This window comes from Magnolia sinica, chromosome 2, assembly GCF_029962835.1.
Source record: "Magnolia sinica isolate HGM2019 chromosome 2, MsV1, whole genome shotgun sequence".
NCBI classification, from domain to species: Eukaryota; Viridiplantae; Streptophyta; class Magnoliopsida; order Magnoliales; family Magnoliaceae; genus Magnolia; species Magnolia sinica.
Window position 1 is genome coordinate 59,462,633 of NC_080574.1, and position 72,089 is coordinate 59,534,721.

General features: G+C 39.7%; 1 protein-coding gene across 1 annotated transcript; it reads left to right on the forward strand.

Annotated features, from left to right (window-relative positions):
- Nucleotides 1–6,165: 6,165 nt before the first annotated feature.
- On the forward strand, nt 6,166–46,906 carry LOC131237146 (histone-binding protein MSI1-like). The gene is made up of 6 exons (XM_058234815.1): nt 6,166–6,487; nt 7,643–7,966; nt 12,286–12,438; nt 18,102–18,226; nt 41,537–41,632; nt 46,495–46,906. Exons 1-6 carry the CDS (start codon nt 6,218–6,220, stop codon nt 46,709–46,711), a joined length of 1,185 nt encoding a protein of 394 aa, XP_058090798.1. The 5' UTR covers nt 6,166–6,217; the 3' UTR covers nt 46,712–46,906.
- The last annotated feature ends 25,183 nt before the right edge of the window (nt 46,907–72,089 follow it).

Consider the following 72,089-nt stretch of genomic DNA (forward strand, 5'->3'; position numbering starts at 1 on the left):
TGGTACAAAAAGTGAAATTTTATATTTAGGCTTTTTCCACCATCGATCAACCACCCAATTTCGTCCATTCGTTTGCCTATCCTGAGTACACATTTTCTCCAAAATTGGGCCCTGATTATTAAGTGTGGACCATTAATTGAGATCAAGTTCATTTTAACACCCATTGTGAGAATTTTCAAGATAGGTCAATCTAAATTTTGGATCACCAAGAAAATCATATACCCTGTCTCTATTCGACGACCATGACAAAATGGATGAATTAGATTTACAAAAAGATATTCAGAAAAGGAAAAATTGGAGAAATCCAGTCCAAGTGGGATGTGAAACACACCCCTTTCACACGTGCACCCCTTTTAAAAAGGGGTATGTGTCCCTTCTCCACTCACACGTCCAATCTTCCCAACGCCCAAGGAAGAGGGAGAGAGAGAGAGAGAGAGAGAGAGAGGGAGAAAGAGAAAGCGAGAGAAAGAGAGAAAGAGAGGGGGAGAGAGAGAAAAAAAAAGAAGCCTAGACACCATTATCCCATTCCTTCTCCATATGTATGGTATCTCCCTCTTGCTAAAGCGATGTCGTGATTCATGTGAAAGTTTTTCATGTGGAAGCTTTCCTACATAGATATCTACCTGGAGTTTAAATATAAGGCTAAAGTAAGAGATTCCTTTAAACTTATATTAATTTAAGTTGGCATGATTTATCTTATTTTTTTACATGCTTCCATGTTACTGTGGATCCTCCCTTTAATTATTTGATTAACCACCATCAGTTATTTATCCATTAGGAATTATGGTTAGGGAATGATTTTAATTATGTGTGATCTTTATGATTTTATGTGAGGCTATGGATACAGGCCTTGCTCTCGCCCTTTACCAATTTTGTTAAGTTAGCCATTGCTACTCTTTTATTTTGTCGAGTTAGCCATACTATTCTTCTCTTTTATTAAGTTAGTCACTCCTACTATTTTCTTTTATTGAGTTACTTTATTGCTACTCTTCTTCTTTATTATGTTAGCCTTGTGCTACATCCCTTTAGGGCTCGGGCTTATGTCTTGGAATTCTAAAACTTTCATGATTCAATTTATTTCCCTTTAGTACAAGTGATGTGTTAGAAGTTTCACAACTAGTGATTCAAATATTTTATTATGAACGTAATGTGCTCTGGGTAGTGACTCTCTTGGTCAATGCGTAATTCCATGAGTTTGGGTAGTGGTGCACAAATCGATATAAGTAATTCGCAATGCGTGTTACATCACTTTTGAGATTGAATGTCGCAAATAATTACTTCATGAACAATTTGTGTCACGTAATTTATTTGATTCATGTGTTGTGCCGCCTTGAGGTGTTCACGTAAATTCACGGTAGTGTTGGACAAGCCGGCAAATCTTTGTAGTTATAGGATGCGGGGTGAGTCGGGTTTTCTATAAATTATATTCCATGTTGTGATGATCACAACGTATGAAGAGCTTCATACACTTTGTTATGCATGCATTCATATATATTGGTTGTACATACTGATACCACTCGTAGTGGTGGAGTACAAGACCTATCAGAACCCTCACATTGTTCTTATAAATCTCTTGAATTATTATTAATCTTAAAGGATAACAATTACTATGAGTAGGGCATTGACCCTCTCCAACCGTATAGATGGTATAGGTGATATACAGATTGAAGACCCAAAGGACATCTCCCTATGGAAGATTATACTGAATGAATAAGAAAATAACTTCATGCTTTGTTTTATTTATGTTCCACTACAAACTCAATAATGTAATGAGCTCTCATTGAGAGGGCATTTGATAATTTGTTGAATTCTTTTACTTTGATAGAATGATAAATACTGTTAATTTTACTCTCGTGAATGATTACCTTCGTGAATGTAACTGAATGTGATCTAAATGAAAAAAATAAAAATAGGTGTGATTTTAAAACATCAAATTCATTCAATTACTAGCACCCAATTTTCTCGGGCACAAGTATAAACTCTGGCTACAAAAATTTGGGATGTTACCCCTACATTAAGTGGAAACACAATGCAGGAAGGTGTATTCACTCCTGCCGATTGTAAGTAACCTCGTAAAGTAAGAGGCGGGATAGCATGATGCACCTCATTCTTATCTTGAACTTCCTCAACTGGATATTAAGGGTGATTTGCGGCCATAACTTTAATTAACTCATAAAATCTCAAGTGGTGTCTAATCCGGTGATGGATAGGCAACCTTTCAACTAATCCTCCTTAACCTAGAAGAAGTAGTGTTGTTACGGACCCACTTGGACATAAAACACTCTTAGCCCTCAAGTTCTAAACAACTAAAACCTAAGAAAAAGAAAACTATGGAAATAAGAGATTTGGAAAGAAAATTAAAAAAATAATAATAATTTGGAAAGAAGTTACTGGATTGGAGTTGCTATGTTAGATTTCTACAAAATAGAAAACAATGTTATTTAAAAAAAATAGAAATATCCTAACAGCAAAAGTTAACTCTAATCCTAATCAAATTATAGTACTAATTAATCTCAGAAAAATATAGTCGAAGTCCTCAGCAAAGGCGCCAAAAACTTGTTCACAATCCCAAGTGCAGGATCATAATGTGGTAATAACTCATTAAGACCGAGGTCGAATCCACATGAACTTATATGTGTATCTTTCTTAAATAAGCTATAACTATAACTAAGAACTATATTTAAGTAATAATCTGAAGAATTAAGAGATCAATGATTTAACAATCAATAATAAAGGGCAACTAGAGTGTCAAGCAGAGTTAGGCAGGATCCGACTTGATCGAACTAGTCGGATCCGATCCAACCATAACCGAAGGCTAAGATCGGGTTAAATCGAGTAGGCCACTCAAATCCGACCACACAATGAGTCGAGTTCGGGTCAGTGGCCAGTTCGAACCAATCTGATCCGGGATTCGATCCGATCCAATCCAGTCAGGTCTTATAAAAAGTATTTTAACTTGTTTTTTTGAAAACTTTTTTACTACCCCTCCCTCTTCTTTACCCGAACGAAAACCCTAACCCCTCTTCTTTACTCGATCGAGCTGCGCCACAATCATCTCAGTCCGGCCACTTAGCAGCTCGATAACCCATCTTCACCGTTCATCCTCCTCCATTCATCAGGTATGTTCCATTTTATTTTTTATTTTGTAGACTTTTGTGTATTTTCGAACGTTGGCCCGCCTTGGTTCGCTGGTTGACCGCATTGACTTGAGTGCAGCCGAGCAGGCTGTTGGTGGCCCGCCCTGGCTCACTGATGGACTGCACTTCATGGTGGGTCCCGCCCTGGCTCGCTGGTGGTCTGGCCAAGGTTGGGACCTTGCTGGCTCGACTGTAGCGTCCCGCCTTGGCTCGCTAGTGGTCCGGCCCTAGCTCGCTGGTGGTCTGCCCTAGGTCGTTGCGATCATGTCATATGCGATCTGGCACAAATGTGATCCCATATGTGATGTATGGACTCTTAATCTCTCTCTCTCTCTCTCCCTCTCTTATATTTCCACTCCATGTGGTCTTAATCTCTCTTTTAATTGATTTCATTTTTCTCAAATATATTTTAAATTTATGTAAAATTAGTTATTTAATAACTTAGGAAATTTACTCTTAATTTTTATTTTTTTATTTTTTATTTTACAATTGTTTTGAATTTTTTCATTAATTTTTTTTTAAAAATAAAAATAAAACAGAAGACTCGATCCGAACCATACCCAACCCGATCCGACTCAGTTTCCCTAGTCAAGTCGGACTCGGTTCGGGTCAGGCCAACAGTGCATCGGATTGGATCGAGAGATCGAGTTCCGGTTAGTTCCTTGAAAATTTCAGATCGAGTCGAGTTGGACCCAATCCGGTTCGACTCGACTCGATGCCCACCTCTAGCGCCAATGATCCTCATATATTATTAAGATGCTGCCTTACTTAATTCAAAGAGCTATAACGGGAATTAAAGTCTTATCCTATGCAGTTGGATGATACAACAGTAAAAGCTTTAAAATCTGAAGTTTCCATCAACATAGTTCTCTCATGAAACATTCATGTGATAATATGAAGGAATCTAACCATCCATCGTGCCATAGACTATGATAAATCACGAATTTTATATATCACACATTTATCAAAATAGCTTGAGAAGATATTTAAAGTTATCACAACATCTATTGTAATTTGAGTCATAATAAATCATATAAAACTGAAAATATTCCTTTAATCAAACTATAAATCAATAAGAATTCAACATATACTTAAATCAAAGTAAATGAAGCATCGAAATAAATTATAGCTTCACCTTTTAGTCCTATTTAAGAGATTAACTAGTCATAACCAACAAAAAAATAAATAAAAAACTAAAAGATATATTAGAATCCATGAACAAATCGAAGTGGAATAACGTTGCCGGCGCTCTGCCTAGGCTTTCTCTCCATTTCTAAACCCTATAAGATGATTTAAAATAGTCTAGGGACTCATTTAAATAGTTTTGCAACTCAAACTTTTGCATAGACTTTGAAAAACTTTGCAAACTTCCTCAAATTTACGCACTTTGTGCATGTTCCCAAAATAAACTTTCAAAACTTTAATTTTTTAGACTCAGAGTATCAGAAGATATTATTTGTGGCCAATTTTCAGGATTCTTTTTCTTCACTTCAACTATTTGATTATCTTTATTCCTCACTTGATTTCTTTAGATCTTTGGCATGTGAATTTTTCATTAATGACTTACAAATATTCGAATTATTATTTAGTAATCTTTTTAGTATAAATATTCATTTTAGCATTAATTCCACTTTAAGCTCTCGAAACTACCTTGCGCATGAAAATATACATAATTAGATCGATTAAGCATTATCATGTTTATAAAACCAAGACATAAATAGAGAGAAATCTATAATATTTCACACTCAACACATGACTCACTTGATCAACAAACAAGTTACAAAATTCAAGTGGTAATATAAATTTTGTCACATTTTAGGCCAGAGTCACTTTTTCCTTTGCCTAGGCATGGGCTGTTATTTTAGGCCGATGTCCCTCTCAAAAGCGAATTGTGTGGTGGTGTGTTAACATCACCAAATCCTGTCGGTCCCACCATAATGTATGTGATATATTCACACTGTCCACTCATTTAAGGCATGAGCCAAAGATGAGATAGATCCAAAGCTTATGTAGACCACATCACATAAAGCAGTAGGAATTTAGCATCACCACTGAAAAATTCTTGGGGCTATGAAGGACTTGGATCAAGCTGATATTTGTGTTTCTCTTTGTCCTGTGTGACCTTATAAACAGGTTGGACGGCAAATAAATGTCACGACCGGTCAAAGGGAGGTTTCAACAGTGGCTTCATGATCTTCACTGCTCTCCGCAGTGTGATCCAAAGCTGGACCTGGCTTATTTTTGGACCCATGCCCTAAAGTGATCCCGCAGGATGGATGTAAGGTGCGGATATAACACAAGCATCATGTTGGGGCCACAGAATTTGGTGTCTTCAACACACCACTAAGGTCGGTGTGGGTGGTGTATCGCACCATGTAGTCCGCTTCCGTCGGGCTCAGACAGAGGACTTAGTGTCAGCCCCTTTAAACCGGTCCCATGCCATTTGCCACCTGTAATTACTAAAGTCCGGACCTGAATCATCTATCACACCTCTTTTAAGCAGTGGAAAAAGCAGCCAACCGCTGTGGGGTCCCTCATGTTGTCTATATAAAATCTACTCCATCCATCAGGCGATAATCACCATTTGAGCTGTAAAATTCAATTAAAAGCTCACATAGGCCACACCTACGGGAAACAATGTAAATTTGCGACCAGAACTGCTAACTTTGCATGGTGTGGCCCACCTGAGGATTTATCAGGCTGATTTTTTTTTTGCCTTTTTTAACATCACGGTGAGTTAGACCTGATTAACGGTGTTGATGAAAGATACATCACATAGTGGCTCCACACACAAACCAAATGGTCAGCATCCCATTCCCACTTTTACTCCTTGTATGGCCCATCCGAATGACGGATCTAATTGAGTTTTCAATAAAGAACCTAAGAAAAGGGAATAGAAGCTGATGGGATGGACTGGATTTTCCGCTTACAACATGGTTGGCCCACACAGGGAGCAGGGTGTTTTGCGCAGCGAGTAAAACGCGTGTTGCAGGAGGATTCCCGTTCGCAGAGCCCTAGCTCCTCTCCATTTAAGAAACCCTTTTGAGCGTTTTGGCGGGAGAAAAATAGGAGAGAGAGAGATGGGAGGAAGAAGAGATATTGAAGAGAAGGCGCTACTTGCAGATGAATACAGCGTATGGAAGAAGAACACACCTTTCCTTTATGATCTGGTCATCTCCCATGCCCTCGAATGGCCTTCCCTCACCATCCAATGGCTTCCATTCTCCTCCGTCCATCGCCTCATCCTCGGGACTCACACCTCTGACGGTGTCCCCAACTTTCTCATGATTGCTGACGTCGACATGCCCGCTTCCTCTACCACCTACGCTCAGCCTCCCTCAAACCCTAAGGTCAGTCCCCATTTCCTTTTTTCGCATCAGATGAATTTATGCATTCCGATTATCCAGGCCGTCGATATGATGGGCCCCCACTCGGATTTGGGATGCCCCCCAAATAACTCTTGAGAGTAGCAGAACCAATGTGAACCGTTACCATACTTTCTTCTCAACTTCTACTTTTTAGCCACTGGTCTCAGAAATAAAATCTTTCATGACGTAAGATTCTTGGTGCATTCTCCATCCACGGTGGGGCCCATCAGATCAAAAGCGTGGAACACAGAACCCTAGCTCCAAATGTTTGAAATCCTGTGCACTTTTTCTGGGTTGCTCTTCTCATTATCTCCAGTGCTCTCAGTTCACTGTCAGTTACAGTTCTTTTAGTTGCATTGGGACGCTTGGACAGTGCAATCGAGCTACCTGGACTGTCCATTTAGTCCGGAGTACATTTATTGGGATAAAATGCAAAATGGTACTCATGGGGCCGAGCTTGTAGTAACCTAAGCTGTTCATCTGGTGGGGCCCATATCATGGGTTGAGCCATTCCCCATATCTCCCCTGCGAGATATGATACTTGCCACATGCTTGGTGTCTTTCAAATGGACAATTAATGTCAGTGCTCCGCATCTAGTTGAGGCCCGGTTGGGTGGTTAGTATCATCCTATTGAGAGATTTTTTGGGGTATTTTCCATCCACCATGGGTCCCACTGTTTGAGCTGTTTGTGTTGTCAAAAAGTCAGTCTACACCTACAGTTTGGGACAGAGAAATTGCTGCATTGAACTTGCATAAACTCTGGAGTAATGTGCAATATGCTTGCATTAAAGCAGTTTGCAAGGGACTCACACCGTGCCGACATGTCACATATGCACGGGATTGAAGCTGCTCATCAGATGGGCCCCAGTGTACAGGTGCCTAAGCCAAACCTGACAGGTTCTTGCTCATCTACCAGGGAACACATATATGTTGACTGTGGACCCCTAATGAGTGGACTAGCCTGATTTTTAGGCAAGGCATGCACAGTGGGTCCAGTTGATGAGCGGCACGACTGTTGCATAGTTATGCCATACTGGCACGTATGAGCAATGTCTCATTGTCCCTTGGAAAGCACACTGGTGCAATTGCAGTTGGCTGGGCCCTTCCTCTAATCCCACATACAATCTTTTTTGCAGGTTCAGATATCACAACGGATCCATCATGATGGAGAAGTTAATCGGGCCCGGTACATGCCGCAGTACCCATCTGTTATTGCCACCAAGACCAACGGCTCGGATCTGTTTCTTTTCAACTGCAACAGGCATCCACCCAAGCCTCAGTCAGGTTCTTGTGACCCTGACCTACGCTTGAAGGGTCACACCAACGAAGGATATGGCTTGTCATGGAGCCCATTGAAGGAGGGGTTCATATTGAGTGGTTCTAATGACTCTAAGATATGCTTGTGGGACATAAATACAATGCCACAAGATAAAATGCTCGGGGCAAAGACTATATATGGGGTAATTTTCCAACACTTTGATCACGTCGGTTGCATATTTTGGAGGGTACCAGTTGATTTATTTTGGATGATTATACAGAAAGTGCTAGGCTACAACATTTTCTGGGCATACACGCACTCCAATCTGGACCACCCAAATTATGGTCCCCATCATGGATGGAGCATAGCCTGAAAAGAATACTGGTTTGACCATCTAATTGTTTGATTTTGTTGGTTTGGCAATGGGCCAGGCTGCCCATTGCCCCGAAATTTGGCCCGAGGTCCGGGCCTGAGTTTGAAATCTAGGCCTAGGCCTATAATGTATTCACTAGCCTGTTGGTCCGATCTAGTTATCAATGTTATACAAAAAGAATGGATAGTTAGTTTAAAGACACTTGTCAACAATTCTCATTCAATGTACATGTGTATTTTAAAGACAGACACTCATTGGAACAAGGTTGTTCCCCCCCCCCCCCCCCCCACCCCTACACACACACAACTCTGATTGGACTATTCTAAAGTCTAAACCTTGATCATTTAACTGTTTTCCTTACAAGGCTAATGTTGGTCTGGTTTGATACAATGGGGCCAAGGCTAGGGCGCTTTTAGCCCGATTATGGCTAGGACCTGGCTAGGCTATGTTTTAGGGTACTAGGGTTTTTGGGGTACTAAGGCCCAACTTGGGCTAACCCTGGTTTGCGGACACAGGTGCATTTAAGGTGTACCAATGAAGAAAGCGCCAACCACAAGTGCCGTCCTTGTGGATAGGTGAATATTGAGGAGCTGAAGACCTTTCACATGTGATTGGATATATAGATGACCCCACTTAGGGAAGACACATGTGAAGGAAGATTGGAGAAATAAGACCGAGCGCCCAAACTTTCCTATACTTATGTTATTTTTTTTGACTTAGTTAGGGGTCTTTTAGTAATCTTATATCTTTATTTGCTTATCCTAGGGGTATTTTAGTAATTTTATATCTTTATTTGCTTATTTAAGTGGGGTAAAGCCCTAAACACGAATTTCAACTATTGATTAATGAAAAGTAAACCCTTTGGTTGCCTCTTTCCTCTCTTCTCTCTAATGGTGCTTCTTCTCTCCCCTTCATCTTCTTCTTCTAATTTCTTCTTGTGCCCCTCCAACTTCTTTAAGGTAATAATTTTCTTCCTTCTATTTTCCAGTTTTGGCTAATCCTTCTTCGATCAAAATCTTGAGAACCGATCAAAACCCTAAATCCCCAAATTCTCAAATACTTAATCCAAGAAACTTCTTGGTTCTTCGAACTAGTGATCTTCATTGATCGATTGGGTGTCACCATGCAAGATCGAGAGGTCTCATCCCTCGCCGGATCCAACCTAAGTAGTAATTGAATTCCATAATTCATGGTTGTAGTGATGGCCTGCTCCATTGCATGTTTCCTTTATGATTTTCTCAATTATGATGATTATTGTTAGAATTTTAGATCATTTATTCCTTTTATTTCCGCTGTTTAATTATGTCCATGAGCATGCCCCAACTTGGGCTAACCCTGGTTTGGCCCTAGCCCGACCTATTGCCACACCTAGTTGATCTGGACTTCATTTGTTGGAGTTGGAAAACTAGGATCATACCTAAGTAATGAGAACTTTTTTTTAGAATTAGGACTATTGAGTATTTTTCATTTTGACCATCATTAAATTTCCACCAATTGGCAAGTTTGGAATCAAATGTGCAATTTTGGATCACAAGCCATCCAACCCGAGGCCATGATTTGGATAGTTTATTTTAAGGCACCATGCCTCACGTGTGCTAATTCCTCAGTGCTTGCTAGAATATCAAACTTTTTCTCTAAACTTTTTCCTTTCCCATTGATGAGAAAAAACAAAGTTAATCTTGCCTTCTGTGAACATCCATCCATACATGTGCATACAACATTGTACAATTAGCATAGATGTACCCTAATCCAAGCCATTCGACCCTTGTATATGGATCATAATCCAAAAATGAAACTGAGAAGATGCCCTAGATCATCCGGTTGATTCTCATTAATGCACAATTAAAGTGAAAATGACTAAAGGATTCAAATTCAATGAACAAATGTCCATTAAATAGAGGTTGTTAGTTTTGTTTAATCAATTTGACTCCAGGCCATGCCCACCTCTGGGCAGTCCAATATTAAGATTGCCTTTTAAGTAATATTTTATCCAAACTTCACACCAATTAGATGCCCTTAATCTTCTGATCAATGGACCTTTTTTGTCGACCCTTAGTGTTCAAAAGTAGATGAATGATCTAATATTTAGGATTATCCAAGCAATTCAACTTTTGGGCTATGATCTATTCAAGAGATGGTATGGATGGTCCAAACTTGGTTTACATTCAACCTTTAAAGGTATGATAGCATGATGTCATGCCCTAAAGGTGTTCCGTATCACTACCCCACTATTTGTGCATGCACTCATCAATCTCCACCACAAAACCAGGCTCCACCTCTTGGATGGGCATTCCAAAATTTCATCAATTCAATTACCCTAGTTGCTAAGTCTATGGAAAATTTTTCATGAACTGCTATGAGTTAGCGGGTGGTCACAATCATATGCTCAATGAGATTTATGATATGATATTACCATTTGATGAGGTGGCCATTTCCTAAATGGTGTAGATGGACAAGCAAACACACACTGCTTCCAATGAACATTACGAACTCAATAGTTCATTGATACAGTGAGTACAAAATGTTTATAAATAAATAAATGGGAAGAAAAGAAGTAAATGATGTCTTTAATTCCCCGAAACCATTAAAACAATTTCCTTGTATCTTCAGTTTGAAAAAACCTAACATTAGAATTCCAGATGGCACATCAAAATCCAAATTATATCTAATCAGAGCATTGAAACTATTCACAGAACTAGGAGAGATTGAATTTTGAGCTGGCAACCTAACCAAAGAACTAAATGATCTTACCTTAACAAACTCAGGTACTTCCACAAGTATCAAATTATTATTTGTGAGCTCAGATTGAAGCTATTTGTACAGCAAATTAGGTAACTATGATCCTTAGTTGCCAACTTGGAAGATGTTTGGAACCTTATTTTTTTCTTTCTCATAAAATGGATTTCTTTTGAAATAATTTATGTGATAAATGGTCCCTGGCTGTCTTGTTGTTAAACAATCTTGCGACTATGCTTTATTTATGGATGAATTAAGGCTGCGTTCGGATTACAAACATTTTAGTTTATTCAAGCAGAAATGGAAAAAAAATTAATGATGTTTTCTACCATTCACTATGAAGAAGCATCCCTCAAGATGGAGTTACACTTCTTTCAATCCCAACTTGAAAGTAAGATAATCCAAATTTAGAGCATAGGGCTTCAATACGAATGCTAAGAAAAGAAACTACATTTTGGTTATTTCCTAAGGCACCCTTTGGTTGAACTAACAATTGCAATTCAACCTGATAGTGCATCTAATTCGAAATGCACCCTTTGTTTCATGAATCTTCTTTCTGAAGTTCCTTTTATTGAATGGTAAATATAATTTTATTATGAAGAAAATAAAAGGCAATGAAACAAAATGAAATAGTGATGAAGAGAGGTCATCACTCTCACGAGAGGAGAGACAAATGCCACCAGCACTTCAATTTGAACCCAACTCCTCCCCAAGAAAGTCATTATTCCCCCCACCCAATTAATGATCCTCCCTTTACCTTGTGAAATATTCCTTTGATGGGTACAGGGTACTCCACCCTATCAGGTGACCCATACCACCTTGCCCCTCAGAACTAGAGACTAGGACTGACATCTTGAATACCAGCATTTTTGTGGCTGCTTGAATGCCCTTTTGACACTAATTGTATTGAAGATGGGAATTCTGTGATGGTTTCAGTTTTAACAAGCTGTCAGGTTCTGTTAAAAATACATTGTTTTTGCTTGTAACTCTTCTATTTTGGGTCTGTTTGGAAAGTGCCAGAGAGATTCTCTGGTATAACACCACTCCTGACAGTAGCCATGATTACAGCCATGCCCATGGGTGGTTTGTCACTCTGAGTGCATGTTTGTACTGTATTATTTGGAGAATATATTCATGTCAGACTCCCACCACAATATAGCACATCATCCCTTCTAAGTGACAAGCCACCTGCTGACATGGATGTAATGATGGTGACTGTCAGCAGGTGATCAGTGACAGTTTTATGTCAGTGCATCTATCCCCTCCTTATTCAAATTAGGTCCTCACGAAGTTCATATCATGTTCCATGAACATCATTTTTTACTTATCTTAAATGTATGCTTGGAGTTTGATTGCCAAAATTGTGCCTCACGGGTCTCAAACTTGCTTGAAACTTATGAATGCCTTTTCAGGTTCATGAAGATGTGGTTGAAGATGTGTCGTGGCACTTAATGAATGAAAATTTATTTGGGTCAGTTGGGGATGATAAACGCTTGATGATATGGGATTTGCGCTCGTCCATGTCTAACAGCCCACAACATTCAATTGTAGCTCATGAGAAAGAGGTGAAGAAATGCTGAAATGTAGTAGTGCTTTAGCATTCATCCTCATTTCCACCTTAGCTTTTTAAGGAGATTATTTTTCTTGTTTTTATCATATGCATTTCTTTGGTGGTACATCTTTTTCGTGGTAGAAACATTAGTTTTGCTCCCTGATTGACTCCTCATTTATGTCCATTCTATGCTTGCTTGAGCAATGCATCTTCATAATAGATTTCCACCATGCATTTCTAATGTTTTAGTCTATTAACGCGCTGAATGGATTCTTAACATACTTTTATCCTCATTGATTGAGCTTTCGATTCACAATGACATGAAAACGAATGCACTGATGAATTGCCGTTGTGTTTATTTGTAGCGAGTGCTTTGGTTTGTTGGACAATGTTGAGACATGACATTGACACAAGCTGCAAATATTGACCAAAAGCCAAGGTGCATTAGAGATGCAACTTGGATCCAAAGAAGACTAATTGCATAATTTTCATATTTTCCAAACGCGATTAAATCCGAGTTTGAAGCCATGATATTCTAAGAATCATCACAAGTAGAGTTTATAAGCCGAGATAGATGATCATCAATGAATCCTTCCCCTAATGTTTCTACCGAAATAAAAACAGCATAATACCTTTTATCTGATTAAAAATTCCATGAGATTGCTGATGTGTATAGGCTAAATTGTGCACCCACATATAAAGTTGCATACTAAGGTAACGTAGGACAATTAACCACTTGTTCTAAAAGCTCGAACTGTTAGAGTATGGCGAATTAATCCCTTTATCTTATAGCCCAAATCCCACATCTAATGGGTTTGGACCTCGGCCGACCCCCCTCATGGGCCCCAAATCACATGTGTGCCACCTCACACGATCCACCCGCCCCGAGTATGCCTCTGCATCCCACAGGCAACCTCACTCGAGCCCGGTGTGAAAATGCCCCTACATTAATCACCTCCGATGAGGAGTCTTGAACACGAGACCTCCCGCTCTTATTCCAATTTGATGCAGGACTGATGCATGAACCAAATAACATGTGAGATCAAGTAGCCGAATTAAGACAAAAAACACAAACATCGCTATAATCATCACTAACATCATGAAAATTAAAAGAATGTCATGCACTATCCTAGCCTAAGCTACCAACATCGTAACACAAGATCATTAAATAAGAAGAAATAGAGATCTAATGGATGTAGGGACATCCAATTAGCATATGGTATAGTCTATTTCAAAATAGAAAACCTAATACAACCTAGGGTGAAAATTAGGGTTTGAGTAATTTGGGAAAGTAGGCAAATTAGGAATTTTAGGTTTAAGTTTAGGGTTTTGGGGATGTAAGAAAGGGGTTTTGATATAATGATGGTGAGAAACCAAAAAAGGGGCAAGGTGTGATTCACATGTATAGCCGTATAGTCACACGTATGGTGTGGGGTGGATGGGTTTAGGTCAGTTAGGGTTTAGATTATGGATGGGTATGGGAAAGTTGGGTTTGGGAGAAGATGAAGATCTGAGCTGGGAGAATGAAAAACTTGAGGAAAATACCTAGATGGGGGAGAAAAAAGAAGATGGTGTGGGGATAGATGGAGACCTCGTACCTCCGTTGATGAAGATTAGTCTCGCACCAATTTCCCTTCTAAATTGCATGAAGATGGAAGAAGAGAGCAAGAGCTTTTTTCCTTTATTATTATTATTATTATTATTACAAAATCCAATGAGAGAGAGGTCACACGCCCCCCTTCTTTTTATAGATCTAAGAAGTTTCAAAAATTACAATAATCCCACTGCATTGTGATTTTTAACAAAAATAGCCATAGTCTAAATAAAATCAACCAAAAACACTCATAATGTGTCCAAGAATAAAATAATCAAAAACTAAATCCTAAAAGATTATAAAGCCTAAAATTGATGTGGACGATCAATGATTAATGGTCCGATCATGTGATCCATGCGATCTAATGGTTCAATCATCACGTCCCTCCAATCCAATGGTCTGGATCACTCCATAAAGTAGTCCATGTGCATCTTTCCAGTGTAGAGTCTTCCAAATGCTCGCACATGCACATGTGGTCTTCAGCATGATCACGAATACTCGCCCCTGCAATAATCACCCTCAGTGAGGAGTCTCGAACACGAGACCACCTGCTCTGACACCACTTTGATACAAGACAATTAACCACTTGATCTAAAAGCTCAAACTGATAGAGCATGGCGAATTAATCCCTTTATCTCATAGCCCAAACCCCACATCGCATGGGTTAGGACCTTGGCCGAACCCCCCTCGTGGGCCCCACTTCACATGGGTTTTGCTTCACACGATCCACCCGCTTCACACGGATGAAGCCTGCCTCACATGGGCCGCCCACCCTGAGCGTGCCCTCGCATCCCATAGGCAATCAGGGTGTCCCATATTGGTTACGTATCGGCCGTAACGGTAATGGTGGGGTCCGTTATGCGATACGGGGGTGTAATGGGTGATGCTCCGATTTTGCTACCATAACGGCCGTTAAGGGCCCGTTACGGGCGAAACGGCCGTTACTGACCCGCAACGGCTGTTACGGGCCTTAAAAAATAGGGAAAAAAAAAACAAATACTTACCTTTTTTTTTCTTTCATTTCTTCTTCTTCTTCTCGGGAAGCTGCGGCTGCGGCCGCGGTGGCCTCCTGCTGCTGCTTCTTCTTCTCTCTCTCTCTCTCTCTCTCTCTTCTTTCCCTCTTTTTTCTTTTCTCTCTTCTTTCCCTCTTTTTTCTTTTCGGTTTCCCTCTCTCCCTTCTTTTTCTTTTTTTTTCTTTCGGAGGTGTACCGCGCACCAGCTGGAGGTACGTGTCATGCTAAGGCGAGTGCTGACAGTCCTCGAGCTCCGAGTTGTACGAACGGTTCAAAGGAGATCAAAGTTACGTGGGCTCCACAGTGATGTATTTATTATATCTACACCGTTCATCTAATTTTAAATATCATTTTAGAGCATTAGCCAAAAAATAAATCGTATCCAAAGATCGTCTGGACCACACCAAAAATAGCAGCCAGATGATGATTTTCACCGTTAAAAAATTCATAGGCCCACCATAACGTTTATTTTCCATCCAATCTGTTCAAAAGGTCCAAAAGACCTGAATGAAGAGGAAAAACAAATTTCATATTGATCCAAAAGTTTTGTGATCCTAAAAAGGGTTTCAATGGTAGACGTTCAATCCCCCACTGCCTTTTGTGGTGTGGTCCACTTGATAATTAGATCTGTATTATTTTTCGTGTCAAGCCTTAAGACGAGCTCGTCAAATGAATGGACCGTTTAGATATAACACCCTCATGATCAGACCCACAGGACTTGCTTGCGTCAAATGAATGGACTGGTACGCGTTACGCAGCACGTTGCACAATTTAATAAAATGTACACGTGCCACATGGGCCCCACCATGCTGTATGTATTTTATCCATGCCGTCCATCCATTTGCCACATCATTTTAGGTTATGATTCAAAAAATTAGTAAGATCTAAATCTCAGGTGGACCATAGCATAGGAAACAGTGGTTATAGAATGCTCACCATTAAAAATTTCTTAGGGTCCACTGTAATGTTTATTTTCCATCTAACCTGTTAATAGGGTCACACTAACGTGGATGAAGGGAAAACACACATGTCAGCTTGATCTAAAACTTTTGTAGCCCCGATAAATTTTTAATGATAGTCGTTTAATTATTATTGTTTCTTATGGTGCGGTCCACTTGAGCTTTGGATCTGCCTCATTTTTGGGCTCATGCCCTAAAATTATTTGGCAAAATGGATGGACGGTGTGGATATAACACATTCATCACGAGTAGGGTCTAAAAAACTTTGACACTCGTGTGCTACACTTCACAATCTGAGTCCTACCTAATTCGGGCCCTTAAAAAATTGTACACGAGACATTTATTAACTTAAAATTTACCAATTAAATTATGGACTGTAATTGCTAACTTAAAATGCCAAAATCAAATTGTTTGAATAGTTTTAATTGTTAATTTGTGGACGCTTATTTTTTAAAATAGGGCCTTTTGATTTTTTTTCATGATTCACTATCCAATAAATGTCCACCAATTCACAAGTGGGATAATGCCAATAAATTGCATGAATTTGAGGCTGATTTGGGGCATGGATTGGTCCTCCAAGTCAGCCCCAAATTGGCAACGCGATCTACCTGAATTTAATTTCATTTTTTAAAAGAACTATTGGGAGAAATGATATCAAATTGTTAAGTATATAAATTAGATATTTAGAAAATTAAATATATGAATTTTGTAGTCAAATTCAGGTTATCTGGTTCATAAATTCATCAGACAGTCCGATACAACTTCTCACCAAAGAGTGGACCTTTACACCACCATAAACATGTTCCAATTTATAAATGAATGCATATTTGGAATGCTTAGAATATTTCGGATTTAATCCATATTTTTTCATATTTTTTGGCAAAAATAAAATAAAATTTGTGCTGTTACGGGCCGTTATGCCCCCGTATCGCCGTTACGCCCCCGTATCCGTATCGGTTTCGGAGGGCACCGTTACGCCAACCAATAGCGATACGGGACCCCTTGCAAGCAATCCCACTTGAGCCCGGTGTGAAAATGCCCCTGCATTACTCTCATAACTTGATTTAGGTTTAAATTATTAAGTTTATGCATCAGTTCTACAAATTACCAGTTTCGCCCTTGCACTGTGATCTCACAAGTAATAGAGCTATTCTGGGTTTGTGCCACACCTGAAAATTGCTGTCTTCCCAAGGATCAGGCTGAATTGAGTGATGTGTAGTCTGCCATACTGATTTATTGCAATTCAAAACTGTCACTTGGATGGTATCTGATGTCTGTCCACTGTTTGATGCATGCATGTCTGTACATGGTGTGCATGTGGATGTACTTGCAGGTGCATGATTGTGTGTGTATGCCAAGGTAAGCAACAGCTGTTTAGTTCTCAAAGATTGAAGTTAAAGAGCATCCTTTGATATAATAATATGCAAAAAATAGAAAGTAATAGTAATGGATACATGAGTTTCTTTTTGTCGCACTCTTATTTATCTCTGCTATATATAACGCCTGCAGCGATGGATAAATTCTCTTGCGATAGTCTTAAGAGAGATGCAAACTTTTTAATTTAAACTTACATTGCAAGGGATTTCCAACATAGGTGACGGTATTTATGGAATCTGAAAATTGTGCATGCTTATCAAGGGGCAGCCCAGATTTTACCCTTTATTTTCCTTTCCTGCGCTCTCTAGCCATACCCTTTCCCTCTGATCTCCCTTCCATTTTCTCTCCCTCTCTCTCCACATGCATTGCATGTCCCATACCCACTGGTATCCAACAGGACCAATGATTCAGAATAAATTATATTGGCCTTGATCAGCAGTTTTCTTGATCAGCCGTTTATTTATTTATTTATTTTTTTGAAAAGTCTTGATCAGCTTAACATTGTAAATGTATGTCATTAGTTCTGCAAATTCCCACAACTTTAACTTACAACTGTTCTTTAATTTAACTTGTACTTTTTCTAGATCACCTTTGCAGTTCTCATCTTCTTCTTTTTCTTCCTTTTAATTTTCTTTTTCTTCAAAATGGAGACTGTAGTATCCTTCTCTAATCCCTACTATTTTTTTTTTCTTGGTAAATTTTATATTTACTAATTCCTTTGTTTATCTCCCAGGTGAACTCCCTATCTTTCAGTCCATTTAATGAATGGTTTTTGGCGACGGCATCTTCGGATAAAACTGTCAACTTGTTTGACTTACGAAAGCTGACAACGGCTTTGCACACATTTACCAGTCACACGTACGCCCTTTTTAATTTAAATTTTTTTTTTTTATGAAACTCTAGCATCATCTGCACCCAACACTACCTGATGCATATGTTTATGTTGTTATTGGCTTGCTTGGTGGCCTTTTTTACTTAAGTACCTAAATAAAGTCATTGAAGACCATTTCTCGAAAAGTGCTAGATTAATATGGGCATTTTCAACCCTTCTTATTACGCCGTGATTAATTTACCATACACATGGCATAAAGGTCTGTCCAAATCACTGACCTTATGGTATGGCCCAAAAATCATACTAGTGAACAATCTTATCCATTTGATATAGGCCAATGAATTTGTTTGTTGAAAATTTCTTTCTAATCATCCATTTGATGCCCACCTTGGATGGATAGTATTGTCCTACCAGTGTGGTTTTTGTGAAATGTTCCATCCACAATTGGGACAATGGTTTCGAGGGTCTGGATGATGTAAAAGTATGAAATGCATCCAGGCCGATGAGTCACCACCATTCAAGAAATTGTGGAAAGTTCACTGAGCATAGACGTCTCTGCTATATTTCCAACCACCATCTTTTTCAGATTGTAGTTAACCTTTAGCCATATGCTTTAAAAATTACAATTTATATCTTGGTTCTTTTTCTTGATTTCTTTACTCTCTGTCTGTGTGCTGCTGTGAACCACATTTTATTGTAGATCGCATAGTTAGTGCTCGTAAGTGTCAGGGATTCCGTCTGATATTCTAGAGCATAGTTCTCTTCAATGTCGTATTCCAGTTTACCATGAAAGAGGATGACATATTGGGGTATACAATGATTTTGTAAGAGAAAAAGTTGAATATTTGAACAAGTTGCAGGCATTATTACCAAAGCCTGTTCAAAGAAAGGAGTTTCACTGAAGCAATCCTGTGATGCACTAATTTGCGTCCTAGCTAGAGGAATGGTGTTAGATAAATGTCATTAGTTTATTAATTTCTGCTCTTTTGTATATATAGTATGCATTTGTCTTATCTTTTATCTTTTATCTTTTATGCTAGGGTAATTGTGAAGCATCCTGATATTTATTTTATGTATGCGTATATTTAGTCCTGTGAAAGTAATAGAACATAATCTATACTTGTCAAACTTATATCATCATCATCAACTCACAAGAGGAAAGAAATGTCTATGGTAGTTGAACTGCAAAATAGCTTCTTGTCCGCTTCTTTAGATATGTGGGCCAGTGCTCCTAATCTGTGAGAGAATATCAGTGTCAGAGCTCGTATCAGTGAGATTTATAAAGAGTGGTTTTAAACGGTGATTAGTTGTTACTTGCAATGAAACATTGCTCTGGTTGTTAGATAGCTGCAACATGATTATGAACTTCAATTTTATTGGCTAGTGCACAAGGGCTTGTAGCAATTGGATTCAAAATGCCTTTCCACACAAAAATGAAGGAACAATGTTCACATGGAGCACCCTTATTGGCATAAAGATAAATAAGAAAGTCAAATATTATCTTTCAAAAAAGAAAAATAAAGAAAGTCAAATATTTCACAAGTTACCACTGACATACATTGTTTTTTTTTTTTTTTTTTTTACTTCTATTTTTCTTTTTCTTTCTTTCTTCATTTATTTATTTTTAATTAAAGTGGTATTCATGATATTTGTGTATCCTAAGGCTGCTTTGAAATACCAAGTAGACATGGCACGTGCAACGTATGTCGATTGAGGATTAGTTGGCAAGGTGAAGCGGTTGTAAATGCAGCTCTCCCAGATGGAACCACATGGCTTCACCTTGTAAATTACCTAAATGCCCTTTAGTTTAGTTTAAATGCCTTTTCATGCCCTTCAATAATGCATAGTATAGAAAAAATTGACTGCACATATTTGCCCCTGGAAGCTGTCATTACATTGTAAAGATAAATGATGTGACAAGTGAATTTATGTGACAGTAGTGTCATTAGCTATTGGTCATGCATTTCTTAGTTGTTATTTGTGTCACCACCGATTGTGCCGCATGTGGATACAGACAGGGACAAGGAGGGTATATCAATCTGCATTTATGGAAATCTTGGATAGATATGGAGACGGGTAACCCATCTAATATTCGGTTGGCAAATATGTGATCGCATATGCTAAATGTGTGAGGAATGAGGATATGCGATCGCATATTTGCCAACTGTTGGCACATTATTATTATTATTATTATTTTGCAAAAAATCGAACTTTAGTAAGTAGTGTAACTTGTAACTGTAAGTTGTTTAACTATATTGTTGAATGTAACTTGGTGTTAGTGTAACCAAGTTGTAACTTATTGTATTGTAACTTAGTGTTAGTGTAACTAAGTTGTAACTTGTAACTTATAAGCAATGTTGTGGTGATAGTGTATAAATAATTGATGCAGGACATGAAAGTTAAACATGATATGCAAGATTTTAGGTTTTAGATCATACTAATTTAGAAACAATCACAAAAATTCCACATCCCACATAAGATTAAGCATTCAACAAGGGGAATCTACGAGGGTCCAAGCCTACACATGTTAGGGTTGGATCAATTAAAAATTATAGACCAAACAATGCTCAAAGGAGAGTAGATTTATCCACTATTGCAAAGGATTATTCCCCAATCCAAGGGATTCATATGTTTCAATTCGGGAAAGCCTAGGGTTTGCAAAAGTGGAATAAAACTTGGAATTTAGGATTATCTAGGATTAGGGTTAGGGATTTAAGGCAAGAGGAGAGGATTGGAGGAGATAGAACTTGAAAATAGTCCACACGTGTGGACAACAATCTGGCCCAGACGCACGTGCGTGGGATCTTGCCCGCATGTGTGCGGGGCCCATGAACCCAAAAAGGGACAGCTTGGGGTTGGTTGGCCACGGGTGGGCCACCCAGACACTAAGTTTTAGGCCGATCGGGCATCCGGTTTGTGTACGGTGCTCCGCCGAAGTTTCAGCCCTCCTGGAGGGCTTGATTCTGCAAATTTGTTGTAGAGAAAGGATCGGCTGCAAAAGGGGGTGGATTTGATGATGGGATGGTTGTGGGAGATGATGAATATTGAGGGTAGGATGTGGGGGCGATTTGGGATAGGTGTGATTTCGCACCACGGTAGTTAGCCTTTCGAAGAAGGGAGGGTTTGCACCCAATTAGATTTCCACAACTCAGAGAATTAGAGAAGCAGGAAAACACAATTTTATTCATAATCTTCAATGAAAAAAAACCTATAAGGGGTTGCCTATTTGTAAGAAAACCATATACCCCAACAGCTGCGCTATGTGCACACAATTACTTAGAGACGAAGTAACAAAAATAACAACTAATTAATGCAATCAAAACCGTTCATGATGTTTCTAGTAATGATAATAAGCAAAACTCAAAGTCTTAGATCATTTAGGGTAATGGGCCATGATCATGAGATCCAATGGTGGGATCCACATGATGATCGGGTCCACTCCAATGAACCATAGCACAACTTTCTAACTACGAGGCCCTCCATGGATCTCGTCATTGGTCTAGATCGATGGTAGGGCCTTCCTCCTTGCGTACGTGCGTAGGGGGGCGTGCGTGTGCGCGTGATGTCCCCATCAACTCTGGCTGCGAAGATTTCGCCATTGGCGAAACAAAACTCTTGCACCGTTCCAAGATGTCAGGATCATTTCGTTGAAGATGTCAGGATCAATTCGTTGAAGATCCTCAGTGACTTCCATTGAACCAGGTACTTTTGAAACCCGCCGTCCGACGTTGATACTATTTGATGGTCCAGAATATCTTCTATCTCCTCTCTGGGTGTGGGAAGGGTAAGTATAGGAGTTAGAGGCTGGGAAGAAGGGTTGAGAAGAGGCCATGGATCAAGGGAAATATATGGGGAATCAGGATGGTTAGGCGAAAGGCTGGACGATGTATCAGGGGTCCCCTGAAATGCAACTAGATCTTCCACATTGAATGTTGAACTAATTCTCATGGAAGGTGAAAGATTTACCACATACGCATTGAGACCGTTTCGTTTTATAATTTTGAATGGTCCAGCACTACGCTCGTGTAATTTACGAACGACTCCTTGATGGTACCGCTCTGGCATGATGCGGACCATCACAGTCCCCTACATTGAATTCCTTGAAACGTTTATGTTTGTCTGTAGAAAGCTTGTAATGTTCATTACTAGGAGTGATCTTTCGCCTCATTTCTTGATGTAATGAATGAATGTGATGTGCAAAGGACTGCAAACTCTGATGGCCTATGAGACAGTGACATAGGGACAAGATCAATAGGCTTCCTAGGTTTATAACCAGTAAAGACTTCAAAAGGACTTAAAACCTGTAGACCTTTTGACAGAACTATTAAATGCAAACTCAGCTATAGGTAGTATGGTGTTCCACGTCCTAATGTGCTCCCCCACTAAACATCTGAGCAAAATCTTTAGGCTCCTATTGACCACCTTAGTCTGACCATCGGTCTGAGGGTGGTAGGCAGAAGAAAATTGGAGCCTAGTATTTATTATATGCCATAGTGTCTTCCAAAAATAACTCATGAATTGCACGTCACGGTAAGACACTATGGTTTTTGGTAACCTGTGAAGTTTGACGACCTCACTAAAGAACGACTTCGCAGCATGAGATGCGTCAGAGGTCTTAAAACAAGGAATGAAGTGGGCTATTTTAGAAAAACGGTCCACGACAACAAATATGGAATCGTGTTTCCGAATAGTCTTGGAGAGCCAAAGCACGAAGTCCATACTGATGTACTACCAAGGGATGAATGGAACTGGCAAAGGTGTGTATAGTCCTGTATTTTGCTTTTTCTGCTTTGCCAGTTGACAAGTACGATATTGTCCTATAATTTTGGCCATGTCTTGCTCGAGGCTTGGCTAATAGAACCTATCCTCCACTAGGGCAATGGTCTTGTCTTGACCAAAATAACCCGCGACCCCTCCTGAATGTAACTCTCAGACAAGAAAATCGCGAAGGGAGGTGCGCGGTATGCACAAGCGATCACTCCTAAACAAATATCCGTCTAAAATCAAGTATTCACTGGTAGCTCCTGACGGACTCTCTAACAACAATGCGTACACAACTCCAAAATCTGGGCACTCAGAATGGTCCTCTCTGACACGCTCGAGGCCCGTGACTTCGACACTCATGGAATTGAGTAACGTGACTGGATGACTTAACGCGTCAGCAGACTTATTCTCTACATCGGCCTTATGCTTAAGCACAAAAGTATACTCTTGAAGGAATTGAACTTACTTCGCGTGCTTATGGATTAATTTATTCTAAGAGTTCAGATATCTCAAGGCCTTATGATCTGAGAACAAGACGAATTCTTGCGGTAATATAAAATGACGCCAGTGGCGTAGTGATTGCACTACCACATAGAATTCTGTCATAGGTAGAGTATTTTTGTTTCGTCTCATTCAGTTTCTCACTAAAAAAGACGATAGGGTGCCCTTCCTGACTAAGTACTCCTCTTATGCCGATTCCTAACGCGTTGCATGCGACTTCAAAAACTTTCGAAAAATCCAAAAGTCGCGTAATTGGAGCTTTGGTCATCCTGACCTTTATCTCCTTGAAGGCTTTTGAGGTTGCCTTCGTCCATTGAAACTCTCCCTTTTTAATGCAATTCGTGATGGCAGCCATAATACCAAAGCCTCGAATAAACCGCCTATAAAAGGTGGCCAAGCCGTGAAAGCTGCGCACCTCGGGAATATTGCGGGGTTCAGGCCAATTGACAATGACTTTGACCTTTTCGGGATCTGCCGACACGTTCAGTTGACGCAACAAAACCTAGGAAAATAACACTACTAGACATAAACGCACACTTTTTTAGGTTGGCGTACAATTTCTCAGCTCTAAGGATCCCACAAACTTGCCTCAAATGGTTGAGGTGTTGTTCCTTGGTCATGCTATAAATCAGAATATCATCAAAGTAGACAACCAGAAACTTTCCCATGAAGGGCCTCAATACTTGGGCCATCACATGCATGAAAGTACTTGGGGCATTAGTCAGCCCCAAAATGTATGACTAGCCACTTCTATAGTCCATCCTTTGTCTTGAAGGCTGTCTTCCACTCATCACCAGGGCGTACATGGATTTGGTGATAACCACTTTTGAGGTCAATTTTGGAGAAGATAGTAGCATTGACCATCATATCCAACATGTCATCAAGACGCGGTATGGGAAATTGATACTTGACTATGATTTTGTTGATGACCCTACTATCAACACACATCCTCCATGTGCCATCCTTCTTAGGTGTAAGAAAGGCGGGCACGACACATGGGCTCATCCTCTATCGAATGAAACCCTTTTCTAGGAGCTCATCAATGACTTTTCAACTCTGCATGCTCCTCTGGGTTCATTCTGTAATGAGGGAGGTTTGGTAGAGTCGCCCTAGGGACTAAATCCATGGCATGCTGTATATTCCTCATAGGGGGAAGTTCATTCGGTAGATTGTCAGGAAAGACATCACGGAACTCATTCACTACCGACATGGCCTTAGTGGGTAGCCTCTGGTGCACTCTCCCTAGTTACAAGGGTGTACACCATTGAGTCCGACTTAGTCTCTTGCTCAAAGTCTTTGGCATTTAGAATATGGAGAGGCTTAGACTTGGACTTCGACTCCTTCAATTCCTTCGAGCCGCTCACACCACTCTGTGGTGGACTCCTTTCCAGTCGTGTTCTTGGGTGGAAGTGGATTTAGCTTCACTTTCTTGCCCTCAAGCCAGAATGTACATGTATTTGAATGACCAAATATGATGACATCTCCGTCATAGAGCTAGGGCCTACCCAAAATAATATGGCCAACATCCATGGAAACAACATCACACCAAAGTGTCTTTATATGATCCAAACTGAATAGGGACAAGACAACGGTGCAAGACTGGAATGGAAGTCTCATCAACCCAAGATACTGTATAGTGTTGGGGATGGACTTTGAGCTTCAAGCCCAAACGGCTCACAGTGTCAGTTGATGCCACATTGGCACAACTATCACTATCCATGATCATCTTGCAACTCTTATTACCACATTTTGCATAGGTATAGAAGATCGTATTGCGGCGCTAATCGTCGGTATTCTTTGCTTGGGCAAAGGAGCAACGCACTACTACTAGGGTCGCAGACTCTTGTGTTCCCTCTTCCTCATCACTAGGGGTCTCTGCTGGCTCATACTTTTCCTTCTCACCGTCACTTTCCGGGGGCACTACTTCTACTTGCCCATTAATAAGGAGCACTTTGGTGCTCTCTTTCGTGCCGCACTGGTGGGCAAAGTGACCAAACCCCTGATATCTAAAACACCTAGTTGCATAACTTCTGCACGAGCTAGACTCGACAATTCCATTACCCTTATCATCCTTGGGCCTAGACTGAGAACTACTGGAAGGCTTGTTTTGGTATCCAGTGCTAGGCTTAGCCCCAGAGGGGTTTGCCTTAGCGCTAAAATCGCGAAACTCAAACCACCTTCCCACAGTTGCTTTGAGGTATTGCTCAACCTCCAACACTACTTGAGACAACTGTTCAAGAGTGTCTATGTCCTTGACGAGCAACTCTCCTAATGTCAGAACAAAGGCCCGTCTTAAATCGAACAAGAGTGAGTACGGGATCCTCATCAACTTCATATCGGGTCAAGTACTCTTCGAACTTTTCAACGTATTCCGCCATACTCATGGAGCCTTGTCGAAGAGACTGCCATTCATCAACCAACTTCAAGTGATAAGAGAAAGGGAGGTACTTTTTCTTAAGAATTTTTTTTTCATTTCTCCCTAATGGACTATTGGGGGCTCCCTCAACCTTTTTTTTTTTTCCCCTTCGCTCAATAGTAGCCCAAAATCTCTTTGCTTGACCCATAAGTTTCATCTTGGCGAATCGGACTCGACAAGTATTCGACATGTCATACCATTCAAAATAGTGGTCCATATCTTGCAAACAATCTAAAAAAGCTTTAGGGTCTAAGTGACCATCAAACGTAGGGGCATCTAACTCCCTTGAGGAGTTGCGCATCTGGGTCATGATCCTGATGTCCCTCGCAGGGTGGGTGCACGGGTGTGCTCGTGATCGTTTCTTTGGCCACCTCCATTCCTTTGTCTATCCTCTTGACCACCTGCTTGCGATCAGGTATCTTTCTTAATGGTGGTCTCTAGTTTGGTAATGCGCACATTAAGTTGATCCAAGCGTTGGTCAATACATTATTCTCCAAGCGCCTACCCAAAGACTCAAACTGCCGGGTTAGGTCGTTCGCGGACTCTTGTAATTGTTCCATGTTTAGTGTAGGGTGCAAATCAAAACCATGACCAGTACGTGTGGGCATACAACTACTCACTCAAAGATCCTCTAATGCAACTATACGCGTCTAAATGAGACTAAATGATCCTATATGACTCTATATGAGGAAAACTACACAACGCTACTAAAATTCCAGCAACATAACTGCCCAAATAATTTGTTAACAGAAAATTCAGCCATGAAAATTGGGAATTTTCTGACAACAGAAAAATTCAGCAGTCCATGTTGTGAATGATGTGTCCTAAACAGTCCTATATGATGAGATTTGATGCAAAATAAACGCGAGTAGACTAAACCCTAAACATGTAATGCAATCCCCTATGAAAAACTTGGCTCTAATACCAAATTTGATGCAGGACATGAAAGTTAAGCATGATATGCAAGATTTCAGGCTTTAGATCATACTAATTTAGAAACAATCACAAAAATTCCACATCCCACATAAGATTAAGCATTCAACAAGGGGAATCTACGAGGGTCCAAGCCTACACATGTTAGGACTGGATCAATTAAAAATTATAGACCAAACAATGCTTAAAGGAGAGTAGATTCATCCACTCTTGCAAATGATTATTCCCTAATCCAAAGGATTCACATGTTTCAATTCGGGAAAGCCTAGGGTTTGCAAAAGTGGAATAGAACTTGGAATTTAAGATTATCTAAGGTTAGTATTAGGGATTTAAGGTTGGAGGAGAGAGAACCAACAATCTGGCCCAGACGCACGTGCGTGGGATCCTGCCCGCACGTATGCGGGGCCCACGAGCCCAAAAAGGGACAACTTGGGGTTGGTAGACCAGGGGTGGGCCACCTACACACTAAGTTTTAGGTCGATCGGGCGTCTGGTCTGTGCGCGGTGCTCCGCCGAAGTTTCAGCCCTCCTGGAGGGCCTGATTCTGCAAATCTGTTGTAGAGGAAGGATCGGCTGCAAAGGGGGTGGATTTGATGATGGGATGGCTATGGGAGATGATGAATATTGAGGGTAGGAGGTGGGGGCGATTTGGGATGGGTGTGGCTTCGCGCCACGGTAGTTAGCCCTTTGAAGAAGGGAGGGTTTCGCACCCAATTAGATTTTCACAACTCAGAATTAGAAAAGCAGGAAAACGCAGAATTTTATTTATAATCTTCAACGAAAAAAACCTACAAGGGGTTGCCTATTTATAAGAAAACCCTATACCCAAAAAGTTGCACCATGTGCACACACTATTACTTAGAGATGAAGTAACAAAAATAACAACTAATCAATGCAATCAAAACCGTTCATGATGTTCCTAATAATGATAATAAGCAAAACTTAAAGTCCTAGATCATTAGCGTAGTAGGCCACGATCATGAGATCCAATGGTGGGATCCACATGATAATCAGGTCCATTCTAATGAACCATAGCACAACCCTCTAACTACGAGGCCCTCCATGGATGTCGTCATCACTCTAAATCGATGGTGGGGCCTTCCTCCTCCTTGCGTACGTGCGTAGGGGGGGCGTGCGTGTGCGCATGATGTCCCCATCAATACTAAACATTAAGATGCAACTTCAAAATTGTATTGTATTATAATCTTTCAAAAAAAAGAAAAGAAAAAAAGAAGCTTATTAATTGTTTTGTTAAGTAACTATATTGTTGAATGTTGAATTTGATGTACTTCATTCGTTTTTCTCACAAGTCACGCACTAATTTTATACGTGTAAAATTACTGCATTAGTTATCTATTAACTTAGGGAAGCTTCCCCTAAGTTCTTATATTTTTCTGCAATTTTTTTTTTTCAAAAAGAAGAGGAAGAAGAAGCAACTGCATATGTTATTGTGCGATCGCATATGCACACAGGCATATGCGGTTTGACAACATTGGTGTGGATACAAAGAACTCTTTCTTTCCAACACACCACAAAAGATCCCCATTTAGCAATTTTTGGAAAGTTTGCTGTCTGTAAACTCCAAAATTGTAAATTATTTTTCTTAACTTTTGAAATGGCTATGAGTCAATCCCATTATAAATTGCTAGGACTTCTGAAAACACAATAGGAGACTTAAACCGCATCTTGCAAGTATCTATTCAGTGTCTGCGCTAATATCTTTATCAACTGCACAATACCAGTAGCCGGTCTATATTCAAGTATTTGGTTAAATAAATTCATATGATACAATTGTCTGTAGGTGCATCCCTGCAACAAACCTTGCACTTGTGTAAACTGAATTTAACTGTGCAGCTGGTCTGATATACTTGGAACCTGCACTTGGAATTAGAAGTTGAAGTGCTATGTGATGTGAGATATTCACAGAGGTTTATAATTATCAGTGACGAATAACAATCTCTTAGCCTCTGTACACTCCGTAAAACCTTTTTGAGTAGTATGAGATTTTGCTTGGGAGCCATATTTGTAAGCAGTAGATTTTATTGGACTTTCATTGGCTTTGGTCAAAGCAGTCCTCAATTTCCCCCTTTTGACAATATGTTTCTCTCTTGATTAATTTCCCATGTTGCTAACGGCTACATCTGGTGGTTTCTCTGTGAGAAACCATGTGTACATGTAAATTGAATTTAACTGAGTAACTGGTCTGATAAATTTGAACCTTGCACCCGGAATTGGAAGCTCATTGAAAATGTGATATGGCCATGTGGGATATCCACAGATAGGATTAAATATCAGCAACAGAGAACAGTTTCATGGACTTTGTACCCTCTCTAAAGCTTTGTATTCTGAGATTTTGCTAAGGAGCCATATTCATAGGTGGTAGATTTGATTAGACATGCATTTTGCTTTACTCTTTCGAAATCAGCCCTTCCCAATTTCCACCTTTTAAGAATATGTTTCTCACATGATTAATCTCCTACATTGCTAGCAGCTAACCATGGTCCTTGTGGAGTGTTTGGGCTCTTCTCCTTTCACATTTTGGGTTTGGCAAGATACCACTTGCCTAAGTACAGCTGTACAAGACTAGAATACTACGTGATTTCCATCATTCTTTAGATGGTGGTGATCATCCACTGTACATGTGACTAGTGTTTAGAGTATCAGTATTGTTACATGTATCGATGATCGTGCATAAGGATGCGTGTATCGATATCGCTGCCTCAGTGAAACATTGGGAAATAGGCGGAATTCTTCAGTGGGACTTTAGGAAGTGCTAGAAGGCACACATTTACACATTTAGAAATAAAAATATTGCAAAAAACAACTGTACATAATAAGTTCACATTTTATAGGGAGCCTAAATCATGTGATGTTAGAAAAAAAGCAGTGCAATTAAATCCTAAATGAGTTCATATCTTTCCAATACCATACAATGTAAGTTATAAAACATCAATTCTTAGTTTGAGAGGTAAAAATAAAGAAAATTAGGATTTTCCTAAATGTCCTCATTTACCCACTCAAATGTTGATTCATTTGCCACAAATCCATGTCAATGCATGAATCATGCACAAACATTGCAATCCATGCTAACATTTGAAAAAAAAAAGAAGCTTCTCTAAATTCTCCTGATTTTTTATCTCCTTTGATTTCTGTCCTGTCTTTGCTCCGAGTTGAGATTTCTCCCCCAAATCCAAGCTTTGATTCAACAAAAACCAAAAGGATTGGAATCACATAAGGAACAAAATCCCCAAAAAACCCTACAAAAATGATGATTTTTGTTTTTTTTTGCAAAATTTTCCAATTTCTTGTGAATTTTCAACATTTTAGGGAAGTATCTCCAGTATCAGTGATTATTGCCAATATCGTTGGTGTTACCGATGCTAGGGAACTTTTATACTATCAAGAATCCAAAATATCATTGGTGTCATTGGTATCGCCAAATATCGCTGATAATATTGAAACTATCAACAATATTAGGAATTTTCAATATTATCTGGGGTTTTAGTATCGATATAAAAAATAGAGAATGCCATTCAGACGCCTGTGTTTTGGTTGAATTCCAAAAAAAAAAAAAAACCCTGCTTTTAAACTTTCCTAAGACATGCCTAAAGTTTCTACCGTTAGCCAAAACAACGTTTACCATCAAATACCGTTATGTATGGTATATTGTATTTTTCAAAAGACATTTTTACCCTAAAAAAAACACCTCTCGCGCCCTAATGCACGAAGCTCCCAACCCTACTTCAAACAACCCCCCCCCCCCCCCCCCCCTCTCTCTCTCTCTCTCTCCGTACTGAAGCGCTTCCCTCTCTTGGCCTATTGAAGCCCCCCACCGCGATGTCTCCCATATCACTGGACGTGGCTTCAGAAAGGAAGTCCTTACACCGGGAAGCTAGGTGGGGCCCACCATGATGTCTATGAGTAATCCACCCGTCCATCCATTTTGCGAGATCATTTTAGAACGTACGACAAAAAATGAGCTAGATTCAAGACTCAAGTGGGCCACACGAGAGGGAAAACTAGGAAAAGTAATGCCCACCGTTGAAACTTTCTTAGGCTCCACCTTGATGTTTATATGCCATCCACACTGTTTATAAGGTCTTTACCACTGGGACGATTTGAAAACGCAAAAAACCTTATCATGATACAAAACCTTTGTGCCGCATGTATATTTCAATGGTGTTCGTTTAATCCCCCATTGTTTCCTCTCTCGTGGCCCACTTTAGTCTTGGATCGGGCTCCTTTTTATCACGTCCTAAAATGAACTCGCAAAACGGATAAACGGGGTGGATTTCTCACAAACATCACGATTGGCCCCACCTAACATCCTTGTACCGGAACTTTCTGGGAAAGCCTTTTGTAGGAAATCCGTGTCCGGACGCGGTTTTGGTTAGTGACATTGCAAGTAGCTAGGTATGTAACGTCCCGAGATTTCGACTCTAGTGGATAACACGATGGGCTGAGTTTTCGGGTGTTAACTCCAATATGTCAAGGATATCATCCCACATATCCCTTTCATTCACCTCAATTTACATTCTTATGGCATTCATAGCATAATCAACGGAAAGTAAATTCTTATTCCGTTAACGACTCTAATATAGGGATCAACACAAAGTTCATAATCAAACAAATATAAGTCCAATGTTTGTCCTCCCATTGAGGGCATTATCAATGTTGTCGAATCGCATGTGCGATCGCATGCAATCGCGCATATGCGATTGCACAATCGCATATTTATTTGTTTTTTTTTTTTTTTTGAAAATTTTTAAAAAATCGAAAAATATGAAAAATTCAAAAAATTTGTAAAAAAAGAAGAAATTAAGGATAACTTTCCTAAGTTAATAAATAACTAATTTTACATATTTAAAATATATTTGAGAGAAATAAAATCAATTAAACAATGAATTAAATAACAAGTGCTTGAATCGTGATCTTTCAACTTCCAAGAGAGGGAATGTAGGGGAGACAGAGAGACCACTTGGAAGTAGGAAATATAAGAGAGTGATTAAAGCCACTTGGAATTAAAAAATGTAAGAGAAGAATAGAGTAAAAGAGTTTTGGAGTTAGAATATTGCAAATGGGGGAGGTTGGAAGCCTTCTTATAGACAAAAAGTTATTTTTTCACAAAAAATAAAATAAAATAAAATAATGTGCCAATCGTTGGCCAATATGCAATCGCATATGCTGTATGCAATCGTATATTTTTGCATATGCAACATATGCAATCGCATATGCCATGATCGCATCTGCGATCTGCATATGGATATGCGCATATGCGGTCGCACATGACAACGATGGTCGTTATTACATCTTTAACAAAAAATCAAACTAAACTTAGAAAACATGACAATAAAATAATGGTCTTTCCTAGGCCGCTTCAGCTGCATTATCTATCATCTATTGCCATGAGCCTTCATAAGCCTCATCTGGATGTTCACTATCTTATACTGGATTGTCACCTGTGTCACCTACGGTTATTTGTTCAACAAAAGAGGAATGAGTTGCCGCGGTTCAATTCAGTGAGGTCATCCCTCCAAGATTAGCACAATAATAGCACGATCATCATAACAATATTTCAAAACAAAACATCCATATAAAGTATTGATTAATGCGATGCATGATATGCATGCTTTGGTGAAGAGACCCTCGACTCAATGAGACGAGATCTTCCAACACTCTCATTAGCCACTAGTCACCAGAGGCACCGAGCCAATGTGGGATGAGATCTTCCAATACCCCCACATACTTCAAAAATCTCCAACTAGTGAAACAGGAGCTTCCATACTTCCACTTAATCATGCACAACTAGAGAAATAGGATCTTTCAACACTTTCTCTATTGTACGCTCCCAAAGTGAATGCATGATTAGTTCCACCTTTAATTAAATTGGTTTATCATCTAGGTGGTTAAGCGATGCCCACACTCACCACCTCACCACCTCACCCCAGTCCATGGTCCACCACACCCTAGAATAGCCGTTACCCTTCACACTACTTCTACTAGTGGAGGGACGTACATACTCTAGCCGTGATGTTACATGTGGCTCACATTTCAAATTAATCATTCATGGATCCACCATAGGCAAACAATCTAACAATCGGATCCTCCATAATCCACATTATCCACACAAGGGTATTTTCATCAATTCATAAACACAACCCACATGGGTTACCTCCATTCCATATCAACCGATCATGGATCCATCACAAGAAATAATCCAGCCATAGCATCCTCCATGAATCATCAAAATCCACACAGATATTCTGCACCAATTCACCAACACAACCCATATGGGTTCCACAATTTCATGTTTCGTTCCCATCTTATGGGGTAAGGGGCTTCCTTTGACGTGGCATCCAAACACATATGTCGATATACAACAAAGCATGGGTGTACCATGTATATTCATATAGTATAATATCCATGAAACAAGCATAGTTTCTATATATTTCCAATAGGTTGATGTTCACATACATGATTTCACCTCTAAACATTCAAACACACATCATGTAGAATTTTCACAAAAAGTCTAGCAATACCACGTCAGTTTATTCACATGAAAAACACCACCACAATATGTACAAACATCACCATGCATAGGCCAAACCAAAGCTACTGCGCACAGGGTCAATACATCCAACCCTAGTGGGTGCACCATGCTTGTGTTGACGGTTTAGTTCGGTTCTACGAGTTAACTCGCTGATCTATATGAAATCATGAATTCCCACATTATGGGACATCAAAATAGTATCCATATGGTCACACGCCCCATCTAGGTTAGGTTATCAACATAGTTTATGCACCCAACACTACATAGTCTAGGTTTGTGCCTAAACATGATTGTAATATTCACCAAATCAAATCCAAACATGAATTCACCCATCCAACATACAATTTATAACAATATATCATGTTTAAACAGAAAATAAATTGAGGGTTTAGCAATTTAAACAAACAAAAATCAATCATGAATAAAGTAGAGAAATTGAAAAATCTAAGCTATAATTGCGTTTAAGCTTCGAGGATTCCTCACCTTTGCCTAACTTGAAACCCTAGCTGAAATTCTTGAGGAAGACGACGTCTATATGAACCACGAAATGCACACGAGCCCAGGAAGAAGGGTCCCACACAATGATGGATGGATGGGGGCATCCCTAGATGGATGTCCTTCTCTCTCTCTCTCTCTTCCCCCCCCGGACGTGGGGAGTGGTGTGCGTGCATGGGTATTGGCTAGAGAAGGGTGTGCATGCCCCCTTGTTATAAGGGAGTGGGCGTGAGGTGTGGAAAAGTTTTCTCATTTCTGGCGATTTTTCTTTAAATCTAACTTGTTCATGGTGTTGGGGTCATTGGATAGAGCCGGGATACATGATTTTCTTGGTGATTTGAAATCTATATTGGCCGATATTGAAAAATAGCCTGGCGGGTGCAAAAACGGACTTGATCTCAATTAACATTCCACGCTTGATGATTAGGGCCCAAATTTGGAAGAAATGTATAGTCATGGTAGGCAAACAATTGGGCAAAATTTGGTGATTAATTGATGGTGGAAAAGATTTAAGTATGAAATCTAACTTGTTGCATCAAAAGGAAGGATCTGGCTTTTTTGGTAGGTGGTGTAGGATCATAAATTGGGATCCAAATTTTGTATCATCTTATAGTCATATAAGGCCACGATGTGTTCCAAATTTGAGTTGCGATTGATGGTGGGAAGTGGGTAAATCAGAAGGTCTAGATTTGGAAAGAGTTGGTATGCCTAAAACATCTAACTTGGTGCTTAAGGGAAGGCTTATCAAGGTATGGTTCCCACATCTCACATTCGGTTTATATGATGGGCAATCCAAGTCCTTCACATGAATGAAAATATTCGACTATGACAACTCACGAACTTTCTTCGGTCACTAAAGTCAATGGTTAAGGGGCTGATTTGTCAATTGGGTCACTTCTACTATGATATAAGGGCTGAAATTTGACATGTACGGTTAATTTGGGTTGTATAGGCATGGTATAAAATTTCACATTGATCAGATCATGGGAACCATAAGATTTCAAATCTTGAGTATAGGTTAAGGGCATTTATTTACAAATTTTTGATCTAGTAAATTTATGAAATCTAAAGCTTCTATGGGCTTATAGGCACAATTCTAAGCATAAGATCTCAAATCTAGAGTTTAGGTTAAGGGCGTTTATGTACAAATTTTTGATCTAGTAAATTTATGAAATTTAATGCTTCTACGGGCTTATAGGCACAATTATAAGCAATTCTTATAAATTAAATTCATTACAAATAAAGAGTTATTCACCACACAAGTTAAAATTTATATTAATTAATGGAAAAAATGCATAATAAGCTACGGGATGAACTTCGGCAAAAACGGTAACATCCGGAGTGTTACAAGGTAGCTACTAGTCAGTGCTATGTGGGCCCCACCATGATGTATGTGTTATATCCACGTCGTCCATCTATTTTTACAGATGATATTAGGGATTGAACCCAAAACTGAGGCAAATCTAAATCTCACATGGACCACACCACAAAAAACAATAGTGATTGAATGTCCACCATTAAAAAATCCTAGGCCCACTGTAAAGTTTATTTAACATCCAACCTATTGATTAGGTCATACAGACCAAGATGAAGGGCATAAACAATTATCAGCTTGGTCCAAAATTTTTGTAGCCCTCAAGAAGTTAACGGTGGGCATTCAATCAACATTGTTTCCTGTAGTATGGTCCACTTGAGATTTGGATTTACCTCATTTTTGGGCTCATTCCATAAAATCATTTGGAAAAATGGATGGACGGCATGGATGAAACATATATATCATGGTGAGGCCCGCATAGCATTGATCAGTCTCCACTTGTTGCTAACAATGCCAGTTGCCAAACTGCATCCCTCGGGAGCGAATTATGTGATATCCTGACCTCACCCAAGATGGTGCGGCTGTTACTGTGGGGCCCACCTTGATGTATGATTTTATATCCACTTCGCTCATCCATTTTTTTCGGATTATTTAAGGGCATTATCCCAAAGAGCAAGCATATCCAATTATCAGGTGGACCATGCCATAGGAAACAGTGATGATTGAACTCGTTACCGTTAAAAACTTCTTAGGGTGCACCTTAAATTTTATTTAGTTTTTATTTGCCATCCAATCTGTTGATAAGGTCACAAGCCTGGATGAAGGAAAAAAAAACAAATATCAGATTGATTTAGAACTTTTGTGGCCCATTAATGGTCAGTCACCACTGTTTCCTACACTATGGTCCACCTAGTAATTGGATCTGCTTCATTTTTCGAATAATGCCGATCTGGAAAAATGGATGAACGACATGGATACAAAATACATATATCAAGGTGGGCCCCACGTTAAGTGGCGCACCATTGTGGGTAAGTCTAGGGTCTCACCCAATCTGCTCTCATGTCCTTGGTTCCGGGGGTTGCAACCTATTGGTGCTCCTCCAACTCCACCTTCCCATTAGAGTTTCAAAAGTTGTGGGCCCCATTAAGTTGCATGTGATTAATCAACTTTGTCTATCCATTTTGCGAGTTCATTTTAGGGCATGGGCCCAAATATAATGCAAATCCAAATCTCAAGTGGACCACACCATTGGAAATGGAAGGGATTGAACGCCTACCCTTGATAACTTCTTGGGGGCCAAACACATTGGATGGCAAAAAAGAATTATAGTGCACCCTTAATTTTGGTCTAGGTTACCTAATCAATGATTGGATGGCATAAAAAGAATTATAGAGGGCCCTAACATTTTTTAATAAGATTTAATTGCCATTGTTAACTCTTGTGGGGTCCACTTGAGATTTGGATCTTTTTCATTTTGCTCATGCCCTGAAATTATAATCCATGGGATGGATGTCGCTGATTAAACAAATGAATCATTGTTGGGGCCCAGGGTGTATCCACGGTTAGAGTGGATTCGACAACCTTGCGTAAGAAACAAAAGGTAAACAAGGCATAACCGTCATGTTGGAATATAATAGACTGAATTCTATGACCACTGTTAGTCAAACTCAAAACAAGTGTTTTTTTTTTCAAATACCATTTTTCAAAACCTTAGGCGGATTTTAGGAAAGAGTTTACAAACAAATTTATTTATTATTATTATTTTTTTTTGAATTCAACCAAAATATAGGCATTTGTATGGCATTCTCTAAAAACTATCGCCTACATTTGAAGCATCGCATGTGGCATACATGCGAGTCAGTTTAGATTTCCAAATTGTGGGGTGTGGACGTTGGATCTTGGGCAGATTGCGCTCTCGCGGGCTGATTGATGTTTAAATGGGATAGAGAGGCTTATACTTTATTGGGATCGCCACTAGCCAATTAATTTGATTCCATAGTTGGATAGACCCTGTAGAAATGTTATGATAGAAAATTTGAGGATTCCCTGTCCTAAAATGACTCCTTGATTTGCAGTTGAAGATTCTGAGTAAGGGACTATGATTACAGAGAGGGAAGGGGTTAGGCGCCTGCTCAGCTTACGGTCTCTACTTCCCAATATCTCACAAACCTTTGAGGATTAAGATTAGCTCTTGTGCACTAATGATGCAAGGTGTGTGCGATGCCGTGTTAAATGCAACACCTATGATGAGTTGTACCCTAGGCTAGATAAATCTGCCTTGACTCTCCCACTTGTCAAAGCGATAACCAATTAGTCCAAGTTTTTTACGAAGAAGATCTAATTAATTCGGTGAACAACATACGTTTGAACTAATCAGGTGCTGAGTGCCATGTATGTAAAGATGCGTGTGTGATGTAGTGTTGATTGCAACATCAACGACAAGTTGTAGCTTAGGCTAGATAAATCCGCCTTTACTCTCCTACTTGCCAATGCGATAACCAACCAACCCAAGTTTTTGATGGGCAGGATTTGATTAACATGGTGAGCTGCAAAGCATATGTTTGAACTGATCGGGTGCACAATGCTATGGATGCAATGGTGTGGATGGAGTAAGCAGGGGGGTTGAGAAGGGTGTAGATGTTGCACTATGCTTATGTAAGATGGATGAGGCTAACTGAAAGTTGGATGGTAGGATTGACGACAGTGTTGCAAGGATTAGATCAAGTGGCTTGGATTGAGGCTTTAGTTGCTCAGGTGGTTAAGGCTTTGGGCTAGACCGAGTTAACCCGGGCTGGACTCTTTGCTATTGCTCATTCCTCTCCTTTGTGGAGGGATGGAAATGGGAGGTTAAGGGGTGGTTTCTTGTTGAATGGAGAAGGCTTGGAAATGGGAAGGTGTCTTGAGGAATGAGGGATGCTTGAAATGAGAAGGGGAGGGGGCTATTTATAGCCCCCAAGCTTAGTTTTCTTGTAATTCCTAGCAAGTTATAGGATTGAAAAAGGTCCGGATGGCTAGGATTTGAGATTGCCACATGGCAGGATTTCAAGGGTTGGATTAGATGGGCGTGTATTGTAATTTTGGTATGAGGGAGGGGCACTGAAGTCAATTCATGTTGCCACATGTTTGGACCTTGCAAAAGGAGATAACCCATCCATGTTGCGCCTTCGCCAAGACAGGGGAACTGCCACATGGTTGGCGGCACCCTGGGTGTTGCCAGAGCCACACGAAGCTCCCTACTTCCGCAGGCGAGCTCCCATACACGTGTGGAGGTTGTGACTCCTCTGGTGCTTGGTTGATGGTGCTCCGGATTTTGAATGGGCTTTAGGTATGTGGGCTTGAATATGGGTTGGTTTTGGGTTTGATTTGACTAGGTGAGTTTACTAGGTGAGCTAATTCGGTGGGTTGACTTGGTGCTAGGTTTGGCTTGGTGAGCTAGGTTGGGTTAACTGAGTCTTGGCTAGGTTATAGGGTTAAGGTTTTACTTTAGGGTTAGGGTTTGGTGGAATTGACTCGGTCCAACTTAATCAGCTTGTCGGCCTAGGGTGGGGTGTTTACAAGGGCCTATTATGGATCATATTGATTGGATTGTCTTAACCATCTGCATATCAACCATTGAATTTGCATAGTTGACCACCCTCATTTTGACCCTAGATTCAATGGCCGATAATTGGTTGATTTGGATAATCGAATAAGTGTGATTTTTTTTTTTGGATATGATCCATTCACAATGGTGCCCATCATTTTGTATCTTTAATTGATTTATATGTATGCCAGTTACCACCATGTAAGAAATGGTGAAAATTTGCACAATTAAGTTCAATATATGATGCATGCAGTGTTGCTCATATGCTTGGCAAAGGTGGCAAGTGTCGAAATGTCCTAAAGTGTTTGACATGGCAAACTGCACAAATCTAGGCTTGTCGACTATTTTGTACGCAAATAAATGATAGTTAATTTAAGAGCTTTGCTAAGCCCACACGCATGTACAAGTCAGCTAATACATGCTTTACTAGATATGCCTGCGTGGCAGATAGGAGAAATCAATGTTTTAAATATCATTATCGCGTAATGTATCGTGCCGTTGGGATATGGATACATATCGGATATCGCATGGGATATATCGGTTGTATCGCATAATGTATTGCCGTTGTTAGGAAACATGGGAACATTGGGAAATTGGTCAAAATTTTCAATGAAACTTCATGAATTATTGAAAAAGACATCGATACACACTTAGAAATCAAAACATTACAAAAAAAAAAAAAAAAACATAATAGGGGTTTCCTTTGTATGGGATCCTAATATATGCGCTTTTCAACAGAACTGATGCAAGTTTATTCAAAGTCTATTCATATAATTTATAAATGTAAGAAGACATGTATGGAAACACAAGCAATACATTCAAAAGCAAAAGAAGAATCACTAGATCAGGTTACATACATGTTTAATTTTGTGTTTGGATACAAAGATTGCAACAGATTTGTGGGAAATTGAGAAATTTTGATTTTTCTATATTTCTCAGAACTTGACCCATCTCCCCCAAATCTCGAAATCGAAGTTCAAAATCCATGATTTTTCATGGAAAATATGAAGAATCATACATTTGTAACTATTTGACACTAGTATGTGATTTACAACAAAAACATGGATCGAAAATTGGAAATGCTTATTGGATCGAATAGGTGGGATATATCGGCACTACCTATGCATTTCGTATTGCACAAGTGGGATACAAGATATATCGTGGGATATATCGGCTGATATTGTTGATATTTAAAACACTGGGGTGAAATATCCAAGCCATCCATCAAGTGGACCTCAATGTGCAGATTTTATTGCCTAATGATAAACGTAGCATGATACTATAAATAAGTTGATGGTTTAGAAAACTTTGACTAATTTTTCCACAATTGTAGATTTGTTTAGTTGATTATGGCCCACCTGACTAGCAAACTGACAAATTCTAGGGATAGGGAATCAACATAGTGGTACCCTTTTGACGTATTGCTTGGATATTACAAGTAACACTAGCATATGGGATAAAATGTGAATTAGCTGACTTGTACGTGTCTATGGGCTTTACAAAGCTCTTAAGTAGATAAATTCATCATCATCATCCAAGCCTCATCTCAACTAATTTGGGTTGGTTAAATAATTAAGTAAATGAATAAGATAAAAATAAACAAAACAATAAACACTTGAGAACAAATAAAATTAGAAAAAAATATTATCATATTTTTAACCAAAAAAAACCCATCGTTACAAATGATTGAGTGATACAAAGAGGAAAATCATGCATATCATCTCAAGAAATAGTAATTTGTATAAGCATCATTCACTCTCTTCGGCTTTAGGGGTGGTAGTGGGCTGGTCTGGTGTTGGCCCTAGTTCCCTAAGCATTGGCTTTGACCCTAATTGGGCCAAAAAAGTCTTGGCCCTAGCTCTATGCACATGGCCAGCCAGGTAAGCAAATTTTTTAAATGATCAGAGTTTGAAATAGTTCAGTCTAAGAATTTTTTGGGTCTCTTCCATCTGATGAGTCCTATCTTATAAACAGTTTGGATCATTGAAACACGACTATGATCCAACAAATCTCTTTAAACTATACGTGTGGTGAATCAGAATTACTCACAAGTGTCTTTAAACCATCCATCGTTTTTGGTATAATGGTGGCCCGTTTGATGATTGTACTGGGCCATTCATCCTTGGTCTGGGCCCAGTCCGTCCTGGACACAAGGCCTGGATTTCGAGCATGGGCCCAACCCTCAGGCCAAGTTTAGGGGTCCAAGCCCTGGCCTAGGGATGGATCACTCTGGCCGGGCTGCTCGACAACACTTCACCTCTTTTTGGTTTGACAAAGAGCACATCAAAAAAAGGAAAAAAAGAAGAAGAAGAGAAGATAAAGATGAAAGGATAACTTTGTCTAGAGTTAGATACTTCACCTGGAGTGTCCAAAACATTGTACTTTTCTATGACATCACTAGGAGATTGTCTATACAGATTTGAAGTTTTGTGTTGTGTCTAGGAGTTTCCAAGTGTCCCCAAGTGTTGGCATGACAAAAACCCAAAAAGTAGTAGTAGGTAACACTAGATTGCATCAGCTTATATGTAGGCACGTGGGTCTGCTAAGTTCTTACTTTAGCCTAGTCACCTCCTTGATGCTTGCTGTCATGTTTGAAGTGTCTTTGTATATATTTCGTTCTTTCTCATCAGGTTTTTATATAAATTTCTTTCAAATATGTCAGTAGTGTGTTTTTCATGCAGGAGATATAATGACAGCACTGTTTTGAATCGTTTCTTTTTTGAGAAGTGAGATATTCACATTGTACAAGTGAGTGCTTCTCATTGTGTTTACTTAAACAGGGATGAGGTATTCCAGGTAGAATGGAGCCCGAAGAATGAAACTGTATTGGCTTCCAGTGCTGCTGATAGAAGATTAATAGTTTGGGATCTCAACAGGTAAGGGAGACTGACAAGCATACTACTGTTAAACATGTTTTACTTGATTATTTGAAGTTTCCATGCTACTTCTACAAATCTTTTATGGCCATGGAACTAGTTTAGAACATGAGGAAATTGATTCACATATTGGATGCAAGCACTTCCAGAATATGGGGTCCATATTTCTAAGTACACTAACCATGCATTTCAAACATTACCGCCGCAAAATAAGCCCCCATTCTTGTATAGCTAGTGGTGGCAGCTCAGCCCATTCACTAGATGGGCCTAGAATTCTGTCTCACACCTGCCCTGCGACCCATTGCCCTGGGTTCAGCTCGTTCCACTTAGAATTGATCAAGCCCAAGCACATGATCTAACTCATTTAGTTGAAATCTGGTCGGGATCGATTGACCCTACCCGACACGGCACAACCAAACTAATGTATAAGAAGGGAATATGGGGCAAACGGTATGCCCAACTTGGCCCAGTTAGTGGATACATACACTACATTATCATATCTGCATTTACACTACACTACATTATCATATCTGCATTTACACTTAATCTTCTATTAGTTTTTTTTAAAGGTTTTGTGGTCAGGACTTTGAGCCCATCCTGTTTGTATCTGGTGGGTTGGGCCTGGTAGGGATCAACACAAGCGTCACATAATTATTTAAATGTGCCACATTTTCTAGCTTGAGCCAACCTACTCCCGATTTAGCTTCGACCAAATCCCTTTCAATAGCGGGTTAGGCTAGTTGATCCATGGGCTGAACTAACCCATTGCCACCCCAATTCATAAGTTTAGGCGCCCTTTGGAAGAGGACACAAGTGGAAAATGTGCCCTATTTAAATGCTGCCAACTTTAATTCAAGCCCATCTGCTCGTCCCTGCCCATTACGGTTTGCAAGGGTAATTTCGTAATATACCAAAATATTAAAAAAAAATCTTCATTTACTTTCCCTCTCTCATCTTCCAACTCCAACCCACACCCCATCTCTCTCTCTCTCTCTCTCTCTCTCTCTCTCTCTCTCTCTCTCATCTTCCAAGCTCTGATCGCTTCCTCTCTCAATCTCTCACACACACATCTTCCAAACTCCAATCTCATCCTCTCTCTCTCTCTCTCTCTCTCTCTCATCTTCCAAGCTCCAATCTCTTACTAACTTCCTCCTATTATCCCATAATGCCAAATCACTTGATTATCGTCGGGATCCGCTTCAGATCTGACCCTATTCTCACCTTATAAATACCGACAACTGTACCAAACTACATGGCCTTGTGGCCATTCCAGCAGCAGCTGTAAACATCTCTCTCTCTCTCTCTCTCTCATCCGAGAAACCTTGGGCTTGGGCTGACTACTCAGGCCTATGTTCAACAATGCAGGCTGTTAGACAACCCTACTCAACCTATCTAAGGAAAAAAAAGGATTGCCTATGACAACACTGTTTCTTCTACCACTGGAGCAGCTTCTTGCATGTAAATTTGTTGTTTAGCTGTAAATCCATTTGAGACATGCTATGGCAATTTTCTTTAGGAAAGATTGAAGGGGTGATTTGTAATACACATGCTAATGTGGCACATGCAAGACCGATGCCCGTTAACATTCCCTGGTTCAAAATTCAGTATGGTCCTCTCATCAGGCGGGCACATGGGTAAATTGAATATCATCAACTATTGGCCTTTATTTCTAGCAGTCCATTTTTCTCGTACAGGTGTGGGCCAATCAACAAGTTGGCAGCCTGATTTTTGAGCCAGGGCATGTTCATGTGACTCCCTATCTGATTAAAGGCTTACATTTTGCACATCATCCATAGTCGCTTATTCCCCATTCAGTGAAAGTCTTAAATCTTGAAGATCTTCATCAAATTCAGAGAATTCATCATCCAAGAGTGATTTTTGCGCAATTAGGAAACTAACCCCCAAATTCACATTAAATTACTAATTAATTAAATTTGGGTTAATTTGGCCCTAAGTTACTAATATTTCTACCGTCCAATCATGATGGAATTTTGTGTGATGGAAGATTTAGTGAGACTATGAGTTTTGGTGAAGAAAAGGGACCCAATCAATGCACCGTGACCGTCCGTCAAGCCATTTTCAATATCGGTCAATCTAGGTGGTAGATCATCAAGAAAATAGTGTACCCTGACTCTATTATTTGAGTTCAACATGATGAATGGATTAGAATTACAAAAAGATCAGCCCCTGATTGTGTTTTGAGAAACCCAAGTAGAATGGGTGGTGGACGCCACCACATGTATATAATAAGGAGCTCATGGGCGTCCACACCACACATTTTACTCGAGTTTTTCAAAACATGATCAAGGGCTGATTTTTTTCTAATTCGAATCCGTTCATCATGTTGAAATTGAAGAATAGAGTCGGGATACTCTATTTTCTTGATGATCCACTACTTAGATTGGCCGATCTTGAAAAAGACTTGATGGACGGTCACAATGTATTGATTGGTTTCATATTTTTTTTTTCCACCAAAACTCGTAGTCTCACTAGATGTTCTATCACATAAAATTTCATCATGATTGGACGGTGCGAACATAGGTAAGTTATGGCCTAATTAATTGAAATTAACCCAAATTTAATTAATTAGTAATTTAATGTTAATTTGGGGGTTAGTTTTCTAATTGCTCAAAAATTACTCTTGGATGATGAATTCTCTAAATTTGACAAAGATCTTCAGGATTTAAGACATTCACTAGATGAGGAATAAGTGACTACGGATGATGGTCAAGTTCTCTCTCACGATGGACACCAAAATCAAGGCTTAAGGTGTTGATTTGTCAATTGTTTCACTTCTACTATGATCCAAGGGCTGAAATTCGACGTGTACGGTTCATTTATGTTAGATATGCATGAGATAAAATTTCACATCGATCAAATTATGATAACCATAAGATATAGAATCAAGACTCTAGGTCAAGGGTGTCTTAGTAAATATTTCTGATATAAGTGTTTTACAAAATCTAACGCTTCTACGTGATTCTAGGCATGTTTCTAAGCAATTCTTACAAAAGAACCCTTATCTAAATAATTATGGATAAAGAGTTATTCACAAAATAAGTTAAAATTCTCTTTAATTAAGGGAAAATACACATAACAAGCAATACGCTCAACTTAGGCTAAAACGTTAACATCCGGGATGTTACAATCTACCCCTTTAAAAACAAACTTTGTCCCCGAAGTTTATTTGAGGTGTGATGTCGAGAAGCCGAGGGTATTTCTCTCTCATATCATCTTCACTCTCCCCCGTTGCCGTCTCTTTTCCATGGAGCGATCAGAGGACTTTAACTAGGGGAATGGTTTGCAAAATTTTCAATCCTTATAACTTTTCTTGTCAACATCTCTGCTTAATGATGTGGCGTATGATGAGAATGTCCAAAAAATGCTTTGCCGTTGGATTTAGCGAGCGAGAGAAAATTGTTTATGCTATTCTTGAAATTTAAAGCACGTGCTTGCAATGTATTTCTCGTCTCTAATTATCTTCGAATCATTCCGGTGTCTATCTAAAAATTTAGGGTCATTATAGTCCCCTAACCATGGTGGGCCACTTTATGAAACAATGTATGGCTGAAGAAAACTTGGCTGAAGTTTTCTAAGCTGTCTTTATGTCTAACATCACAGACCACCTGATGAGTGGGTTAACCTGAATTTTGTGGGAGAACATCTACAAGGTTGGACCCACCTGGTGGACACCTTGGATATATCAACTATCTGCCATGTTGGCGCATTTGGTGGCGTGTACGAGTTACCCTGTCCATGCAAGTGGTTTTGGCAAACTTTTTATGGTTATCCATAATGTAGACTTGGAAAATGGAAAGGCTAATGTCATATGTTGGTAAAGCAACGGATAAGGAAATTTGTGGAAAGAATCATAAAAAAAAGGTTACTTGTTTTAGCAAACATGACTTTCATAGTAAAACAGAACGGTCATTGGTCAAAAGGGAGAAAAGCCTCTAGAAAAAGGTGGAAAACAAGATTATTAGGTTTTTTGGGGGAAAGGGATCCCCACATCCCCACTTTTTTTTTCCTCTCTTCGAGGAAAACCATGGAAAAGTAAGCTGTTTCCACAGGTTACTTTATTATTGGAATTGGAGGAAAATGTCATATCTGCATAAAACGTTTTCCTTTCCACTTTTTACTCTTCAGTTTTTGCCAATCAAAACAGGCCTTTAAACTTTGGACTGATTTTGGGATGTAAGGGAATTGGCTTCCTTTCAGAAAGATGTTTACTGATGCTTATCCATGATGATTCATTCTATTCTTTTCTATAGGTATCCATTCTGACCATGCTGTAATTAAATTGTGTTCCTTCATGCATTCGGTGAAGATCATGAATCGAGTGGCTTCATGCATTTATATTTTGCACGGCATGCTTTATTAGATTTTGTATGAAGCCTGGGTCTCTATTTTTGTTTCGTCGGATTATGCTTTAGGACTTTATGACCGAGGACCACAGGCAAGCTGCTGAGTTTGGTTTCCATACTTTCTGTTAGACACTATTTGCCTCTACTGTCAGGATGACACTAGAAATGAATGTGTGTCTAAATGGAGCTGTTTGATGCGTCCCACAATATGCAGATGGAGGTGACCAAACTCTCCCATCTGAGAAACGCACCCCCAAGTGAGAATGGGTTGGACCCGTCATCATTGCATCTCTTTTTGGTAACTGGTCCTCCCATCTGCATCTTTCTTATGTCCAAACTGGCCTATAGATGTTTGTACCATAGTTAAGTTTGCCGTGTTCTCTGTGCATGCTTGCGCTGGTTTACATCACAGTATAATTATCTGGTGTGGTACTGATGATTTGCCAACTGAGCACATGCATGATGCCCGATTTGACTCTGATGCCATGATGCCTTCAGGATTGGGGATGAGCAGACAGCAGAAGATGCCGAGGACGGGCCACCCGAGCTTCTATTTGTTCATGGGGGTCACACTGCCAAGATCTCAGAGTTCTCATGGAACCGTAATGAGCCATGGCTCATCTCAAGTGTTGCGGAGGATAACATTCTTCAGGTCTGGCAGATGGCTGAGAGCATTTATCGCGATGATCTTGATGTTGGCACCGAAGGGAGTTAGATTGTCGATATGACCATTTCATGCCCTTTACTCCATGGTTGGTGGGAGCAAAAGTGTGTCTGGAGTTAAAGGCACTGTTTTGGCCTGTGGGCTAGAGTAAGTAGCTGTATGAACTGCATGGCATCCTTAAGAGCTGTGAGTATATATACTCTTGGTTTTAACTCTTCATCATGCACTAGATATGATCTTCTTCTTTTCTTTTTCCTTTTTTTTTTTGGGTGTGTCATGCATAGCACTTGAATCAATTTCAACCTGACACTTTTCTCCTCTAGGACTCACTTCTAAGTGGCCGGGATTGCTTCTAGATGTTTCAAATTGTTCATTCCATCAACTTAGTTTTTCTGGTAGGGAAGTGGGTTTATGTGCATACTGCTACTAAAGAATGCTTCCAAGTTGGAAAGCAGCATAGCAGATCACATGGAAGAATGCAATACAACTAGCATCATAGGCTTATGGCACAGCTACTTCTGGATATTTGGGACATTCCATTCGTCAATCTGAATTGTTGAAGCATTCCAGTTAACTCTTGGCAAGTGAGACAATGAAAGAATCATTCTAATGCAGTGATCCTAACCATCCAGTAAGTAGGATTTGAGAAGTGACGGCGAGGATTGAACAGATAAAAATAGGTCTCATCGTATCCAATGCACCCCACCGTGGATTGCTAATCCATTCTAAAGATTCACTTTCTTTTTAAGGCTGCATTTGGTTGCACCAAATATCATGAAATTACATGATATTTCATGATTATCTGGTCTAATTTGGTGCAACCAAACATAGCCTAAAAAGGCAACATCATAATCTGCTGCTTGAAAAATCAATGGCCGGCATTGAAGGGGTTGGAATAAGTCTGTTGGTGGGATGTTTGTATCATGGCCTGCCAATAGTGGTGTATAGTGAATGGACAGCTTGGATGGATGATTGGATCATCAAGAGTATAATACTTTGTTATTTTGCCCCTTTTGCAGCTGAATTTGGACAATCGAATTGCCGATTGCCATCCTACACAGGAGGCTTGTTTTCTTGTTTTTAAAGTCCATGTGACCATGATTTTGCTAGACTTATTAGTATACTTGGGCCTTGAGTTAGTAAACATCATGCCTGGGGGTGCTGGGGGTTTATGTTTCCACTGATCCAGATCGCCCTACCAAAACAAATCCTAATCCGAAAATATGCTTGCTGTTGAGGAGAGAACTGAAAGGTCCACAATTCAATAGAAGAAGAACAAAGACTGGAATTTATATCAACTTTCAATAATCTTAGGGAGATCTTTGTGGATTACTTGGTTATCTCAGTCCGTTGTATTAGGAGGTTGTGCTGTGTAGATGCGTGTCGCAAGAATCAGGTTTACAAAATAAACCTAACTTGGCTTAGGTTTTCCACGCTGTCCTTAAAATTGTGTCTAATATCATAATAGCCCACCCGAAGAGTAGTTCAGCCTGATGTTTTTTGGGTGTGAACATCTTCTTCCAACTAGGGATTTCCCTGGTGGTGGGCCTGGATATATAGCATGTTTCTGCTGTGTTTGCACATTCGATGACATTTACTTTAGCAGCCCTATACAGGTGTATTCTAGAAAATTTTCTAAACCGAGTATGTGGCTGTAACAAGGTTTAGAAACAAACAAAATAAAAAATAAAAAATCAGAGAACAGCTTTGAGAATAGAGCAAGATGGTTGTTCCCCAGGAACTATTTGCAGATGTTAAGTACATTTAAGTCGAATCTAAGCTATAATTTTTTGGAGAGTATGAACTCAAGTTTGCTGAGTGAACGGTCTGGTCCACACGCCCAATTATCTTCTCTGAAAAAGTCTCCAACCTGCTGAGAATGTCCCCGCAGCTTTGAACCAGGTGGTCCTTCCTAGGTTATCAATGCATTGGGCCAGATGGGTCAACCCAACCCAAAACCTGCAACAAATAAACAAGTCTCTCTCTCTCTCTCTCTCTCTCTCACCCAAAACCTGCAACAAATAAAGAAGTCTCTCCCTCTCTCTCTCTCTCAAATTAATTAATTTTAATGCATGCAGGTGTTCCCATTCTGGTCTAGGTTATGCAAAACCTTTGGGCTTGTTTGGCAACAATCCTGTATGTAGCTTTCTTGACTTGTGACAATAAAAATGTTACCATTTTAAGTTAGGGGTCCTGTATTTGGAAGTAATTGGGTGTAAATGCACCATTTTTGGTCAGAGTTTGCCTATGTATAGTTGGATGTACATGGAATCATTGGCAAATGGAAAGTCACTTTTTCGTGTATTTTGAAATCCCTATACTTGGCTGTAAATTCAGTGTAATTGGTGTGAAATGCCTTTTCTCGCTCATTCCGAGAGTCACAAGAGTAAACAAAGGTGTTGTTAAGCGCTTAATCTGTTGTACACATGGCACACTGATGATACTCTAAAATAATCCAATTATTAGCTACATTAAAATTATGCAAATATAATGATCAAAACTATTCAAACTTTGGCTATCTAAATCTATAGATTAAAAAAATGTTGGCAAGTGGCTTGTTTGTGATTATTATGTTACTGGCCCACTTGAGGCTCGAAATTTCCTCATTTTAAGCCAAAGTATATATTTCAATAGGATTATTACAATCATTTCGTCAAATATCACACACATACATTATTTTGGGATATTAAAGCTAATTTAGTTAATCAAATTCAGGTTTTTGTGAATATATTGAAGAATTCCAATATATTGATACAAATTACACCCAAATAAAGGTATGCAAACAGAGTATTTGACTTTCAGTACATTTCATTTGCAAGCTATGAAATACAATTGACTCCATTTATGCTTGATTTGAATGTAATTGTGAAATGGATTCCATTTAACTCCATTTAGAAGCTCAGTAAGTTTGGCAAGTAACTTTTCAAAAGTCACTTAACACCTTAAAGGTAGTTATAATCATCGGTAATTTTTGTTCTTTTTAACTTTACTTTTCTACTTATCTCTCCATATAATGGGCAGTCCACTTCAAAAGTGGCCCTGCATGATGGATGGCCCATATTGATGTGGGGCCCACATGATGGATGGTCCACATCAAAGCCGGTGATAACCCTCGTGTGGAAGCAGGCAACCTAGCTTCCTAGCTTCCTCTCCTTTGGGATCTCTTTCGCTTGGCTCTTTTTGCACAAATAAAGGGTGACATTGACTTAGCTGTGATAATACATACAATTTGGAGTCCACACTAGCTAATGAAAGCTTAGAATCTATGGCTAGTTAGAAATTGTAGATTCATTTAAGGGTCGAGGAATCGTAAAAATTCCTAACTTGAATGATTCTTGCAGTTGGCCTATGATTAAAGATTCTAAGGACCTTGGTGACAAAAAAGAAAGGAGTCGGGCACCCTTTTTGGCCTACACAATGTATAGCCTTTACTATACGAGATTTTAAATTTGTAAGGGATTTATCTAAGCTCTAGAAATGACTATATCCAACGTCGACTTATGGAGTTGCTTTGCTTGATGTCAGGTTGACATGACAAAAAAGAAAAGAAAAGAAAAGAAGGTAATATTCTTTGTGATAAAAGAGGATCAGGCGTCTCCAATTCCAACTTTACTCCGGACTTCAGTGAACTTTTTATTCTCTTGAAAATTCTCTCTTTGATTTTTTTTCCATAGGATCTCTGAGACAAGCATTCCTCTCACCCTAGGAGCCCTTTGTAACACTTCCCCACCATATGCCCATTGCTTGCAAATGAGGAAAACGGCAAATTTTTTATAGATAAGACCGGTGAGAATCAAATTTTCACTGGTGTTGATGTGGCATGGTTTTACATTTTTCGAGGCATTTTGGGTGATAAAAGCTTTCCTATGATGAGAAGTGGACTTTTGGCACTAACGAGAATTCTTTTTTTTCACATTTTAAAGGCAATTATGCCATCTCAGCAGTCCTAGGGTGGGCCAGGGTGTTCGGGGGAAATTGGATTCTTGCCGGCACCCTGGGCCTAATTGGGGTTGTTGGTTGGCATCAGGAGGTTGTGGGGATTCTCTTTGTTTTTCCTGTTCGGGTTTGCGAAGCTTCTCAGGGTTGATTGAAGCCCGATTTTGAGGTCCAAATGAATTCTTACAAAGTAGTCTCTCTCATCTTGGATGGGGTGTTTATTGATATCCCTCTTTGGCAGAGGTTTTTGGACGGTTGCACCTGACTATAGTCACCCATAATTTTCTTTTGCTACTTGAATTTTTTATTCTGTTACTTTGGTTGTAATAGACTTTTCCTATTATTCAAAGTGCGGTTGCCCGGGCCTGAATAAACAAAGCTTGTTATAAACACCCCACCTAGCACAGGAGACTAGACCTAGCCTAATTCTGATCCAATTCCAACCTAGCCCAATTACTAACTAAATGCAAGACTAGACCTAGCCCAATTCTGATCCAATTCCAACCTCAAACATAGCCAATTCTATTCAGTTCTAAACCCAAATTTAGATCAAGTTTCACCGAAAACCTCACTTAAACTCAAGCCCACATCTAAGTCCAATCCTCGTCTATCCAATCCCATGTCTATACTCAAAACCCAAACTCGAACTCGAGGACTCAGAGCTGTAACCAGATTTGATGGAACACCCACCACAGAACCAAGCTGTGCGTGGCAGGCCACACTCTAAGTGCCGCCCACCAGCTAACGCAGCTAGAGATTTTGTAATGAGGGCGTGTTTGGATAGCCAATTCCCGGGCTGTAAATATGTAATAATTGCAATTACCCCTGAAATGATAGGGTAAGTCGGATTTTGTGATTATCCCGTGAATATTTCAATTGTGGATGTTCAATCCTCACATTTTCAGCCCACTTGAGTATTGGATCCCACTCAATTTTAGCCTTATGTCATAAAATAAGTTCACGAGATGGATGGATGGGGTTGATTTCTCACAGACATTACGTTAGACCCCACCTAAGTTCCCAGCGCAGGAACTTCCTGTGAAAGGGTAACCTAGCATAATGGTGTTGGTTGGCTTAAGTAGCTTCTCCTACCCTCAAATCATACATAATATGTCAAAAAACTCATCCTAGTATGTAAGATATGACTGTTTTAAGGTTCTGATGGTTTGAATTGTTTCTGCCTCCAATCGAGCCTTCTCTAGTCCATCTTTGCCGTGAAAGTGTCTACGACCTGCTTTGCATGAAAGCTGCACGTACAGATGGTTTGGGTATATGTACATACCCACATTCAAATTTTACTTGTAATATAACTATCATATACGTAAAATTCATTTCAGAATATATGGAGAGAATTATATCAACCATAATATATGAATCTGTATGGGAGGAAAATGTTGTTTCATTTCCTTCATAATATTTGTCAAAAAAAAATCACTTCATACCATTCTTGGCACCTGTTTTATACATAACACCCCAAAATATATTATGGCTACATGTACATACATATACATACCATGAAATAGGCACCATTTCGTTGAACAAACTGAATATCATCCAAAAAGTATCTAAACATCCGATAGAAACAGTTTTATGTGATCCGAAAAATAACATCATGCATTCAAGCCTTCACAACACCACCCATGAAGTAAGACACACCAAAAAGAAATTCATACGTCAATGACCGTTCACCTGCAAAATTAACAATAAAAAAGATATATTGTTTTCTCTGTGTTCCACCATACATACTTTAAACAGTTACATGGCATGTGCATGCACAAGCATCTCCAGTCACTCAAGCGTCTGATGCTCAGCCAAATTGAGGAAAAGCTTCTGTTCCAAGGCAACCATAACTTTGTTCACTCGCATCATCTCCCTACCCTTATCATACGTCATTGCAAAAGAACTCAATCGACAATGTTGCACGTGCAACATTGTCGATTGAGTTGCCAAGAACATCACACGGATGACCCATTTGGGCCTTTTCTTGGAGTTCACCATTCCGTGAATGTTTAAAGTGGATTTTAAAGGGCATGGTGGTGGGCTCTGAAAGGAATCGCGACACCCTCTCTAGCTGTCAAACGACCAACGATGCTTGTAAATTAGTGGTGTATCCGAGATAGTATCTTCATCATTCACAATGTCTCTCTTGCTCCTATTACGTATGGCTGAGTTGCTAGTTTTCTCAAACTTTCCAATGGCTTGATCGTTCTTACGCAAGGTCACCATACCTCTCAACCCTTTTTTCGTGGACGTGGTTTGAATATGGATGCGACTTAGAGTATAGGCGAATAAATGAGGACAATGTCAATCAATTGTATTGAATAAGTTTATTAAGTAAATTAAGTCTCATTAAAAAAAATGAAAGACTAGACATACTTGAATATACGACTCTCATACCTTTGGAGTGGCAGTGACAACCTTCCCATTCTCATTCCACCCAAAGCCGGAGGCATTCAGCATTTCTCATATTTTCCAAAATAACTTCTTCAACTTTAGTTGATTAGACATATTGCCTACCATTACATACTTAGAAGCTTCTGCATTTCATCCACCAAGGCTTTGTATACATCCCTTTTGAAACTATTATCTCCCTTTTTTCCTAGGGCAACTTGTTAAATCAACGCGTTGATGAAATATTATCATCACAATGTTCTAGTGGATGATAGACCCTCCCGAAGCAATCTTGTTCCTATTTTGCGTTGCAACTTTCCTTGGAGACTTCCTAGTCTTCTTGGTTGGTGTAAGACTCATAACCTTATGAGACTGATTGTACACTTTGTTTTCAGTGCCGGCATATTCTTGACAGACCAGATTGACGAGTTTTGATTGCGATGAGACTTATACCCTAACAATTGCGCAGGTGCTGCGATTCCAACATTGTGCGGCATGCCCCATTTTGATCCCTAGATTAGAAGTTGTAGTTTTGGCACAATTCGAGGTGGGTTGTACAACGTACTTGGGCCCCACTTGCACAAATTCCAAGATTGTCCAATCAATCAATCAATCAATCAATCCATCAATCAACCCATCAATCAAGCCATCACTTCTCTCTCTCCCTATTAGTCAAAGCAACCCATGCCTCCCATCATGCAACCCATGCCTTGCCTATGTTTAGACATCCCTCTCTCATTCTTTCTCTCTATTTTTCTTTAATTCCCTCCTTATCCTAAAAGTTCTACCATAAAATCCCCTAACTCTCTCATTTCTACAATTTTCTAGCACGCGAGTAGAAAGACATTAATAGAAAGAAAAAGATTACAGAGAATTAGGGAGAGATTAAGAGAGAAAGAGAGAAAAGAAAAAAAGATTAAGGAGATAGCTTAAGAGAAAAGAGAGCTTGAGAGAGAATTAAGAGAGATTAAGAGGCTACGAGAAAGAGAGAAGAGAAAAGAGCGATTAGATGATATTAGGGGTGAAGAGGAGCTTGGTGGACTATCCGATCGCCGATCCAACCATTCATCCGTCGTTGTGAGTGCATGGGAGGATCAAAACCCTCCCCTTGTGATCTTTCCATCTTGGTGGGCCCACAAGGATGGGACCCACCTTGATCATGTAATGAGTATATAGTGGACCCTCGATGGCCAGATCTTGTTCCTTTGCCTTCTTCTTTTCATTTCCCTTCCCTTTCTTTTCTTACTTTGATATTGTTGTGGGGCCCACAAGTGGGTTATGTTGTTGGAGAGAGTGTTCCCCATGCTATCACAGCGTGGACCACCTTATGTGGCCTACCAGGATGTTTATTTTCTATTTAACATGACAATAGGTTTATGCATATTTGGATGGTGGAAAACCTCCCAAAATTTGGTTGATCCTATGTTCCTTGGCCCATCATGTGTTGGCCGATCCAATGGATAGAGTGGATTTCCTAAATGGGCTCCACCACCTTTTAAAAATATAAGAAAGAGAGGGGGAAGCAGCAATTGTCGCTGGACGTAACAACATCTAGAGACGCTGCTGGCAACGTCAACTTCCCAAGGCCACTGTGTGGGCTCCAAGCATGGCCCCCGCCATGATGTGTATAGGGAACAGTGGGGCTATGAGCCACCCCACGTGCACATGCAGGCATGGGGAGTGCATCCCACTCGTGGACTCCACCATGACGTATATATTAAATCCACGCCGTCCACCTGTTTCTCCAGATCATTTTAGGTCAGGAGCCGAAAAATGAGGCAGATCTTAGTCTCGAGTGGGCTACACCGAGGAAAACAAATTCATGCTGTTGAAACCTTTCAAGGTCCGCCGTGGACTCCCTGTTCGTAGAAACCACCCCAGGTCAAGACCTATTAGACCCCATTCAAGCTGGCCAAGACGGTGGACGGAGTAAATCATACACTTGGGGCCCACCTTGATATTTTGTCCAAACACAAAAAATATATATAATAAAAATTTAGAGTGCCAGCAGCTGGCTATGTTGCTAGCACCCATGGGCGGGTGGACGCCCAATGTGGAGTGGGCCCACTTGTGGGATACTCCATAATGCATGTACCTTATCCACTCCATTCATCCATTTGGACAGATCATTTTAAGTCAAGAGTCCAAAAATCAGGCTGATCCGAATCTTAGGCGGACCGTACTGAGGGAAACATGGGCAGGGGGTGGCTGCCCCTTTTTCAAGGACAGGGGTCCAACTCGTGGGACCTACCTTGATGTTTATGTGCCATCCACACCGTTCATCCTTTTCTTCAGATCATATTGGGCCAGGGGCCCAAAGTTCAAGACAATCCAGATCTTAGGTGGGCTGTACCATAAGGAATTGTGGGGTGGAAACCCATTGGACTTGGAATCCCCTAGATATGGAACCCCTTGGATTTGAAAATTTCTGAATTTGAGATCCCTTGGATTTTGGAGCTCTCTTGGACTTGGAATTCTTAGATTTATGGAATCCCTTGACTATGTTTGGCACCCTGGATTCAAAATCCCTATAATCCGAAGGTAATATGCATAATATGTTTGCAAGAGTTTGAATTTAATTATTAAATCAATTTTTAATATTTCTAATTAGTGTGTATATGTAATGTTGACACTATGGTTGTATTAAATCCGTTAAGGCATATACTTTGCCTGAAATGATGAAATTCCAAGACTCAGATGGGCCACAAACATAGGATCACTAATCATAGTGACTAACCAATGATTGATAACCGTTGATTACATCGACAATGGTCACACAGTGCAGATCATCCTATTGATGCTGATGATAATTTGATCCTTTTGGGATATCATCCATGGGCCACATACCCAATAGATTGATAGCCTAGTGGCACACATGTTACACATGTGGGTGTCCATCCGGGTCACTTCCATTGGACCCCACCATAACATATGTATCTTATCCATGGCTTACATTTAGTTACTAGATTTGTATGTGTAGGTATCATGAGGAGCCGATGTTAGTCTAACATGGGCTACGCCACATAGACCTCTATATTTCTAGTGGGGCTTGCCATTCGGGTCCCACTCCCTGTATATGTTGTGCCAATTAAGGCCGATTATCATATGATATGTCTGATAACATGCTAGTATGCTTAGCCGATAGGACACACTTATAACATGCTTATTGTAATGGATATCATACCATTTGTATGCCGACACATATCATTTGTATGCCTGTTATGAGGAACGATTGATCAGAGTTAGAATAGGTGTAAAAATGAAAGTAACTTCTAACTAAATCAGAACGGACGACAAGGGTGATGAATCGACTATCCACAAATTGAGGATTTCTTATAATCGTCACCATCACTTGAGTAGACGTTAGGAATAATGATATATTGGGGTGATATGGAGTGAGATATTTCTCGTCAAAGGAAAGGTCAGAATTATTTAATTTTTCCAATCCCGCCACCATTTATTCCAGCATTTTTATAGTGGGCTTCTTGGTGATGTTTAAGGCCTTCTTCATTTTTTTTTTTAGAATAGTCTTCGATGGATTGCCCTGACAAATATTTGGTTTTAAAGTATTTTTCAAATGAAGATAGAACCATAGCTGAGGAAGTACCTGATTGTCATCGTCCTCTGGTTAAGATCGGCATCGATTAACTCACTAGTGTTGGTTGTGGAGTCGAATCGGTGTGGGTGAAACCTTGAGTAGGGGGTTGGAGAGCTGGGCTCAGAGGAGCCCCTAAATCAAGGATCCTCTTAAGGGTTAGTGGAGATCTAAAGAGAACAAGTCCTTTCACCATAGAATTTTGGCGCTTCGGTTGTGGAGCTGTCTCGATCGCTAGAGCTGGCAGGATGGTAGCGGCATCCAATTTGGTCCTTGGCTTATTTGTTTTTTGGTCGGGAGTTGTGGCCGATTGATGTGTTGCTCTTTTCTTTCCTCATAGCTCCATAGAGGAAAATAGCTGAGCAATGATGAGTTGGGGAGATTTATTAACCTGTCTTTTGTAGTTACTCTTCTACCAATTAGAAAAGGTATCCAACATCTAAGGTTAGTTTGGATAGATAAGAAGATCCAGAGTCAGACTGATCGATTGGAAGGTGGAATAAAGTGAATGGTAGAGGTCAATTTAATCGGCAATTGGCCAAGAGAAAGGAGGTTGATTACAAGTTTTCTGGATGAATGGACAGAGAATGCATTGAACAAGTCCGAATTGACGAGTGAGCAAGTTTGGACAATACTACTTGATTCTAGCCTTAGCATTCTTGGCAGTGTCTATCGTGCCGCCATAGGGTAGATCCCTGCAAATGAGGTACCTCTCCTAGGCAAGGTGCATCTGAGATGTTACTTGTCTGTCTTCATTATCAAATTGATCGATGAACTAAGCTGGATTGAATTCTCTATTATGAAAGGGAGTGAAAGACCGAATGCATTTGCTTTTATTGAGAGGAAAGAATAGGGAGTTCATATAGCTGGAAAATGTATGAATCTCCTAAGGGGAATGGATGACGTAGTGACTGTAAGAAGAATAAACAACATTTGAAAGAATGGAGGAACATACAAGGGAAGTGTGAAAACACTTGTAAATCCATATATGGAGAAGCCATAGCGGCCCTCCTCTAAGATACATACCCTTGGTGGTAATCTCAAAAATAACTTTATACAAGTGGTCGAGTACAAAGGGCACAAGAGAAAGTTTTCAACCCTGTGCTAGCACCTCGACCAGTAGAACATATTCATTTGTGATATGGAGAGCATTCACACAGATTAAATGTCGGCATTTCTAGAGTAGTAGGAAGATCGTGTGTTCTTCATACGCAACCGGGCCTTCGCGTTTGTGGTACACTTGCATGTAGTGTGAATAGGCCTTGTCTGCTATATTGATGAAGTGTCTTGGTTCTTTCTGAGTGAAACTGGGGAAGACTGCCTTGTCGAAGAGAAGGAGTTGTGTCAGAGCTGTAACATCCAAGATTGTTGGACTCATATGGCCGCATCCAAAGAAGAATATGTTGGTGGATGGGCCCCAGAATGTTGATGCTGCTATAAGAAAAAGCATGGTCCTATGAATATTTATATATGGAGAGTTTGATGTACTTGTAGATGCCATAATTCCTCCACGCCGTTTCATATTGGGCAACAACACAATTGAACCATGTAAGCGCTATTATGTTAAGCACACATGGATTGTTAAATTTTGTAAGACAAAAGCGCTTTAAGGTCAGATCACAAGTATGGAATCACAACTACTCTACATGCCTTATGATCAACTCAAGATTGGTACATCTTCTCAAGAAGTCGACGCCTGTATTCAAGACAAGATCAAGTCAAAGTTCAAGATAAGGTGTCTCATATATTTGCTAAAACACAGGTGGAATAACCATAGAAAGGCCTTTGGTTAGGATCTTTCAAAAATTCGTTAACTTGGGTTTTAGTAAGTGTTTTTACCCTGGAATTCGGCTAGCCTAACTTCTGGTTCGTCCAGGCTAACTTCCTCGGTCAGCCCAACTTCAAGCTCGAATAAAATAAAAAATTTTGTCGAAAATTCGGCTAGCCTAAGCTTGAAATTTGGCTAACCCAAGAAAGTTCAATTGAAATTCCTGCAATGCAAATCTTTGAAATTTGTGAGAATTCGGCCAGCCGAATTTGTCATCGGGCTAGTTGAATTTTGGATAAATCTTATCCTGGGCAATTCGAGAGCCATTGGAACGAATCTGGTGGAATCCGCTCTGCCGAAGCCAGTCTTAGGCTAGCTGAAGTTCCAACCTCTTTGCCCATAAATTGAGTATTTCTCTCATTCTAAAAAAAAATGAAAAATTACTATAATCCTTCTGTAAGAGAGAGAGAAGCTCAAATCCTTGACAAGCTATCCGTTGGTATTTATAAAATTTAATTTATAGCTTATTCAATTTCTTTTTTCTCAAAATCATTTAAGTCTTATTCTAAGAGAGTAATCTATACTTTTGTTTAAGATCTAAGAGAATTGAATCAAGTAGCATTTGATTTTTCTATTTATAAAATCTATAGAATCCTATAATCTTTTTATTTCATTGAACACTGTGCCATATTTGTTCAAAAAAGAAGTTCTTTTGCTATAAGCTTCTGCCATGTCTTCGAATCTCCATTTGAAGATAAATATATTTACTGTATTTCATTTTAGGGTTTTGTTTGAGATAACCTATGACAATCTCAGTGAGGTTTGTCTGAGATAGCTTGTGAAAATCTCAGAGGGGTTTCTATTTGTGATAGCTCATGAAAATCACAAAAGGGATTTTTATTGTGATAGCCTGTGAAAATCACAAAGAATTGTATCAGGTTGTCAAGGTGAACTTGTGAAAATCTTATTATAGTGAAATCTAAAATTACAAGTGTAGTAATTTTGGGAGCGGAGTAGGTGTGGTTATTTTAAGCACTGAACCACTATAACTCCTTGTGCCATGTGGTGAATGCTTTATTCTTTTTGGTGATTAGATATTATTTATTATTTCATTCTTGTGGTGAATGTTGTAATATTTTTATATTCTCTTGCTAGTTTGAAAGATTGATTTTAAAGACATTCGTGAAAAAAGGTTGTCCTGCCTAATGTTTTAGGTGAAGGTTATCCTACGAATTATTTGGAATCAAGGTTTCAATACTCAAACGATTAAGATTTTTGTAATATTTACATATTCTGCATTTATTTAAATTATTTGGCATTGTCCTATTCACCTATAATGACCTAAAAATTTTGTGCCAAGACCCGAGTACTACCTCTATTTTTCCTTAGTAGCTTTTTGGGGTAATTAGCGCTTAACTCGATTACTTGTGAAATTTGCATCAATCACTTTAAATTGTATCTGCATGACTCTAAATCTGTAGATTAGTTAGCGCTAGGTTATTCTGAAATCTGAGATTCATCGCTAAATCCAGTTGTTCTTGGAAATTTTTGGAAGTTCTGGATCGGACCTGGACCGCCCGTCGAAAGTCCGAAGTGATGATCTTAGGCTGTTGCGGTCACCATGTTGGACTTGGCCATCACCTCAAAAATCAAGTCCAGATGATATTCTGGGTCGATTGGATTGAGTCTGGAGTGAAGAGTATGAGAACGGTTGGAAATTTAATAAGATTTTATGAAATCTGAGTCGTGTCGCTTGTGCGACGATTTTAAGCTATCTGACCGTTGGATTCTGACCCAATTTCACCCTCTGATCAGGGAAGGTGGCCCAGGCATGTTCTTGTGCTTGTGGACCTGATCGAGATTCGGTGACCATTGAATTGAGTGTGGTCCGCCACGGCTGATCTGAAGATCCGGTCGGTACGAAAACTCAGCTTGACCTAGATCCATGGTCAGTGAGCTTAAGTCCGACCTTTCGTGGTAATAGGCCTACCGGAAGTGCTCTGTTGGATCGTGAGAGGCCGGTTTTGGTTATACCCTAAGTATACCTTGGCCCTGGGGTTATTTTCATCAATGTTAGGCCTATATATAAACCTTAAAACCCTAGTTCTCTTTTCCATACGAATTTTCTAATCCTAGCTAAGAAAGAGAAAGGAAAAGAGAGAGAAAGTGGGAGAGAAGTTGGTGAATCATCTTAGATTCTTTCTTGTTCTTCTTCATCCTTAAACCTTCACTTTTGAATCGTTATTCCGGCAATTCTGAGTTCATCTTTGGGTAAGTTAACCTAACCCTAATCTGTGTTAGAGCTTAGAATAATCTTTGTGTTGTTGTAGCTCATTTCTATTCTTGCCTTAGGTTATCCTGTCGCCGTTGCCGAAGACATATCGTCTGAATCAGTTCGGTGTTCTATTTCTGGTTTAAGGTGCGGACTTTAATCGTATAGGTTATGGTTTTCAAGGCTTTCAATGCCAGTGAATGGTTTATTCTCGTTATGGATGAGATTTCACATGCCAAATGTTATGTTTATTTTGCGTTCTTGCTATGCATGTGTTATATTGAGATTTGTGTATTCTATGTGCATGTATAAAGTACCGTATACGTATCATATATGAACATGTGATTGCCATGATTATTTGACATGTATTTATGCTAGATGTATGTGTGACAACTCCTTGGTAAAAGGAATTGTCCAAATGTGTGTATTTCAACATACGTCATGTATGTTGAACTATGTATTCTAAGTGTTTGTAGAAATGCTTGAATGATCTAAAGTGTAATATACTATACTATTTGCGGGCGTTGAGGAGTGATTCTCAACACTCCTAGTGATGTGTATGATTTCCTACATGCAAGTCATATTCCTTGTTGTTTAATTCAAGTCTTGCTTATGCTTAAATCCATGTTAAGTTGATACTCTTCAAAGGCTTACATACCACATGATTTGAGTTGTTGTTCCATTACTATTCTAAATTGTAGATATGAATATCTGTTGTAGTGGAATGTATTTGGGACTATGAATAGTCCAGGAAATCGGTAATCGGCCTTAAGTTCGTGGCTGAGGTTGCTTTCGCCACGTAGGATGTGATTAGACGAACCCGAGTCGTATTAGGGTGTCGGTAGTGGTTTGGCCATGCGGAGTATTTGCGCACTCTATGTCATTCAACCCAACGAACGCTCGTGCTAGTCGAGTTCGTCAAGTAACCCGATTGTCCGATGTATGTTCACCATGTATGGACGCTACTGTTTGAATCTAGTGTACCAAACTTACCAGTGCAAATCCTGTAAACCGTTGTACCTTGATCTGCTAAGACTCATGAGCCGGACATGGTGGTATAGGACACCGTGGTCGAGCTGTCGGCCTACGCTGGGGTGACGAGGCTCCCCGTAGTGACCAGTGAGCAACCAAACTCGTGACCCGATTATGGTAGTATGGGACACTATATTCGTGTTGTCGGCCTACATTGATTGGTGACGAGCCCTTTGTAGTGACCTCGAGCATGCCTGGATACCGCATTGAGGTGACGAGCCTTATTTTGGTAACGAAGGTATGATAGGCGTGCATTGATTGGTGACGAACCCTTTGCTACGACCTGAAACCATATGATCGTATGAGATATCTTGGACTGACGACCCTAGAATGGATCACTATTTGGATGGTGATATGAGGAAGGTACCTTAGCTTCCCAATCCTACTTTATAAAAAGGACTAATAACAACTTGGTAATCATGTTCATGCACCGCATTTACATGTGCTTTGTAGACGTGGCGTACTTTGAGGTGATGTCATGCGTAACGTAAGATGAAGACGCTGAGGGTGTACGCGCGAGGGCACGCATCATTCCGCATACATCCTTACATTAACAAGAGTACTTAGGACATGTTTAATTGTTCTGCTTTATCATTACTGCTTGATTGAATTGATAACATGTTAACCTTTACTTTATTGTTCCACTGAGTTGATCACTCACTCCCACGTTCTGAGGCGGTGTTAAACACCCACTAAACTCTGTCTTAGCTGCAGATGTTGATGAGACCTCTGAGGCAGAGCGGGAGATCGAGGATGATGAGGCTGCTTTCTCTTTCATGCAGTTTTCAGATGGGTTCTAGTAAGCCTTGTTCTGATGCGTGGGATGCTGGGATTTCTTTTGGGAATTAAATGATGTAATTTGATACTTGTAATTTTGATAGCAACACTTTTATTACGACCTGGTATGTGTATGTATTTCAGGGATTGGCACATGTACACACACATATTTTTTTAAGTCTTCCACTTGCTTTCTTCACTTATCCCTGAATTATATTTGCTATTTGGTTTAATCTATTCCATGTTTTATGCACTAACACAGACAACATACATCCATCATAAAATATGTTACATAAGTGATGTTTTGGAACCCGGGAGCTGAGTTATGCTCGACCCCCAAATTTCAGGGCGTTACATCACTTTCCTCTAGGACATCGCTAGCTTTCCTTTTCAAGTAGTACCAAAGCGGGTTGCTCTTTTTATTTTTTGAATTTACCTCCTTGAGCTATATCCAGAGCTACAAGAAGTGAAATTTCGAAAGCTTATCCATTAATAGGCCACCTCCCTTTGATGGCTCTAACTATTCTTATTGGAAATCCAGGATGAGAATTTTCTTCAAATCCATTGATAAAAGTTTGTGGCAAGCTACCGTAACTAAATGGATCCCTTCTATGATAGAAGTAGTAGCCGATAATGCAACTATATCAATGTAAGAAACCGCGTACAATTTTTGGACTATTGTTCAAAAAAGTGAAAGCAGTTTAAATGCAAAAGCCATAAATGCAATAACTTGTGCTCTATCATCAGATAAATTCAAAAGAATCATTTCATGTGACACAACTAAACAAGCATGAGATATTATTGAAATGACATATGAAGGAACAACCATTGTAAAAAAATCTAAGATCCAAATCCACACAACCAAATTTGAGAAAATTCGTATGAAAGAAAATGAGTCTTTTATGAACTTCTACACGAAACTAAACGACATAGTAAATTCCATGTGGGGTCTTCGAGATAGAATCCCTGAAAGTAAGGTTTGCACAAAAATAACATGATCACTTTCTGATAGGTTTAATTTAAAAGTTACTACTATACAGGAATTAAGGAATGCAGATACTATGAAAGTTAAGGAGTTCGGTGGTTCTCTTCAAACTTATGAGCTGAATTTTAAAGTTCCTAAAATCAAGTCCATAGCTCTTAAATTTTCTAAATATAATTCAAAGGAATCTAATGTAAATTCTGATTTTAAAGAAAATGAAGATGATATGGCTATGTTGGCAAAGAGATTTTATAGAATTTTCAAAAATAAGAGAAGTACAGATTTTCAAAAACCATCTGATAAAAGAAAAGGAAAATCAAAATTTTGAAAGTCTAAAACAAAAGACAGTCAATGTTTCGACTATGAATATGGGCATTTAGCTTCTAAATGTCCTAAAGAGGATAAATCTAAAAGAAAAGGCATGATAGATACTTGGGATGAATCATTAGGTCTGAAACTAATTCTAAAACTAATGAATCAGACCAGGAAAATGCAAACGATTTGAAAGCCTTTATGACTATAGCTAGAATCACTTCTTCAGATAACCGTGATATATCTGATTATGAAGCTCTAAGAAGTGACTCTAAAAATGAAGATGATCTTCAAGATGCACATGATGCCCTATACAGAGAAAGTTGTAAAATTGTGGCTAAATTGAAAATTCAAAAAGGGAATTATGCTAAACTACAAATAGATTTTGAAAAAGCTGTTTTAGAAAAATCTTATTTTTCTGATTGTTTTGAAAAGACTAAGTTATATTTGATTTTTAAGACTTTTGAGTTGCAAAAACTTAAATCCAAAAATGAGAAACCAAAACTTGAAGTTTTCTCCCTTCAGAGTTCGAAGGACACTTGGAAACATACCCTTAGTGACCAGAAAGTTGAGAAAATGTTAACCTTATCTAGGTGATGTGGTTTGTTTATGCTGCAAGTGATGCTAGGGCGTATCGGTATCATTGAGCCCAGAGTATGAGCTTGATCTTTTGAATTTCGGTTATATTTTGTATGTCCCTTCCAACACTGTACTTAAAGATTACATTAGTGGATATGTATTGATGATGATGTTTTTGTGACTTTGGTACACTTATTGTTATACTAATTTACAAAAAAATCATCTTAAAAATCCTCATTCGAGAGTCTAAGGATTGTAAACTGGCGTATGGGAGGTAGGAGTCGAGAATGAGGTACTACGGAGGTTGTCGGCACCAAATTCGGTGGCCGAGAATTTATTGAGCTCGGTTCTTGAGTTTGGGGCATGACGCAATGGGCTGACAACGAGTTCCATATATGGGCCATAAGTGGGTCAGCTAAGACAACACCTGGGCCTAAATTTGGGCATGTAAATGAGACTGTTGAACAAGTCAAATCTATACAACAAATGGGCCATAATATAGGCAACATGCTGTTAATTATCTAGACCATTAGTGGGGATTCAACTTGGATATCAAGTGGGCCTAGATCTGGACTGCATGCCTTGACCGTGAAATGGGCAGTATTTCAACCATGAAATGGCTCATATGTTGGGTGTGGTTTAGACCATGATCTAGATAGTGTGAAGACCATGATTTGGGCCATGATCTGAACCAAAGAATGACCTGCATACCACCATGATTTGGGTTACAAATAAGAAGTAAAATGAGGCAATGAGGCAATAAGTGGGCCGTGGACTGAATATATAATGGGTTGTATGATGAATATGCAATGGGCTATATTTTGGCTAGCCATCTGAGCCATAAAGGGGCCTCGAAACAACCCAACAATTTGGGGTTAAATGGGCCTAGGAAACAGGCCACATATCTGGGTCGTGATTTAGACTGTGTTTGGGTTGCAAGAGGCTAGAGATCTGAACTGTTCCTGGGAGAGATGACGGTTTCTCCTCCTCTTTCTCCTTATTCTTCTTTGTTTCTCATGGTTATTGAACCCGTAAATTCTCTCCCCTCCTCTTTGTTGCTCATGAGAGGCCACTTAGGTCTCGCGATGCGTGGTCACCTTTTTATACTTCTAGAAAACCCCTCAGGGATCTTCATTTGATGGATTTAGAAGAAAACCTCTTGGAGAATATTTAATTTCTACCCACTTCCTCTCTAGCCCACTCGCCAATAGGTGAAGAGAGACACCCCCTCACTTTTACAGGCTAGCAGGCTAAAGCGACGACCCTTTCAAAGTTGATGGGATAGCTCTCGCGACCATTCTTACAACAGAGCATAGATCTAGGCTCGCCTATTCGAACGAGCACTGTCAGTGTTGTTCTTGCTTGCGCTCACTTTATTGATACCTAGTATATGATCAAATGCTAGCTGAACTACTTACATAGTAGTGCCACATGCTGACCTCATTATCATATTGTATAAATGTAGCACTCATTGCCCACATAAACATGGTTATGAGCTCCATGCCTATCATACTCAACTCTATTCTCCTTGTTTGTCCACACACAACACTTAGCTCCCTATCTCATGCATAACACAACACGAAACTGCTCGTCTTGTACCTAGCATAGTCCCATGCTGCCTGTTTGATACTTGATGATGTCACATCGATCCTATTCACTCTCATCTCTATATGGCCCTTATGTCAATTTAAGTTCAGCTATGCATTTGATACCTGATATTTTCTTGTCATAAGTTGTATGAGTGAATTGTACTACTCATCTGGATGACAGTGCAGCTCGTGTATGCTCTTGGGAGATCTTGCGTTCGTTATCAAGGTAGTATTTCCTTGATGCTATGATGCCATGACTAGTGATTTGGACACTTTAAATATGAAGGATCCCTAGTTAAAGCACATGCATCCAATGTATTACGCTGTTTTCTTTATGCTATGCAAGTAGTCTTGTTCTCTTACTCATTGCCTTAGAAATAAGGGCATTTCTTTATAAAATATAATTAAGGGTATATACCATATTAGAGTCTGAAATGTATATTTGAACCCACATCAATAAAATGCCTTTTCAAAGGGTCATGGTTTCTTTCTTTTCTGTATGTTAACAATACTTAATGAATGTCTACGGAAATCATTCCCAATCCTCTTGAAAATTTCTATCAACAAAGCCCTCACATTATTTAGAGTAAAACTAATGATTTGATTAGTTGTCCCTAGTGGAGTTGCTTATTTGTTGTGTCATTTTGTGTATTTATTAATGTATTTGACTACTTGGGAGACAAGACATATACAAATTATTCACAGGGCACATAGGAAAAAAAAGACAAGTTTTATTGATATCTGAACTCAAATTACATCCCAAGCTGTGGCGTACCATAAGCCCTTAATTACATTCATGGGAAAATACATTGATTTTGAGATATAACATAAAGGAAATAAATGGAGGTAATACCAACACACTCTTTTACCTTGGATAAGAAGGTTAGTGCCCAGAACCCTTCACGAAGATGTTCCTAAGGCCTACAGGGGTGGTTCTATGAGATGCAATTGTTGTGCCATGAAGTTGCGGCTATACGACATCACCCTATTTTTGCGCATCTTGAATAAAGGGTGAGGACCATGCTTGTAGCCCAAGTCCCACACATATGGCATGGATTGGTGTACCAGAGGTGTGACGAAGCCCATTAGGGCACGCCATCTTGTTAAAGGGGAAGAATTAGGCTAGTGGTTAGATAGAAGAGAGGCTGTTGAGACTAAAATATTGCATATTTAACCCTTCAATTATATTAGTTTTCCTGGCATTTAATTGATAATTTAATTTAATTTACACGCTTTTGTTATATGAGGTGATTCAGAAGCTTATGATGAATATGCGCTTAAAAGTACAGATTTAAAGATTAAAAGAAGATAATGAAGAATTGGAGATTTAAAAGTCATTAATGAAGAATTCACATGTCAAAGATCCAAGGAAATCAAGTGAGGAATGAAGAGAATCAAAGAATTGAAGTGAAGAAAAGAAATCCTGAAAATTGGCCTGAAAAGTGATTCTGAAATTTCGGGGCCAGAAAAATAGTCCTGAAATAATTTCCAAAATAGACTTCGATGACATTGATAAATTCAGAAATTTTAGGCTCAACTTGCTGGATAGTTCTGGACAATTTTTGATGACATCCAAGTCACTTCGATGACATCGAAGGTGTGTAAATTTGAGGTGGTTTGAGAACTTTTCCGAGGCAGTGCGAAAGTTTGAGTTGCAAAATTATTTAAAGGAGTTCCTAGGTTATTCCAAATCAACTTATGGGGTTTGGAAATAGAGAGGAGGCCTAGGTGGAGCGCCAACAACATTCTTTCACTGTAATTTCTTCGTGGATCATAATATATCTTTTAGTTTTTCTTATGTTTTTGAGTTAGCTATGACCAGCTAATCTCTTAGCTAGGGCTAAAAGGTGAAGCTTGCAGTGTGATGAGATGTTTATCTTAATTTAATTCATGTTTATATTGAACTTCATTGAATTCTAGTTTGAATTAAGGAATATTTTCCGTTTTCTATGGTTTATTGTGACTCAAATTATAATAGATGCTGTGATAGCTTTGGATATCTTTTTCTTTATTTTGATCTTGTTGGGATTGGTAAAATTCATGATTCACCATCGTCTCCTGGGCTTGATGGATGGTTGAATTCTTTTCCAATCTTCACAATGATTTTCCATTCAATGAAAAACCCTAAATTGCTTCCAACTGGATAAGATATGACTCTAATTCTAGTTGTGTTTATTGAATTAAGAGAAGTAGCATCTTAACAGCTACAAGTGGATCCTTTGCGCTCTTGTTCCTCTTTTAATTGATAATCCTTTCACAATCAAAATCAAATATTCCAGGTTTTATTTCTGATCTCATCCTATTTCTAATTCTAGTTACTTTTCAGAATACGTACAAGTTTAGTCCTTGTGGATTCGACCTTGGTCTCATTTAGTTATTACTACATCACGACCTTGCACTTGGGGTTGTGAATAGACGCGTAGACCATTAGGTGCATGATTGGAGAGGTTGGGCATGCAAAGCACCATCTCCAAGGGATTGAGTATTTGCCTAAGAGATAGTCCAAGCTAAGGACCCATACGTGGAGATATGTGGAACATGGGGGGACTGAAGGTGCTACCCTAGCCCATATGGTAGGTGAACTGGAAGATGGCCACCAAGGGCCCCCACATGGAGATACAAGAATCACAGGGAGCATTAATGGCCCAGCCTGAGCCCATAGGCTATGTAAGTTGGATGATGGCTACTTGGGCTCACTTTGGGTCTTAAAGGGACAACTAAAGAGGATGGATAGGTTCACTATAGGAGCAAGGCTCTGTGTAGTGTGGATTCCTATTGGATCCCAACATAGGAGTGAGGATCCTTCTATTGCACAGGTCTCTCAGTAGATAGGTAAAACTTTGTCATTTAGAATAAATGAGAAAGATCCTTGAAATAAGGTTAAGGCCAGGGGTATTTGTAGACCTCTGAGCAACATATTTGTGGCCCTTGCATAGTGACTTTTCAAAAATCATGCCTCTTGGGCTAATATAGTTCCCGTCATACGATTTTTGGGGTGCACAGATGATTGATGGCTTTTAGCTTTAGAAATTCAAAGGGTGCTTGCCTTGGGCATGGCAGGGACATATTGGTCACATAATGGCATTGTACTTAGCCAAATTTCAAACTTAACTACGTAAAGTGCCTTTATTTAGTGTGTGGCAAATAGTGCACCGATAACACAATGCACACTGGATGGTATGCGCAAGTTACATTGGGTTGTGTGCTGGGTGGTGATGGTTGTGCATGGGGTAATGTCCCTCGTGCATAGGGCAGTTATAACCATGGTCTCCGTGTGCTAGGCCATGGCCTGCATGTTCAAGCTATGCAGTTCCATGCATGGGCAAACTTCCAAAATCACCAAGAATCGCCAAGGACTTACACCTTCGAAAAATATTGTAAGAAAAATCTCAATGAATGGTTGGATTGCATATTTATTGTCACGCCTCAAACACGGAAACCAGGCTCACATAAATCCCGATTGCCGAATCTGGCACCGACAGCCTCCGTAGTACCCCATTCTCGGTTCCCAGCACCCATACACCAGGTTCTGATCCTGGGATCCTACAAGGAGGAATTTTAACATGAATTTGATTCATAATAAGCATAACCCATGAACAATAACCAACAACATTATTACAAATCCACTATGATCAAAAACTTTGAGTACAATGTGCATAAAGGGAAATACAATGACAGAATCAGAAGCTCCAGAAGTCTGCTGCATGCCTCAATCTCAATGCTGCTGCGGTGTCATAGCGTCATCTGCACACATCAATCATGCATAAGCTTATAGAAAGCTTAGAGGGTGGTGTAAGTGTGTGCGCAATATGAGCATGCTTAGAATGCAATATCAGAGTAATGAGGAATCATGCTGAGAGTACATGAATGTAATCAACCATACCAAGGCTATGCTGTGCAAGACATGAATGCTATCAGCCATATGAAGACCATGCGTGCGAGATACAACTCAAGCATACCAATCCTCATCCGAATCCACATATTAATGCAGCTCATCACTAGAGCATCAAATATTAGTATAGTTCTCACTCTAGATAATTATCAGGGTTTAATATACTCCAAATGACACTACTCCTTTCCCAAACGCGTAGTCTAAGTAAGCGTAAGATACCTCACTATTTGCCTCGCCAATAGCCTGCTAATACCTATCTGACACGTCGATAGTGGACCCATTCATGAGCTGGTCATACTCAGTCTAGCAATGCCCCCTACCTTCGGGTGAGTAAGGCCATACCCTCTTCCAACCGACCATGATATAGTGGGAAATGCAGCCTCCTGGTATTTGTCCCTCATGCGCTCATGTTTCCACTTAGTCTTGACGTTGGAGTCATCCTCTGGTACTATCGGGTTTAGAGATTTTCACCTAAGGACATCTATAGTGCCTTAATACTAGTAACAGTATTTCGGTATCCAATTCGGCTCCACGATGTGCCTGTGGAGGCCTTGGCCCTGATGTCACTAGGGCGTATGGTAATCATATCACATAGATGCGAGATGTATGAATCACACTATCCAGTCATGCAACAATCCTCCATATACCGCGCAGCCATGTGAGCAACTCCTATCAGTGAGTCCCATAAACAATCTGCCCAATGACATATGCTATGTCATTCACTCTCATATCAAGAATACATATGATGAGTATGAGCTTGAATCATGGAGTTATACTAAGTATGTTACATGGTGATGAACTATCTGTATAACGAAGATGGGCCTAGACGGCCTACACACAACAAGTATGGGCCTAATAATGGGCCCTAGGGAGAGTTACGATTCAGACATTTAACCATCATTGCTCCTAGGGTATGGCTCACCATAAACATTACTACATACATCATGGTGGAATCACACATTGCAATAGACCTCATATACATCACATTCGGCCTTACACAAAGGCCTCACATACATCTCATTGGGCCTCACTCATGATCCTCATATACATCATATTGGACCTTAACCCATGGGCCTTAAATACATCACAATGGGCCTCATATATATCAAGTGGGCCACATAACATAGGCCGCACCAATAGGCCTCATACATATCGAGTGGGCCGCATCACATGGGCCACACCAATGGGCCTCATATATATCAAGTGGGCCTCACCAATGAGTCTCATAAACATCAAGTGGGTTGCATCAATGGGCCGCACCAATGGGCCTCATATACATCAAGTAGGCCGCACACATTCCAAAAAAATGAATCATATCGAAAGATCATCTGGACCATACTACAACTAGCAGTGGAGATAATGATTTCTGTCGTTAAAATTTCCCAGGGCCACCATAACGTTTATTTTCCATCCAATCTGTTAATATGGTCACAAAGACCTGAATCAAGAGGAAAAACAAATATCATATTGATCCAAAACTCCTGTGAGCCCTAAAGGATTTCAATGGTAGTCGTTCAATCCCCCACTGTTATTTACAGTGTGGTCCGCCTGATTGATGGTTGTCTTATTTCCATCACAAGCCTTAAAATGAGCTCGTCAGTGGGTGGATGGTTCAGATTTAACACACCTCAGGTCAAACCCATGGAGCTTGCTACATCCTAATAGATGGACGGTCTGGATATAACATTGATCAGGCCCACCAAATCTACCCGACGTCAATCCAGCAGCTTGTAAGGCTGGTGGATGGACAGTCTTGATGTAAACCGCATGCATCATGGTGGTGGGGTCCACGTCCTCAGCGGACGGATGGTTGGGATATAACTCACACCACGTGATGGAACCACAAAATTTGCTGACGTGGTCAGCAGCTAAATGCTACTGGGCTACTGTCCAACAGCCTAATAGATGAACGGTGTTGATGTAAAACACATGCACTAAGGTGAGTCCCACCATCCTAAATAGATGGATGTTGCGGATATAAAACAGTTTACATTAAGGTGGGTCCCACCTGTCCAGAGTGCTGGACGGTGTGGATGAGACCCTTACATCACGGTGGGGTCCTCAGAACTTACTAACGTCAATCATACCAGCTGCTTGCTGGTGTGAGGTACACCTGCCACATGGGCCCACCATATACATACATGCTATATGTATATAATATATATTATATTATACATATTTCATATATTATTATTATTATTATTATTTATAAACAGTCCAGCGTCCAGACCATACAACATGGTAGGGCCTGCTGGCACCGTCCTGATGGATGGTGTTGATATAATACATACATTAAGGGTGGGT

What these genes read in the sequence shown, in the direction of transcription:
- LOC131237146 (XM_058234815.1), top strand. Translation starts at nt 6,218, where the DNA reads ATGGGAGGAAGAAGAGATATTGAAGAGAAGGCGCTACTTGCAGATGAA. An exon ending in AGCCTCCCTCAAACCCTAAG is followed by an intron (nt 6,488 to 7,642) that starts GTCAGTCCCCAT and finishes TCTTTTTTGCAG; the next exon opens with GTTCAGATATCACAACGGAT. An exon ending in GGGCAAAGACTATATATGGG is followed by an intron (nt 7,967 to 12,285) that starts GTAATTTTCCAA and finishes ATGCCTTTTCAG; the next exon opens with GTTCATGAAGATGTGGTTGA.